This window comes from Poecilia reticulata, chromosome 11 (genome assembly GCF_904066995.2).
Source record: "Poecilia reticulata chromosome 11, P_reticulata-male-v2, whole genome shotgun sequence".
NCBI classification, from domain to species: Eukaryota; Metazoa; Chordata; class Actinopteri; order Cyprinodontiformes; family Poeciliidae; genus Poecilia; species Poecilia reticulata.
The window spans coordinates 1,297,505-1,369,593 of NC_088840.1; the positions used below are offsets into that span (position 1 = coordinate 1,297,505).

General features: G+C 39.5%; 1 protein-coding gene across 1 annotated transcript; it reads left to right on the forward strand.

Moving 5' to 3' along the window:
• Window positions 1-4,512: 4,512 nt before the first annotated feature.
• On the forward strand, window positions 4,513-52,872 carry nxph1 (neurexophilin 1). Its single transcript, XM_008421221.3, has 2 exons — window positions 4,513-5,138; window positions 50,947-52,872. The coding sequence occupies exons 1-2, from the start codon at window positions 5,085-5,087 to the stop codon at window positions 51,700-51,702; spliced, it is 810 nt and encodes a 269-aa protein (XP_008419443.1). The 5' UTR covers window positions 4,513-5,084; the 3' UTR covers window positions 51,703-52,872.
• Window positions 52,873-72,089: the final 19,217 nt, after the last annotated feature.

The window sequence follows — 72,089 nt, forward strand, 5'->3', positions numbered from 1 at the left end:
CCACAATGGCAGCTTTAATTTTAGCATTTCCTCTCCACAAACTTCGTTGCCAGATGTGTAAAATTTACAAAAAGAAACTATTTAAATGTAAAAGTTGCACATATGTAGATTACTCAAGAGAAGCTATTTACAATAGTTTTTTACAGAACTCTACACAGCATCAATTTATTAATGGATACATATAAATATTAATTACAGAATAGATACACAAAGATTTAATTTCTAACAGCTGCTAGAAGTAGTGAGTATTCATCCAAGAAGCGTGACTTGCAGGAGCAGAGAGGCTCTGTACTGGTTTGTCCTTTTAAATCAAGTGGCCCATGATACTTTGACTAGGCAGCAGATGTCCCACGGCTGATTGACTGAACCTGCCATCCACAGAGGAACAAGACCATCTCAGATATGGTAGGTTGTTAGGCCGGCTACTGTTGAGAAAGATGGACAACAAAACAAAAGGAGAAATTATGAATCACATCAGAATATGTAAATTTGGCAGATAGCGCTTAAATCAATATTTAAAATGCTTTTCTAAACAACAGTGTTGGAAGATGTAAGTGATTTTAGTGAAACTTTTAACACCACTGAAAGGCAGCGGTGTACGTGTATGTTTCCTAACTGTGGCTAAAGCTGCTGCTAGCTGGTTTACTCTCCGATCGGAGGCTGTTTATTTTATACACAGTTAGAGAATGGTGGATTGACAATGAGTAATGTTGCTTATATAACACTTAAATGCTGTTATTATTAACCTTACCTTTTATTATATCATTAAGATAATTAGTATCCCTGAATTTTTCAGTCAGGCTTCCCGAGGCAAAATCACGCCGGAAGTAAAGATACACCGTTTCGAGTTATGGCGGCCATTGTCTGACGTCACTGTGAAAAGGGTCTATTGCGCACGTACACTACTAAAATATCCCACACGCAAACATTTTTTTTGTCTTAGTCACAAAACTAAGATTGCACATATAAACTGATAAAATATAGATTCGTAATTTTGTATGTGAGAGACTCGGTATGTGTGAGGAACATTTTTTGTATGTGTGAGAGGCGTCACGGAAGAGGCGGGGCTTAATTTGGAGATCAGATCGCGCATGCGTTTTACCAATGTGAAGTTAGCTTCAAGTGTAAGCGGCGTTTATTTTAAGGTTAATCCGATTAATGAACGCTAATTTCGGCCAGCCGTTCTCTACCGTTCCCTCCTCAAGCGCTTGGAGGTTCACCTAGGGCTTATTCCGGTTCTAAGGCCGCTTACTCTGGTTCTAACGCCGGCTATAACGCTGGTTCTAAGGCCGCTCACTCTGGTTCTAACGCCGGCTATAACGCTGGTTCTAAGGCCGCTCACTCTGGTTCTAACGCCGTTTACTCCGGCTCTAAACGCCGGTTCTAAGGCCGCTTACTCCGGCTACAACGCGGGCTATAAGGTCGCTTACTTCGGCTCTAAAGTGAACCGACGAGCCCTTGAGGAGAGAGCGCTAGAGAACGGCTGGCCGAAATTAGCGTTCATAATTCAGATTAACCTTGAGCTAAACGCCACTTGCACCGTGGAGCTCCAATATCTAACTTGAAGCTAACTTCACTGTGGTATAACGCATGCGCGATCTGATCTCCAAATTATGCCCCGCCTCTTCCGTGACACCTCTCACACATACAAAAATGTCCCTCACACATACAACACTGAGTCTCTCACATGCAAAATAACAGGTCTATATTTTTATTAGTTTATATGTGCAATCTTAGTGTTGTGACTAAGACAAAAAAATTGTTTGCGTGAGTGATATTTTCGTAGTGTATGTGCGCAATTGTAGTATTTTGTGTGTGCGTGTGCAAGATGTTAGTACAGTGTATGTGTGCGAGAAAGATAACATTTGTGTGTGTGCGACATGTTAGTAAAGTGTATATGTGTGTGTGCGACATTTTAGTACAGTGCATGTGTGTGTGCCACATATTAGTACAGCATATGTGTGTGTGCAACATGTTAGTACAGTGTATGTGTGTGCGACGTGTTAGTACAGTGTATGTGTGTGTGCCACATGTTAGTACAGTGTATGTGTGTGTGCCACATGTTAGTACAGTGTATGTGTGTGCGACGTGTTAGTACAGTGTATGTGTGTGTGCCACATGTTAGTACAGTGTATGTGTGTGTGTGCGACGTGTTAGTACAGTGTATGTGTGTGTGCCACATGTTAGTACAGTGTATGTGTGTGTGTGCAACATGTTAGTACAGTGTATGTGTGTGTGTGCGACGTGTTAGTACAGTGTATGTGTGTGTGCCACATGTTAGTACAGTGTATGTGTGTGTGTGCGACGTGTTAGTACAGTGTATGTGTGTGTGTGCGACGTGTTAGTACAGTGCATGTGTGTGTGCCACATGTTAGTACAGTGTATGTGTGTGTGTACATGTATGTGTGTGCGACATGTTAGTACAGTGCATGTGTGTGTGCCACATGTTAGTACAGTGTATGTGTGTGTGTGCGACATGTTAGTACAGTGTATGTGTGTGTGTGCGACATGTTAGTACAGTGTATGTGTGTGTGTGCGACATGTTAGTACAGTGCATGTGTGTGTGCCACATGTTAGTACAGTGTATGTGTGTGTGTGCGACGTGTTAGTACAGTGCATGTGTGTGTGCCACATGTTAGTACAGTGTATGTGTGTGTGTGCGACATGTTAGTACAGTGCATGTGTGTGTGCCACATGTTAGTAAAGTGTATGTGTGCGAGAAAGATAAAATTTGTATTCGTGTGTGACATTTTAGTAGTGTGTATACGCAATTTGAGTATTTTTTGAGTTTGCATGAGTTTTTTGTAGTGTGAGAGACAAAACGTGTCCTAAACGGCTTCTAATAGTATTCTACTATCATAATGTTAAAATAATGCTAGTACTTGACTGAATACTATGGCTGTTTGTGGTATAAAGGGCCACAGAGATAGCTAACGCAGGCCAGATTTGGCCCTCAGGCCAGGAGTTTGACATATACAGGTTAACAGAAAATGTGTAACCAGCTCCCTGTGTTAGCAGGAAACTGGTGACTTAGAACCCAACTGAGTCATACGATTTTCTTTTTTGTTTTTTTTGTTTTAAATAACAAAAATTAATGATACAACCTTGAGCCCCATCTGTTTAAAAACATAACACTTTAAGTCCACACAATGATGTTAAGATGATGTCCAGACAATAAGCTTCTGTGTCACAGCATCTCAGGATGCAGAGTGGCTGTATTATTGAAAGGGAACTGAATACAAAGAGCATCATGACTTCTTCTTCTGAAGTTGGACAGCAGTGAAGATGGCCACAAATGGATGATACATAGTGCAAATGCAATAGTGGAAACATGACCACTAAGCTGGAATAAACAATGGGAGAATGGAGCCTTGTTGAATTAATCCTGTGTCAATAAAGCCTACAGTTATTTGTACTCCTTGGTTTACAAGAACCTTGTCTATGACCAACATGTTTCTCCTGATTGGCAGGAACTCAAATCTGAGTTACAGAATAGAATAATAGCAAGGAGATCTTCCCACACTAAACATTATTTTACTATAATTATTTTTGAGCAATGCCTGTTTCCTATTAAAAGCACACTTCTTGGTTGAAAGACAGCAAATTAAAACTTGCCAGAGGCCTAAATAATTTAGAGTCTTTGTGTAAATTACTTTAAAAAAGTACATTAAAAACCAGCATGTGAACATTTCTGACCAAAGAATTTTATTTTATTGTTTTACATCACTGCATTTTCTGTACAATAAATAGATAGTTACTGAATGTAACTTTCAGATGATCCAGAGGTGATCTAATGAGACCAAACTCAAACCAAAGTCAAAGAACTGGATTCTTAGTGCTGCATAAAGGAGAACTGAAGGTCTAAACAAGACCTTGATGAGACAGAGGGACTGCAGAGCAGATCCTAACAGCTTTCTGTATGAGAAATGTATTTTACACAAAGCAATGATGTCTACATAGTGTGTTAATTAAGCATATGTCTGAGACCATAAGACAACGATTTTACCCAAAGGGCTTTTTAGTTTTTGGGTTTAGCTTTGAACTTCAGATCTGGGTGAGATAAATGTGTGTGTGTGTGTGTGTGTGTGTGTGTGTGTGTGTGTGTGTGTGTGTGTGTGTGTGTGTGTGTGTGTGTGTGTGTGTGTGGGTGCGTGTGCGTGTGTGTGTATGCGTGTGTGTGCGTGTGTGTGCGTGTGTGTGCGTGTGTGTGTGTGTGTGTGTGTGTGTGTGTGTGTGTGTGTGTGTGTGTGTTTTAAACGTTCATACATGCCCGGTAGTATTAAAACTATATCATAACATAATTACCCCCTGCCCCCAAAAAAGAAGAAAGAAAAATACAAACATAGTTTGTCTTAGTTTTCACCATTAACAATGAACCCAAATACATAAGAGAAGTACTAAAGTAAGTACTAACTGGTAGGATTTCGTTCAGATGTGAGATTATCTTGCTTAGAGGATGAAGCTCAGGACTATAGAACAGCTCACCATCCGTTTCAAGTGAACAAAATCTTTATTTTTACTTCTTCAGTTTCGCCTGATCAAGGACACGCAGAGTGGAAACTTGGTATTTCGCGTCCTTGTCCCAAATAAACAAACGTCCAGCTGTTTTATTTTGCTAAGTTTTCTCGCCCTCAGCTCGTCCCTCCCTCCTCCTGCCTTGTGTCGGAGACGCGCGTTATAAAGCGGAAAGCTCAGCCTTTCGCTTCAGATCGGCAAAGCTCCGACCGCTGCGCGCACCAGACGACCAGGACCAGAACCTGCTCCCAGCTATGACCCTGCTGCTGCTGCTGCCTTCTCCTGGATTAACTCTCAGCTAACTTTCGCACCTCGGTCGTACCCCACTCAACCAGAGCGCCGCTCCGCTGTGTCCAGCAGCCTCCTCGGCGGGTCTCCGGGTACCTGCTGCCCCACTCCACCCTCCAACTCTCAGCTGTTCTCCTGCAGTCATGGGGTACGTTGCTTCCTTTTTGCCTGGTCAGCTGAGGGGCTTGACCGCGCTGTGAGGGGAACACCAGGTGGATTCATGGTCGTGAGAGCTGAAGCCATCACTCGAGGGAATTAGTGGAAGTTTGAGCTCCGGGAGGATGCAGGTGACGTCTTGGTGCGCCGTGTTCCTCCTGACGCCTGCTCTCTGCCTGGTGAGTTGTACTCTGCATTTCTTGCACAGCTGCTGTAAAGTTGTACCAGGCAGCTGCGACAGAAACCATAAAGCCATTCCGGTCCTTGCAGATAAATGTTTGTTTAGCAGGAGAGACCTTCTCGCCTCATTGGTGTCGAAATGGCATTATTGGCAAAGAAGTTCTTAAAGTGCTTTTTAAATCTTTGACATAAAAGTAATAATGAAAACAAATGGAAACAAAATCACAGATCGATATCCTGATATTGAGGCAGTGGTTTTATTCACGGTAGGATTTGGGTCGTTTAAACAAAATCTGTTGTCCTCTTATTCGGGAAAATAACAACTGGTGTCCAGAACGGAGCTTTGTGAGGACAGATGTCGGGTAACCGTCTCAAGATGGCGCTCTTGTTTACAGAAACTGTGAAATAACTAACCTCCATGGCACGCGCTCAGCGGCCGCTCTGACTTCATTTAAAAGGTTTTTGACTTCATCTCATTCACTTTAAATGATAAAAGTATAATTTCAGGAAAAACATAAACAATACAACCTACTGCAGACCACAGGTTGCTTCATGCTGATGTCGTTTTTGTCCTTTGTTAGACGATTTTTTAAAAATAGTTGCAATTTAATTTTAGAATCAGTCACTTTTGTAATTGTCTTAATCTGATACATAAAAAGTAAACATGACTTCAGAGTCGAATTCCAAGCAGATAAGAGGGAAATGAAATGTTTAGAACATTTCCAGTTTGTTGCTCTAAATATGCTCCATAAAGACTCTAATTTATTCCCTCTAAATAACTTTAACTTTGTCATTTCTGGATGAATCATTTTAACAGGGTAATTGACAATAACATCTTTTATTTGATTTTGTTTGCTTTACAAATATTTCATCATTAACATAATTTGGTTGGTTAAAACATTTATTTGTTTATTTTATTTTAAACAAATAAATTGGGCATTTTTTGAATATTAGAATTTTTTTTTTTAAATTTTCCTTTAGAATTAAGAACAGAAAAAGAATGGAGGAGCATATTTCTGGGTGAAGAGCTCTCCATGGTGCTGAATGTATCCTAAACTTCTCGGTCTGGTGTACAAACTCATTTATGAAATTCGCTCATTTTCAGAGCCCAGTCGGTGGATGACCACGGCAGTCACACTAACCATGTTTATTAGTGTTAATAAAATGGACTGAATTTCAAATGGATAATTGAAAGCTAATTTTACATCCCACTGATCCGATTTTTTTGTTTATTTTTATTTGTTTACCTACGGCTCAAACCCTGTTTGGGTGTTTCCTTGATTATTCACTAGCCCTTATATCTTTATGGACAGCACATGAAGATCTTTCTTTCTTTCTTTCTTTCTTTCTTTCTTTCTTTCTTTCTTTCTTTCTTTCTTTCTTTCTTTCTTTCTTTCTTTCTTTCTTTCTTTCTTTCTTTCTTTCTTTCTTTCTCTTTGTTTGTTTGTTTGTTTGTTTGTTTCTTTCCTTTTTTGTCTTTTCCTGTTTTCTTCTTTCCAGAATGTCATGGTATTGTTAACTGTGCGTGATGTCTGAGCGCCCTGATGATGACATTTCTGTCTCCTCTTTGCTCTCCGCGCTGGAAAAGCGCACAGAGGCTCAGAACCAGCCCGTCTGCAGGCAGCAGTTGGGGATTACAGCTGAACTTTGACGGTTTTATTTCGTGTTAAAGACTATTGTCTCCTTAAGCTTCTTGTCTGAGAGCCGCGCCTTGACCCCGATAACAGCACAGCCCAGGTACTGGCGCCTCACCGACACAAGGGCTCGCTATTAAATTAAAACACCCCGCTAACAGTGATGAGGGCTTTTTTTTTTTTTTTTTTTTTTTTTTTTTACAACAATTTAACATGATATCTACGGATTTAATGGGGTGTTTATGTCTATTGGGTTAAGCCCTTTAAATCGTCATGATTTGCGTTAATTATTTAATCCTTTTGAATTTCATACAATTTTAACAGAATTCGAACAGATTTTAAATAGTAAAACTGCTTTATTTAATTAAAACTACTTTGCATTTATGCATTTATTGATTTTATTTTCTGATCCCTTAAACAAGTTGCCAGGGGGAAAAAAATATTTAGTTTAAATACCAGGATAACCAATGTTATTAATTTGTACATTTTAAAATGAAAATGAGACTTCTCTGGAGAAATAAGAACAAAAACATGTTGATCTTATTTATTTTAAATTTACAATAATTTTTACATGTATAATTTTATGATCTATTTTTAAATTTAACACATTTAGCAATATATCTTTTTTTTTTTGCCTTATTGCTGCCTGGTGTAATATCTCTTTTTATGTGGAGCGATCTGTGGAGTTGCTATCATTTGTTTGGCTGCTCTGATCACTTAGATTGGGGTGAAGTCACTGATTCCACTATTTAACACAAGGAAAGCTTATTTTTTTCTGACATTTTTCCAGTCAGTGCTGCAGCTTTCCCAACCCCTCCTGATTTCTCTCTCCTGTGGGACAATCTCAAGATGTCCCACTGGCAGCAGCCATTGTCGTTGCATTAAAGTGTTATTATAAAACAATGCAAATGGGCTCTGCAGAGTCAAGTGTTCTACGCTGCAGGGAGGAAAAAAATGTCCCACGGAGATCAGTGCAGCACAGCTCACACAGTGTGACCACCCCACAAAAAGCACCAGACCCCCACCCAGCCCACATCACACTGATCTCCCTCACAACAACCATCAGAGTGGATCATAAACCTTTAAGACATTAAAAACAACTAATTGTATTGAACAATTTCAAGCTCAAATTAAGATCAGAAAATGTTTGATTTAATTTTATTTAAGTGTTTTTTTTCTAATTATCTCACACTTGGACATTTGCAGCATGTTGGCAATAAGTGAGAGCTGTTGAGAGTTTTTCCTTCAAAAATGAACATTTTTCTCAATTCCTCATTGACCCTTGGCTCATCTTTTAAAGTGTTTCTTTGCTACAGAAAGGAACACTGAACAAACGTGTTGAGAAAACTACCTACTTCCATCACACTCTCCACCCAGTTACCCAGCTCTGCTCCGTTCATTAGCCTATATATGGGGGTTGTCTACCCCTCCAGTGACAAGAGTTTCTAAAGCTTACTGAGACGACTCCACAGCTCTCAAACAGCAGAATTTATGGTACAATCATGAGAGTTGGCATTAACATTATTGAAGGTAGGAAATTTAACCCAGGTCTCGGACAAATCGCTGTTATATTCTGTCATGAAATGATGGGATTTGTGATGACTTAAGGAAATTAAAACACAACCATCTTCAAAAATTAAGATTAAGAAATGTAATAGCTGATTTTTTAAAAATTCATGTTGCTTTCACTATAAACATAGTAATGATAAAAACTGTCCATTCAAACTGTGAGGTGTAGCATGCAATCAGAACAAATAACACATCTAAAACTTACTTTAGTTGTTCTGTTCCAATAAATGCAAAGAATCCAACTGATAAATGAGGGACATTAAAGTATTTTCCTTGCATGGAACTTTTCCTGTAAATGTCAGACTTAGAATAAGACGAGATGAAAAAATACCAAACTGCTGGTACTGCATTGTCATTACACCATTTGTCCATCAGAGAGCACTGAAAAGTAACTTTTTACACACCTCAATATTCCACTCACTAAATATCGCAGACATTTAATACAACAGATGAAAAACTGATTATTTGTGTTGTGAATATTTTGTTAAAGCTCAGATCTAAAACCATTAGCTATTATCTTGAGTGTGATGAACCAATCAGGTCATGGCTCATGCAAAAAAATAAATAAAACAAAACAAAATAAAAAAGAAAGAAATAAAAATGTGAAACTGCTGTTATTTGTTTCCCCTCTTAAATTAGCACAGAAATAAAATTAATCAGCAGCTGATCTGGGTCCTTTTTGCCACAGAAACAGATTCTCATTGCTCACTTTTTCCAGCTTTTCACAGAGAACTCAACTTCTACTAACAATCAGTTCCTTCATGTAAGGAAGGAACTGATTGAGGATGGTTGTTTGTGGTCTAAGAAAATGTAAAAATGTAAAAACCTTGACTTACTTTTGAATTGGATTAAAGGAGCTGATAATTAAATGTAACGTTAGACAGCTGGTGTGTGTCTGGGTCAGCAGAACGACATATAAAGGTGACTGAAAATTTCTTCCACCGGGAACTGTAACATGTTTTCTGAGTGTTGAGCCTCATGATGTGAGCTCAGCCTCCCAAAGCACCCCGGCTCCACAAACAGCCGCAGCACCTGACCTTGATATTTGCCCAGAAAGTCCCCACGGACAGCACCAGGTTGGTTTTCTTCTTGCCATGCACACAGCGGCTGAAAGCCAGAAACGGCAAACGAGGGAACTTTGCTTTGGATTTATTACATTAATGATATTAGGCTTGACATGACTAAATATTCAGAATCACCACCAAGTGTGACTTACTTTTCTGTGTGGATGTTTGTATTTGAAGAGGCAGGACTGTGATTAATGACTACAGCCTTTATTCTTCACTTCATGCACTGGTCTAGATTTTCAATTCCGTCCTCAGTTCAGAGGTCAACAGTGGAGCTGATTGTTGAAGGGCATTGCTCTGAGTATCCAGCCCTGCTTTGACCCAGGTTTAATCTTGGGGGAAGTCTAAATCCTCTCACTTCTCTCTCCACATAGAGCAATCCTTTTATGGTGAAGCATGTGACACCTTGATAACAGTGCTTTGATGCAGGCCTGGGAGGGAAGTGTCTCTGAAGGAAGGAAGTGCCTAGATAACCTGGTGCAGCCTGCTTTACATTTGCAGGTATTTCATTGACTTGTGAGTGTGGGCCTGTCACAGCCGCCGCAGCAGAGCGGGCTGAACGGACCGAGCCGGCGCTCCAGCTTGCTCCCTTCATTCACATGAGATGACTGTCATCTGGAGGGTTTGCAGCCACCTGGATCCTCCTTGTCAATAACACATATTATACAAAATTCCACCTATTTTTTTATTATTATTGCATAGAGCCTAATTGTTAATTAAGAAAAAAAAACTATCAATTTAACTATATATTTATTCTCTCTGGATCTGCTTTCTCTTTACTCAAAATAATTTTTTTGCTCCCAACATTAACATGGCAAGATAAATTATTTTAATTTTACTTTTATTCACAATTCAGTAATTACAAATGAAACACATACAGTTAAAATTTGCATATATGCATGTATGTATTGTCCAAGGCAGAAACACGCAGGCAGTGGATTGGACATTGTATGGTGATGGATTGACGTGGGTTGTTACATGATGATGGGCTTGACTGACCAGTGAAATAGAGCAGGCTGAGATGCAGCAACAGGGTGGAGAACTGGTGGAAATGACAGAGCAGGTAGTGTATTTGTGCGGCAGGGACAGTTTTCCTCGGCTGCCTCAGCAGTGATGGAGCTGCCATCGGAGCTGCAAAGGGGGATTACCAGCCAAGTCCTTTATCTCCTACTTAAGATCTCCCTATCCCGTTAGGTTACAGCGACTGGCCATGCAGTTTCTGTTACCTTACCCCAGATACATGATTCTGCTTCAGGAAAAAAAAATCAAGAGTCCAAATTATTCTGTACAGCAAGAACATTACATTGGATTTATACCAGACAAATATTTGCAGTATGATGTGGGAAAGTTTAGTCAGCAGAGCCAAAATATACAAAAGACTCAGTTCATAATTTTTTAAGCACTATCATGACCATTTACTTGCAAGTTTCATTTTGAAATTGTACAGATTTTGATTGAAATTCAAAATAAATTATTATTCATTTCCTCTACTGATGTACTAAGATCGAATAAATAACACAAAGAATCCTAAAAAATGAGCAGATTACACCAGACTGGTCCAGTAGTATTTTCTCTGTCAAGTTAATTTTAGAAGTTTTTACAAGGACACGCATAGAGTTTAAAGAAGACAACTGCAGATTTGAGGAAATAATTTAAATGATCAACATTGTCATGCTACTAAGAATGTTAGGGAGTAGATCACTTTTCATAAACTTTTAAATTTTGACTTAAATTTTGCTGAATAGCTGTTTCATGGCAGAATCTGTGGTATTTAAAAAAAAATTACATTACAGTTCAGTCTAGAATTGAGAGATGTTGAATAATTTTAATATTGGTTGCAAATATCACATCTCCTGCATCCAGTCACATTTTACAAAACTGTCCAACTCCACTGGTGTCTCCAGAAAAAAACTTTTGCACCACAAAAAGCTTTTTATATTTTCACCAAACAAATATAATATTTTGAAATCTGGCCTTACGTGATATTATAGTGATATATTGATTCAGTGTGTAATCATGGACGCTTAAGAAGAAAGTGAAAACAGCTGATTAGTTTCAGTGTATTTTAGGAACAGCAGTTATGCCACATGTGAAGTCTAATGAATGCTGCTGTAAATGCTGGAAGCCTTTACTACACACCCAGCCTCATTTCCAGCAGTTTTAAGATCCCATAATGCCATGCTTCTGTATTTTAAACAATGTACATTCTTGTATTTATTCTACTCCAAAGGCAGCATAGTGTAGCATTATGTATTTAATCTTTGTAATGATAATGTTCCATTGTTAACACAATGGTAATAGCTGACAACAAATATGTGATATTACTGACCAAAAGCACTTTGTTCACAAGAAGGAGCTTTCACTTTTATCCTGAGTCACAGTTTTATTTATATAAGCTCCAAACAGACATCAGCTCCATTTCACTGTCAGAATTATTTAAAGGAGCAATCCTGTATCTTCACATTAATCACATTCAGTTTTAATTTTGTACAAATACTAAAAGTAATTGGCCTTCCAATATTATTGTATGAAAACACACAGTTAATCTCATTAGTGAAAAGTTTTCCCTACTTGCAACACAAAATACCTTTCATGTTTTGTTTGTGAACAATCAGATTTTTTAAGACTTTACTCCAATCTGCAGCTCTCCTCTTCAACATTTAATTTACTTCCAGTTTTAAGGCGGTAAATAAAGAGGATGTGTGGGAAAGGTGAACTCCATGCTGTGACTTTTTGTCCTGAACACATTCGTCTGTCAGACTGGGCTGTTTGTGCTCCCCCAGGTTTTCTCTGCTTTATCACGCCTCAGTTAATTATTTAGAGAAATGCATGGGCATCTAAGGTGACAGAGGATCTTAAGCTCTACCATCAGTCTGCTGTAAGCTGAAGGAGTTGACAATACATAACTTGATCTAAATGTGCAGCAGCAAATCTCGGCACTGGAGACATCAGGGTATGGCTGCTGGTATTTTTCATCTCTATGCTTCTTTATCACATTTGTGCGCTTCAATGCCTTCAGCTTCTCCAGCTGTTTTCATCAGTATCGTCCTTAAATACCTTTTTCCTGGCCAAATAAAAAGTTCAGGCTGTCAAACAAAAACAAAAATAAGGTATATTACTTGCACATAGATGGAAGCTAAAAAAAATCTGCTCTCTCAATTCAATTCAGTTATATTGCACCAATTCACAATTAGTGTGGTCTCAAGGGACTTTTCAAATAACATCCATTTCATATAAAAAATAGTTCATTCAATCCAATCTCAGAGATTCTTAGTTTTCAAATCAAATTCAGTTTATTGTTCAAAATGGCAAAAAAAAAATATATATATATATATTGTTTCATAGGAAAATCAGCAGATTGCTTCAAGTCACTAACTCACATCAATCACCCCTCCTGGCTGAGCAACACAGGACGGCCGATTGGTTTTATTCGCTAAATTGGCAGCAGTCCTTCATAATGTCCTTACTGACAGTAGAAAGGAAAACTCTTTTACATTCTTGTTTTCCTCAACAATCGACTAAAAAATATGCTGTTCTAACTTTGCAAAAGATTTTTTTCATATAATAGACTATTTTTGTCTGATGAATAAAAATTTCGCTAAATGTGTAGAGTGCAGTTTTCCAAATTGCATGGTTTTAAGTTCACAGCTCCAGGATCCCTATGACGTCAGCTTCCTGCTCGATAGAACACTAAACATGGTCACTAATAGATACCGATCTGTCTGTCTGTCTGTCTGTCTCTAGATACACATATCTAGATCAATATAGACTATCTATATCAAGACTAAGTACATTTATCTTTTATATTGGTCAGTTATTTAATTTCACTTAATTACCACTGTTTAAATGAGTTTAAAAAATAACAAACCATGGTTCTTTCTATATTTAATGAAATGTTTCATCATATTCAATGAATGGTATAAAGATTGCCACGTTCTACCAACAAACAAGGCAATTAATGTCGTTTTTATTTGTTGAAGGATTAAAAATTACAGCAGCAGAACTGTGCCAGAGTTCACTTCAACTGAGCCCAGATCCAGATTTTTAGGTTTTTTAGGTTTTTAGCTTAGAGTTCGAGTACACATTCACACTTCCCCAAGCAAATTTGTCTACAAACTCCAGTTTGTTTGTAGTCAAACTCTACACACTTGTGAAAAACTAGAGTTTGTAGACAAACTAAATGTTTTAAAAACTGATTCTGAATTAGCATAATTTGATTAGAAAAGTAATCATCAGGATCGGGGTAAAAGAAGACTGTCCACTCCTGTTGAGCAGCAGGAAATCAGTGCAAATGTCAAACTTCTTCAGCTAACAGCTGTGCATGAAATATTGTTTGATCAGTAATTCTCTATTGGGTCCAGCTTCTTGTACCACAGACACAGATTTTCATTGTGGAATATACAATACAGTATTACATTGTTACATTGTTGGGCTCTAAAAAGAAATTTTTTATAAAATGAACTTGATTTTATTCAAAATGCAGTTTTTAATTATTCCTGGCACCAGGCCCCACCTCCAGGCATAGAGCCAGGACAGGAGTGGGCATACTTTTTGCCTCCCATCTTGGCGCCTGTACTTTGGGGTTTACTCCGGTGAACAAGAGGGTAGCCTCCCTCCACCTACGGGAAGCAAAAACTCGGATGTAGGAGGAGTTTGGAGAGGCCATGGAGAAGACTTCCGCACGGCTTTGAGGCAATTCTGGTCCACCATCCAGCGTCTCAGGAGGGGGAAGCAGTGCAGCACCAACATTGTTTATAGTGGGGATGGTGTGCTGCTGACCTCAACTCGGGACGCCGTTGGGCGGAATACTTCGAAGACCTCCTCAATCCCACAAACATGCCTTCTGTTGAGGAAGCTGAGCCTGGGGACTCTGGATCAGGCTCTCCAATCTCTGGGGACGAGGTCGCCGAGGTGGTCAAAAAGCTCATTGGTGGCAGGGCCCCGGGGGTGGATGAGATCCGCCAGGAATTCCTTACGGCTCTGGATGTTGTAAGGTTGTGTTGGCTCACACGACTCTGCAATATCACATGGACATCGGGGGCAGTTCCCCTGAATTGGCAGACTGGGGTGGTGGTCCCCCTGTTCAAAAAGGGGGACCAGAGGGTGTGTTCCAGTTACAGGGGGGTCACACTCTTAAGCCTCCATGGTAAGGTCTATTCGGGGGTCCTGGAGAGGAAGGTCCGTCGGATAGTCGAACCTCGGATTCAGGAAGAGCAGTGTGGTTTTCGTCCTGGTTGTGGAACACTGGACCAGTTCTACACCCTCAGCAGGGTCCTGGAGGGTGCATGGGAGTTCGCCCAACCAGTCTACATGTGTTTTGTGGACTTGGAGAAGGCGTTCAACCATGTTCCTTGGGGGGCGTTCTGCGGGGTACTCCGGGAGTATGGGGTACCTGGCCCTTTGATACGGGCTGTCAGGTCCCTGTCCCGGTGTCAGAGTCTGGTTCGCATTGCCGGCAGTAAGTTGGGCTCGTTTCCGGTGAGAGTTGGACTCTCTTGCCCTTTGTCACCGATTCTGTTCATTACCTTCATGAACAGAATTTCTAGGCGTAGCCGAGGTGTTGAGGGGATCCGTTTTGGTGGCCTTGGGATCACATCTCTGCTTTTTGCGGATGATGTGGTCCTGCTGACTTCATCAGATTTTGATCTACAGCTCTTGCTGGAGCGGTTCGCAGCCGAGTGTGAAGCGGCCGGGATGAGACTTAGTGCCTTCAAATCCGGGGCCATGGTCTTGAGCCGGAAAAGGGTAGAGTGCCTTCTCCGGGTCAGGGGGGTCGTCCTGCCTCAAGTGGAGGAGTTTAAGTATCTGGGGATCTTGTTCACGAATGAGGGAAAAAGGGAGCGGGAGGTCGACAGGCGGATTGGGGCAGCGTCTGCTGTGAAACGAGCGCTGTATCGGTCCGTCATGGTGAAGAGAGAGCTGAGTCAAAAAGCGAAGCTCTCAATTTACTGGTCGATCTATGTTCCCACCCTCATCTAGAACGAAGTCACGGATACAAGCGGCCGAAATGGGTTTCCTCCGCAGGGTGGCTGGGCTCTCAGAGATAGGGTGAGAAGTTCGGTTATCCGGGAGGGACTCAGAGTAGAGCCGCGGCTCCTTCACATCGAGTGGGATGTGCGCTCGGGCACATCCCACCGGGAGGAGGCCCCGGGGAAGATCCAGGACACGCTGGAGGGACTATGTCTCTCGGTTGGCCTGGGAACGCCTTGGGATTCCCCCGGAGGAGCTGGAAGAAGTGGCTGGGGAGAGGGAAGTCTGGGCCTCCCTTCTGAAGCTGCTGCCCCCGCGACCCGACTCCGGATAAGTGGAAGAAAATGGATGGGTGGATGGATAATTATTCAAAAATAGAAATATTACAGTTACAAAGATTTGCATTGTTTCTCTGTCATGTGATGTAATATTTTCCTTATTATATCCTGACTGAATAAAGTGATAAAGCATTGTTACCCATAGCAACACTGGAAATTGTGGCTGTATTGATTTTTGAAATGATAATTTCATGTTTTCCATAACCTAGGCCAGAGGAAACAGGGTTTTTGTCTGTGGTGTCTGTCAATCATATGTCAGCAGCATGGAAGTCGTCCTTTAGAGGTTAAAGAATGGGACTCTTCTCTCTCCTCCCTTATCTTGTTTCTCATATCCTCAGTTTTTCTGTCGCCCTGCCTTGCTCTCTGCGCTCTCACTTCCCATTCTGTACAATCTTTCCTCAGAATCTTATGAAAAACTTTCCTTATCAAGCTGACCCTCAACTTTAAGATCTCCTCCTTTAGCAAACACTGCTCCATAGCTTTTGCTACATTCCTCATTAATCCCTTCATGTCTCCCATATTTTCACACACAGTGGCATGTAAAAGCATTTGCCCTTTTACAGATGTTGTCTGTCTTCATTATTCCTAACACTTAAATAGTGCAGATCAAACTAGTCTTATTATCAGAGATAACCAATGTGCAGTTCTACAATCATTATTTTATTGGTGAAAGGATAAAAAACATTCAGAGAAGACCTTAAATGGTCTTCTCTGCAAATCAATAATTAAATTAATAATTAGTCCAACTGAAATACAGCAGCATGAACTTGAATACATTTTTCATGCTTAAAAACATTTAAATGTTGCTAAATTAAAACGGTTCCACAAATAAGAGCTCCCACACCCAGATGTACAGTATAAGACTCACCAGCAGCTGTGAAGTCCTCGGCCTCTCGGTTAGGGTGAACATTCAGCAGAGGTCCTCAAGGCTCTGGATGTTGTGCGGTTGTGTTGGCTTACAAAACTGTGCAATATTGCGTGGGGCTACTCCAAAATATGGTGAACCAGACCGTTTGATTATTGGGTCCCTGGATGATCAGTGTCAGAGTTTGGCTCGCGTTGCTGGCAGTAAGTCAGTCTCGTTTCCAGGGAGGGTTTTCTTTTGTCATTGATTCTCATAAGTGAAAATCTATAATTTTTTATGGACAGATTTTCTAGGTGCAGCCAGAGTGTTGAAACAATCCGTTTTGGTGGCCTTAGGACTGGGTCTCTGTTGTTTGCAGATGATGCTATTGGCTATTGACTTCATCAAACTGTGATCTACATCTTTCATTGGAGAGGGTGAAGGGATGAGGATCAGTGCCTCCAAATCCGAGGCCGCGGTCTCAAGCCAGAGAAGGGTAGAGGAGGAGACACTCGTCCAAGAAGAGACTACTCAACAAAAATACATACACTTTCTCAGCTTTCTTGCCATTCTGTATGGGGAAACTATAACTTTACTACATCTAACTGCATACTTTTACTGCAGTTATTTTGTGTGTAAAAACATATTAATGAATGCTAATGAGATGAGTAAATCTAATAAATATGATAGGATCAGATAACTTCGGCTCGAGGTGCTGCTTCTACGGTTCCATGCCCTGTTAAATAGAAACCAGATTTAATTTTTGCATGACTGTATGATTGCTGATCTGCAGCTGATTGTGATGTGTTAATCACTTCTCGTTATCTTCTGTACACTCGACGATGCTCAACAAACAAGTAAACCGAGTCCTAGCCCAATTGTAAAAGTTGTTTCACAACTAAAAATAGATTGAAAATGGACCAAAGATTTCACCAGGCATGTCCAGCTTAAGTGTGACAAAACAGAAAGTAACTGAAGGACAAAACAGCATAGTCTGAGCGCGTGATAGAGTATGAGTGGGGTTGAATTGCATGGTTTCATCTTTTTAAGCTGTGTAACCTCAATTATTTTGATTGTTGTTATAGGTTTGAAAATCTATCTGTGATTTTGTGTAACTTTCTTCCTCTGATCCCTCTCAGTCCAGAGGATCTTGCAGATCAGTTACTGCTGATGAGAGTCCTAGTGAAATATCTCTTCAATAATTCGTCCTGTCTCTTTAATGAATTCACTAGGCATTCTGGACATTGGACTCGTAGGTTACAGTAAGGCCTGTTCAGTCTGTCGGGTCCTAAAAGCCATTAAACCGTCACTGGTGCCACAGAGTGCAGCTTTGTCACAGTGATTTGTAGAAGGTATCTGTGTGTTGGAGAATTGACTGAGAAAAATCGGATTATATTGCGGAGCTTCCTGGAAGGAAATACTGAATATATTGAGTTTCTTGTAAATTCTGTCAGAAATTTAAGGAACAGAAAACCTCTTTGGCAAATTTGAACTTTTTTGTTTTATTGTCATGATCCGTGTTTCTGTGTGTTTATTTTTGAGTTTTTCTGTGTGATTCTGTTTCCTGTGAGTCCTGTCTCTGCTCTTGTCTCCCAGGTGTGTCTCGTTCCCTTGATGACCCCACGTGTATTTAGTCTCACCTGTTGTCTGTGTTCCTTGTCGGATCCTCGTCTAACGTAGTTGTTGTGTGTACCAGCCTGTTTCCCTGTGTTCCTTGTGCTCCCCGTTGTTCTGTACCTCTACATCTATCATTAAACATCATCATCTTCACCATAACCTGGGTCTCAGCGTTTCTCCTCACCACTTCCACCCACCTACTATGACATTTATAACTTACAATCTGGATGTAGTTTTGTACACACCAGGATCAAATGTCAGTCACAAGAAAGAATGTTGGTCACAAAAGAACAACTACTGTAAGTAGAAGGCAAAACAACCTGGAATTGGGAAACTATGGAGCCTTAAATGCAGAAAAGTCAGACTAAGCACAATATACTGCTGTTATAAACTTTATCATACATCTTTGAACAAGAGGTTGCTGTGGGACTGTGGCAGTCGTGGAAGAAGGTTGATTTTGTGTCTGATGAAAGAGTTACTGAGACCAGAACCTCTAACAGTTAGCAGGACAACAGGCCAGAACTCCCAGTCTTGGTTTCATGTCAGCATGTTAAAGTTATCGGCTTTCAACAAACTCCACATCTTTACAGTTTTGATGATGGAACAGGAAAAGGCCATCACTGACATGCATCCTATTAACTGGTTTACTGTACATGTATACTGCATTTAATGGTTGCTATGGAGACTAGTCATGGATTAGTAATTAAAACTTCTACCATATTAATAAGTATAAATAAAATACTTAAGTTGCAATTATTTCATGAGAACAATTAGAGGTAGCAATTATTGTACGGCTGATCTGAAAGAAAAAATTACTACTACTACTACTACTACTACTACTACTAATAATAATAATAATAATAATAATGCAGGCAGGGGCGGTTCTAGCGGGGTGGCAGTTGCCACCCCAAACTCGCCACCCCTGTTGCCACCCCAGCTAGCGACAATGAATTCAATAAATAGTTATGGCAAATCGGACATTAAGCGCATGAAACTCTTTTTTCCCCGACAACATTCAATGTAACACAGTGTAACCTGACAACCACTGCTGAGTAGCGGGAAGTGGAGAGAAGGACAGAGCGCGAGGCAGCAGCATTGATAGATGTATGTTACTGGACTGGACATTATGTGATTTATCGTAAGTCACTCATGTGCCATTGCTGTCCATTGAGTCAGGAATATTGGTGGTCAGGAAAATACTTCAATCACGCAAATAATCAGAACAACGGACGCAATGTTTAGTAGTTAATTCAACCATAGATAATGGTAACAAGGGCTTCAGATTTAACAGGTGAGGAAAACGTTTTAATTTAAAGAAAACATTGAACAAATGAACAGTGGGTCAGTTATGCTAGCCTAACTGTTAGCCTGCTACTGACTTTGATAACCTTAGCATGTGCTACGCAGTTCGGTGTGTTTTGGTTCCGTTGGCACTAAACCAGGTCAACCCGCCCACCACGTCATCAGTAGAGCAGCTGTTTATTAAATCAGCTAATCAACCGCCGCTGTGCTCAGGCGAAAACTTATTAATAATCCAAATATAGACATTAAGCCTGACAACATAATGTAACAGACTGGATGTTCTGTTTTAGTGTTTTTGCTACTTTTTTGTGTGGGAAATGTTTGTTTTTTGGTGTTGATTCCAATGATCGGTTGATTCCCCTGATCGATATATATATATATATATATATATATATATATATATATATATACACACTGCCACCCCTGGAAAAGTCCCGGCCACCCTCTTGCCACCCCATAAATATTTTTCTAGATCCGCCCCTGAATGCAGGATTATTTTCACACTGAATTAAAACTTTTAAGTGTGGACATATGTTTCTGCATTGAAAGATGAATTTACTTTATTTTATTATTTTACATATTTTTCCAATAATTGTGAAGAGTGCTGTATAAGCTGCTGTGTCTACATAATGAATGTCTGGTCTTTTTTATTATAAGGTCCATAGGGAGCCTGCACACATTTTAAAAAATATTTTGTCTGTTCTGTGCTAGGATAATACATATTAATTGTTTATTCACAAAGCAATTAGTTGGTTCAAAAGATGGATAAAAAATAATCTATTTGCTGCATTTCTGCAAATACACCAATCAGGTTCTGACAACAAATTCCTCAAAACTAAAAGTGTTTTATGCCAACTGTTCTAAAGGAACAATAAAACAAATGTTTTTTATTGCGGAACTTTAAATTGTAAAAAAAAAAAAAAAGGAAAACACTGCTTTAAATGACTGACTTGAAGACAAAAATTGTACCACATGTTTATTTTTATTTGGATTCAGGACAAGATAATGTCCTGAATTTCAATGAAAACAAACCCTTGTGTTTTGGTGGCTGAAGTTACATTATATAATTTTCTCTTAATAAATGGAAAGTGTCCCGGCAGCATACAGGGCTGCTTACCAAGTCTTCTCTCTGTTGGAACTCATCTTCAGCCTTACTCCGGCTGGGCCAAACTGCCCTCTATACCAGTCCAGATCTAATTCAGTCTACTTCATTTCATTAGGTTTATTAACTCCTGCACAGCATCATCTATGTATCATCCGTTGTGAGATTTAGCAGTGTGGTTTTATGTACTGTTAAGCTTGTTGACATTACTGAAATGACACAAAACCACAACATTTTAATATTTCAGATTACAGAATATATTGCTTATACTTCAAACTCTTATTAGCTTGTTGTTAATTAACTTGTTCTCTTGTCTGCATTCAGTCAAACTCTTTCCACAAAAGGAAAAACACAACCCTTTCTGTGACTTGAACCTGAGATGCCGTTACCAGGTCGGGTTTATCAGAGCGTTGGTTGCATGTGGTGAAGAGATTCATTCTCAACTTGTCGCTGTCATTTTGTGAATGATTAACGCACACAAAAAGGAACATTTTTCAACAATAATACCAGAAGTAATTGATATATAATTCATGGATAATATTTATTTATTTATTTTTACCAGAAAGAAAGAAAATAACTTACTCTTTTGTCATACAGTCATTACAGTATGAAATGATGGCAGGCTGCATCTCTGCTTAAACCCTGTGTCTAAGGCAGATGCTATTTGCAGGAAGGTGCATGGCTACATGTCACTTACTGAAGCTCCTGGGTCATCATCTGCTTTGTCTTTCATACTCAAGTGGAATCTTCCTCTATATTGCTCCAACAGCTTTGAGTGGTACCATCATAGATACCTTCCTTAAACAGAATGGTGGTGACACTTTTCACTGGTAGTTTGACCAGGTCTCTTCTAGTGAGTGTTTGCACATCATTTCCCTCATGCTTCAGGAGAGAAGCACAGAATGCAGGTTGCAGTAATCCACTGAAGCACATCCACTCTGCTGTTCCAGTGTGTTATCACATCTGTTTTAGCTTGTGTTCTGGAAATTGGAGTGGCTTCTGCTTCTCTTTGAAGACAAAGTTTGACACCATGCTCTGGTGAAAGAAAGGACACAACGTATCTCACTTTAGCCGGGACATTATAGGCCTTTATGTGTGGTCAAAATTATAAGCAAACTTGCCTCTGCATCAGACGGACATGTTGCTGGTGTCATCAGTTACAAGTGCAGGTGTTTTGTCAACCATATGCCACTCCGTCTATACCTCCATTAAAATTGCACCAAAATTCACTCCTGTATATGTGTGTGTCTGTGTTATTCAAAAGCTGTATATGAAGAATATGATTCTTGATTTGCAAGTTGTCAGTATGACATGTTAGTTCTGTTGTGCATGATGGCGGTCCATTGGTAACGATGGCCACTCAAGTGATTCACATTTAATTTCCATTTAAGCCTCACTGTAGTGTCAGTATATCACTGAATTGTTGCTTCATCTGTATTGAATATTATAAACCAGTGTTTTCAACAACAATGTAAGGTGTTTATGACATGAAAATGCACTGTCACTCGTTCCTCTGAACTGTTGCTCACAGCTTTTGTGTAAATAAAGAAGTCAAAGGCATCTAAAACCCTAAAGCTGGCAGAGATAATATGACCTTCAATGTTGCGCTTCTTCTGGTGAATAACTAGGTTTGTTGTCTTGTATAAATTAACTCACACTGGTACCTTTTGCATTTGGCATGAGTTTTATCTGTTGAGCTGTTTTTACATTGGAATTCAAAGTATTTTCACACTGTCCATGTGGTCAGCCTAGCCTGCCGAACTCCCCATCCTCCTCATTTCTGTTAACGTTAACATTCACAACACCAGCGCTTCTCTCAGAGTCCGGCCATAATCCATGGAGATCCTGGCAGCCCCAACATCCCCTCCAGATGGAATGAGTTCGATGTTACTCAGCATATCAAAATGACATGAATGACCCACCTCCAGCAAAACCGCTCAGCAATTATAACTTGTCTACTTGTTAATATTACATAAACCTGTTGCATCCTTGCACACTGCCATGGAAAACCGTTAAATGAATAATTAATGGCTAAATAAAGAAATAAAATTAATAAATAATTAAGTAAATAAACTAGAATTAAGCTGTTAAATTTCCAGCAAATCTCCTCACTGAAAAAAATAACTCTGGATTAACATAAAAAAAATCATGGAAAGGATTTCCACCTGATTACTTTGCTTTGTTTCAGCACTATGTAATTCTGTTACTCCAATTTAAAGCAAATGTGTTGATTCAACTTAATTTATTAAGGTTATTCCAATTTAAAGAAAATGTGTTGGCTCTAGGCCTGTTGCGATAAACAATAAATCAATTAATCGCACGATAAATTAAACCTATCGACCTCATTTTAATTATCAGCTTTATCGTCTCTTCCTGCCTTTTTTTCTTTCTGTTGATACTGAATGAAAAAATGCCCAGCTCCGATGCTCTCCACTGACCCTCCCTTCCTCATTTCCTTAGTGTAATGTCCAGCGCACACTACAAGAGTTATCGGCCAATTCTCGGCCTATTTTCAAAGCCTGAGAGACACATTAGCCGACAGAAATCCTGGGTATAACGATTCGATCGGGTTCAGCTGTGTGGTGTTCAGCCACATGGGCACAAAATAATGGCTACAAGTCCAGTTAACTAATTTTAAAACCAGACATTAATCAATGCTTTACTAGAATCTACCTGTGATGCATGTGGCTAGAGTCAGAGTCTGACTGAATGAAAATCATTATAACCTATTTATGTCACGTTAAGGAAGAACAGCTGAAAACTTACCAGGTTTATCAACTGTGGTAGCTATTTGGCTCCAACTCCTTTCCTTGTCATTTCTGTATTCTTTGCACGAAATGTTGAATAAATATTAATGTTGTTTCCACATATCATCTCCAATGTCCGCTGGATTTTGGGTCGTGTCATGTCAGCTGTTTGGGATTCCCCTCGTTATTTCCCCGGAAGAGAATCCGCGCTTTCTGATTGGCTACCTGTCACATTCAACAGGCTGCGTTAAGCTCCCAGTCGCGGAAAAAACCCTGATTTAGATCGGAGCGGCCACGACGATCTACACTACAGGATGATCAGTTACGAAATCACCAGCGAGAATCTTGGATCGGCCAACGGTCTAAAATTGTAGTACGGGGAAAATAGGGGCAAAAAATCGTGTAGTGTGAACTATTGCATCAGGTGGTCGGATGTGTCCATTTTCTCTATTTAAATCAGTGTTTCTCAACCTTTTTTGGGCCAGCGCCCCCCCAGCCTTTATCCAGGTCCCTCACCGCCCCCCACCAAAGAATTTGCAGGCTGCTTTGCACTGACCATTATTTTATCATTAATATTACTATCACTATTGTAGATGTTTTGATTTTTATGCTTGTTTCTGTATTTATCATCAAAAATAATTTCCCAGAGAACAAAAACCAATGTGAATAGAAATTATTTTCACAGGTGTCTACGAAAAATGCAATGAACATTCAACTTAAAAGGCCTAACAGCAGCCAATCAGAGCGGAAAAAATATTCTTATTTTGTGCCATTTTCTTGTTGTTAAATATTACACAAAATGACCAGATAAAAGATGTTCAACATGCCAGTTTAAACTTTGAACTATTTGCAAAACGACTGAGCTCTGCAACATTAAAACATGGATAGAACTGTAACTACATTAATCATAACTCTTCTTCTCTTCAGTGTTTGTCAGTTTCTGGTGGTGCAGCTCTGTGCTGCCTTCAGGAGAATGGGACATCAGAGTATCATCCATAAAATTTCACCCACATTTCAGTGGAAAAACTAAAGTTCCAGGTCCTTTTAATGTCATACAAATATGAGACAGAAACATGGATTATATCTTTATATAGACCTGTCTATTGATTATAGATTAATAGTTTTACTGGACAGAAATTACAAAGAACAAATCTGGTTCTTAATCAAATCCTAATGAGTCAAATTGAAAGTGTCATGGAGTCATCAGCCTCATGACATTAACACTGATATGCAAAATAATATCGAAGAAAGAAATATATCAAATCTAATTAAAAACATAAATAAGTGATGTTATTTACTGTTATGGTCTGTAAGATATATTTATTCTCAGTACTAGATGTGGTCTCAACAAACCCATGACATTTCAACAATATTTTACTTTTTATGTGGAAATAGTGTCTGTTTATTCTTGCCATACTGTTCTCTGTATTAATTATTGCTCGAAAGGTTTTGCCATACCAGTTTATTCCTCTGTATTTACTTTAGTTTTTTAGTTTATTCTTGCATTTTGTTCTTCATTCATTTCCATTTAGTTTCCTTTGATTAGTATTATCCTATCTTGGTTTATTGCTATGTCCACTTTAGTTTCTTTCCTGTTGCTACATTTATTTGATCATTTATCCATTATAAGACGAATAATCTTCACTCATCACCTGCTGCGCCTCCTAATCATCATGTGTTTCACATCATGTGTTGATTTTTTTCACTGTTCAGCGTCGGATTCTCTGTTTTTATGCCATAATTCACATTTAGTTCGTCGCTCCGTTTTATGTCCCGCTTCTCCTGTTTCAGAGTTTTGCGCAATGTGCGCGTCTTTTTTTTAACTCCCTAAGGTGCAGGGCGGTCAGGAAGCGTATCGATGGGGAAAAGGCAGACTGTCATCAACCTTTTAAAACAACAGAAACAATTTCTGCATTCTGATTATTGAAATTTAAAAGTGTTGTGGTACCGTTGTTCCATCAAACCCGTTTCATGTCGGACCACTTGCAGCACCATTTTAACGCTATAAAATGTACGCTCTCTATCGAGGAACCACCCATGGAGGGATTTCTTTATTTAAATGGGTTCATTTTTCAGAGGGATACAAAGTGAAGGTAACGTGATTTTAGTAATTACATGTTTATAAGAGAGATTTTCTGTTGTCCTTCCATGGAAGCGGGCAGCTTTCAAATGGAAATAAAACACTTTTTAATATAAATTGCTGCTTTGACATGATCACAGAACTGCCAAAACATATGTAGCCCACATAAATACCAGACAAAGTGAATCACAGCAGCGCCATCAGCCGGTGTAACTCTGACCTGATGCGGAGAGGAGCTGCGAAGCTACAAACACTGAATGGAAGAAGAGCTGCCATCGATACAGTTGCAGCCAAGCATGATTTAATGTTACACAATACAGTTTTACCAAGTTGCTCAAAGTCTAAACTGGTATTGTTGTGGATTTAAGGTGTAAAGTTTACCTTCGACCAAAGGCATCCCAGCGCCCCCCTTTTGTATAAATGTCCGCCAGCGCCCCCTGCCGTCCTCTGAACGCCTCCTGGGGGGCGGTACCGCCCACGTTGAGAACCGCTACTCTATAGTATGAAAATTATAAGCAGATCATTCTGATCATTACCTGAGAATTGTGTACTATGAATCATTCACAAAGTCTAACCCTGGTGTCTTATGAGTGACTGTGGGAATTTCATTTTTTTCCTCTGTCCCACTATATTTAGCTTGTAAAAGACCCAAGCATGTTAAGCTCACAATAACAGGCGCAGCAGCTGAGCTGAAGGTCTGGTTCCCTCCCAAAAAATGCAGCTGTTCAAATAACTGTGAAATTCTGTGGAAGATTAAGTTAAACTCTGCAGCATCCCATCAGACTGAATGAGCCAGGCTCAAATACAGGAGACTTATTCTCATATTGTGAAGCACTCAGGAGAGCAGATATGAAGAGACTTTTTATTGAAAAGTTTTGTTGTGACTTTCACACTAAATCTCTGCATGAAAATGAAAAATTGTCCAGTGCTTAATCTGGGCTGGTACTAGGAGTGTCTCAGTGTAAAATAATTAATTAGGTTTTCCAATACAGTAAAACAACTGCTTCATCTTTCAAAAATGGGACAATTATGAAATGGCCTCTGATTACATTTCCCATCATTTTACCGGCCTGGCTGTCTACATGGATAATATCATACATACATGTGCACAGGCTGAGGGTGATGACATGCTTGTTCCCTACCACCCATAGGCTGAATGTTTTGTAATGACAGCATCAGTGAGGAGTAAGCATCGTCCTGCAAATTTGGTCAGCAGAGCAGAGAGGCAGGGTAGGGGCAGACTTTCTGGGTAAATCTTGGAACCCGCTGATAATTGCTTGAAATTCTAGTTGTTATTATTAATATTCTTGTAGAATAGAATATGGTTTTAGAATAAATTGCCACTGACATGCGATCTCTTGTGGAATGTTTAGTGTTTGAATATTTGATTAAACAAATTGTTACAGAATTAACAAGGTGAAAAAACTAAAATGTCCCTGTTGTTTGAGATGTTTGACCACTAATGTTTCCTCTGCTTTTTGTCACCCATCAAACCATTCAGTGACCTCGTCTTCTGAATGTTTCACAGCAAGATAAAAGTCAATGACTTGGAACAGCAGCAAGGCAGAGATATTGATTTGTTGTGACCTTTTTCCAGACACTACAGTGCAGCAGTTTTTTTCTGGATGATGTTTCTAATGTTCAGCCCGTCGCTTCGCCTGCTGTCCTTCTTTCATCTAATACATTGTGAAGGCATGTTAACGTTAGATTGGTGTGACTCTCACATCCCTACAATCATGTTCCATATTTCTACAAACCGGAAGCAAATTAATTTTTAATCATGATAGCAGGTGCATTTTTGCCCCTGATTAACTAAAAAGGTCCTAACACAGAATGGTGGGTTGAAGTGGACCCCCCTCAGGAGGAGCAGTCAGGAGTTTACAGTACAGCTAATCCAGAAAACAATTCAACCTCTGATCTGAAAAATTATCATCAGAATTAGATACTGATGACATGTTGAGGATGACATACGATAACTGTACCTGTACTGGAAGCACTGAATGTATTATGATGCAGAGAAAACAGAAAAAACCTTTATAACAAAATGAAGCACATAAGTGGATTAACATTTAACTCTTTAATGCACACTTGGAAAGAGGCTACACATGTATTTTGTGGAGCCATGTAATCAGACCTTAAGTAGAGCTATGGTCTACCCACACACTGTTCTGTGAACCTGTGAAAATGATTAGCAAACTTCTACCCAAAGCAGAACATGTGTGTTTCAGTAACTGTTTTCCTAATTTAAATGTTATGCACACAGTAGTGACAGCTGTGAGTTTTTCACAGCAAATTCACAAACCACATTTTATTTATTTATTTTTATTTTTATTTTATGCACAGCCTCATGACCTGCCACTCACAAACAGAAATAACTCTCATCTGTTCTATGACCATGTTTTTTATTGGCTAAAGTCCGTTAGCATTTTAACATCTAGCCTCAGACACATCACTGGCTGTGAATTATTTGTAGCTGGAAAGGAGGAATCTCAGTCTAAAGCACTGCTGTCAACCTGCTTACCTCTCCTCAGACTAAAGTTTCAGACAGGGTATTGAGCGCTAATCTCAGGCAAAATGCTCTTCATTTACAGAACAGATTAAGAAGAAACCACATTAAGGTTTTGTGGTGGTTTTATATCCTTTCGATTCAGTGGCAGCAAAAACTGGGATGCAGAAGAGAAATTGTTTGGCATCCAGGGAATGAAAATGAAGAGCATAGAGATATGCTTTGAATAGTAAGCATGGTGGCATTAGTTAAATCACTATGGAATTTCAAGATTTAAAAGCCATCTATTTGATTTATTTTCCATACAAAGGAAAAGGAACAAATATGAAAATCCTTTCATTTATTTACTTCTAACTTCACTATATTTGCCGTCTATCAAATTTACTAATATCAGAATGTGAATTATTATTTAACTTAGTGGAAATTATTAAATAGTTTTTCATATTTCTAAGCATTATTGTATCTTACCCGTTTAACAATCAAAACAGTGATTTCAATATTAAACTGCTAACAAATAAAACAAATCATATGTTTTATATTTAATTGACTGAAAGATGGTCATGAGCTATTTTTAATGCAAATTTGAGAATAATGGATCTTTGTGAGGATGAAACTCTTTCTTACATGTAAAGCTCCTCCTTCAAATCACAGAGGTGAATGGCTTTGTCTTCCATCCGGTGGAGTTGGGTTCGAATCCCTGCCTGGACAAGATATTCATTCCTCTTCTTTAATCCCTGTAAATGACTATTCAACATCACATATGCATTAATAAGGACAGGACAAAACTACCAAATAAAATACTTTGACACTGCTTTGAAAGGACCTCAAAGGATGCCAACCTTGTAGGGGCAAATTTTGCCAAGGAAGTATTAGAAACACAGAAGCAGCAACGCCCAAAAATCAAGAGGAAACAAGCTGTGAGGAACATCTCTAGGTTCTTGCAACTTTAACTTGGATTCAGTTTCTCAATGAAGTTTTAGAAAATAAAAATTGTTAAATGCTATAAAAAACACATACTTTTCATCAAATCAAAAATTGATAAACCATTGGAATATTAGCATTTCTAGTGTTAGGTCATGTTGGAACTCTCAGAGCCTCTGGACTGTTCTATCTGGCTGATCTGTTTTTCATTTGAAATTTAAAATAACCAACAATGATTCTGGTGTTTTGTTTCTGTTGATTATTCAAGCTGCATCTGTCTTTTGCTCGATTATTGAGCATTGTCTATGTCTGCAGATAGACATTTTAAGAAATAGAAATGTGTCTTAGCAAAGTTATTGTTAATATTTTTGTAATTATGCCAAGTCTTTTCATTTTGAGTATGTTTTTGCTTCTCTTTTGTTTGACATATTTTCAAACTCATCATTTTGGGGGGAAGGTGTCTGATTTCCCTTTTTATCTCCAATTTTTATTTATCACTTTTGTTGTGGATCCACTGACTGTCCCCATGTGTAGTTTATTAAAAAATGAACTACCTTTTTAATTTAAGACTTGTTTAAGTATCACCCTCACAAATATTTATGAATTCATTCATATTTTAACAAGAGACTGGGGTGAAAATTGAAGTCATAACTGGAAGAATCTAAAAAGGCTACTAAACAGAATGCTCCTCTTGATTTTTAAAAATAAGTTTTATTATATTGTCTAAAACATAAAAGACGTCAAATAAGAAGCGTTAAAATTGTGTGAGCAAACAAAACATTTGCAGAGTACATTTAGTCTGCTTCAGGATTTGTAAATTAAACGTTGGCTGGTAAGTCAATCATTTGCATATCCTCATCCTGGTATTTTGCTCTTTCTGATGATCAGCATGTGCTTGGCATATTCATGAAGGCAAGACACGCTAAACTTATTCTCATCATTTTGCTGCAATCATAGCTATCAGGTTTCCACCTGTTTTGTAGAAGGAAATATTATAAAGATCAGGCCCACAGTGTCTTGTAGTGCCAAACTAAAACGCTGTGTAATTTGAAAACTGAGTTGGAAAACATCTAATAAAGACTAACTGAGACCTGGAAGTGAGCATCGGTTTTAAAAAGCAAGACAAATCTAAAATAAGCCACGGATGCTGAAATTAAAACACACATAGAAAAATATAATGAGCTAAATCACATTTTTTGGCTTAGTGTCTTTGAACCATTTAGACATATTTTCAACAGTCAAAGACAACAGTGAGCTTTTTTGTTAGTTTAGGTTTTAATGAACTCAAGTTAATTATTATGTCAGAAAGGTGCTGATGCCTTTGCTATTGAAATAATTCTTATTCTTAGATTATCCTAAATGGATGCTCTGGGATCAGTTTAGCATGTGAGATAGTGAGGGAAACACACACACATGCACCCACACGCACACACACACATATCCAGCTGAATTAATTAAGATATTGGGTTCACAATGATAGAAAAACCGAGTTTCAGAATTGGGCCTTGCTGCAGTGACTGTGGCTTGTTTCACAGACATGCTAATGGTGGTGTGTTGTTTTCTAATAGATTATCTCAACTGCCTGAGAGATCATTTTCAGCATTACAACAATCAAAACAGTAATTACATGAAATAAAACACTCTTGGCAGATGCCAGCAGAGTTAATTCTGAGTGTATTTTTAGCACCACAGTAATGTTGGAGTGCACATTAAGCTAATTTTCATAATTTTTAAAGACTTGAACACCTTGGGGATCTGCTCCAACTGATTACTGATAATGTGCAACACGCTGCAACACGCAACAGAAGCTCCAAATGGGTGCAACTTCATTTTTGTCATACAAAGTGTTTAAAAGTAATAATTTATAATAATTCAGTGTAAGTAGGAATAGATGAAGGTGGCTTGGTTAAAGTCATTTGATGAGATGGTGGGAACAGAGATGGCAGGCTGTGCTTGGGGAGTTATTGCTCCACTTACTTTACAAAATGAAAATCTCATTAAGTGTGACACTGAAGATTAGTTGAGAGGGACCAAAGTGGAAAGAGAATGAACCCACCAAGGGGCTTTGAGGAGGCTTTAGCTTTGTTTGCCATCATTAATTCAGCATTGAAACAGCTCAGAGGGAAGCTCCCAGTCACTGATCAGAAGAGCTGTGGATATGACAGGCGAACAGGTGCCCTGTTTCCTCTCCAAACACTTCTCCCTTTTAGCTCCAATCTTCAAGTCTTAATTGAGGTGGGTTGTGCGCTTGGGCCATCTGTGTGCTGACAAAATAAAGCCAGCTTTGATTTATTACACCTCGGGATGAATTATGTTCTGAATTTCATTTACAAAACTTCCAATTCTGATTGTAAACTAAGATAAGTGTGGTAATAATAGTAACATCTAAGAATACAATATGACATAAATTGGTGCTTTTTTAACAAAGGGAGAAAGAGAATCAACGCCCTGGGTGTACATTTTATAATCACATTTTGTCGTCGCTAAAGGTTTCCACATATTAAAGCACAGTGTGAAGCTCATAGAAAATCTGAGACGTATATGTTATTGTGCATATGAATACATGCAAAAGGTTTATTAAGAAACTGAGCATTCTTTATTTCCTAAGAAGCTTGGTAGAAAGCTGCTCAGTACAGAGACATTTGACTTTTGTTTTGCATTATGTTTACTATGCTTGGTTTGTTTTATTGTTTCACTAAACTTCTCCCTTTGGCTTATAAAACTATCTCCTGTCTTTTTTGTTTTCCCCACAGATTAGAACACAGGACAAAAATAGATCCCTTCTATTTGTTCATAGCAGGTTGTAGTTCTGCTTTTCTAGATTTGTGTTAAAACCATGGGACATTATATATCATAGTTTAATAGTAATGGTCTGGTCTACACCAGGTTCTAAACCTAAATGTGCTGAAACATAAAACAAAATTAGTGTCAAATTTTATTTAAAAAAAAAAACTGTAGTCAAGTGCACTAGTTCACTCTGCTGCAAATCAAATGCTGTGGATGAACTGATGAAAAGGTGGAATTGTCTCTTCTGAAGGAGCCTTAGAAATTCATCTGTTACTACAAAGCCAAGAGGGAAAGACTTCAGCAATGGCCTCAATCATTCCCTAACCAAATAGGAAGATTACTGGACTTGTCTAACATTTCATCCTCTTTAATATTGAGAGTCTGCAATTATTTGCATTGTTGTACACTTAAGTTGAAACTTAAATTATTCCAAAAACTGACCAGAAATATGTTGACCCTTAAAAACAGCAAAAATGAAAGAGGCGTACCTTTTTTGATAATAGTTATGTTTCTGTATCATCACTTTTTATTTTTATTTTTGGAATTCAAGCTTTTTGAGGAATTTGTATGCTGGATTTTTGTTGTCTTCATAATTCTCTTGACTTAATTAAAGTTACACAAAAGTCAAAATTAAAAAAACTCAAAAATTATATGAATCACATTATAATTAAGTCAGTGCACTTACTTGGGGCTCCACAGTTGTAATCAGTCACTCACAAGACCAGTGTTAATCAGATATTCATGAGTATGCAGAGGCGTATGTCTAATTACACTCAAACTTTTGTAAAAGGACGTCAATCAGACTTGGCTACCTTGATTTTCCTGTTAGACGTTTGAACATGAAATAAAATCTTAAACACAGATTTTGATCCATACTTCTTTCTATGTAATTTCAAATGTTGTTATTCAATAAACATGGAAAAAAACACAACAATTATCAGTCTTACTTAATGCTTTTAGATCATTTTCATGAAGGTGAGAAATCAACTCAGGATGTAATAATTAAATTAATAACAACCTACCATTCCTTGGGCTGCCACCTTATCGTGGTGGAGGGGTTTGAGTGTCCCAATGATCCTAGGACCTATGCTGTCTGTGGCTTTATGCCCCTGGTAGGGTCACCCAAGGCAGACAGGTCCTAGGTGAGGAACCAGACAAAGTGCAGCCCAAAGACCCCTTATGATGGAGACAAACTTTGGATCTGGCATTCCCTCGCCCTGGCGCGGGTCACCAGGGCCCCACTCTGGAGCCAAACCTGGAGGTGGACCACGATGGCGAGTGCCTGGTGGCCGGGCTTTTACCCATGGAGCCCGGCCGGGCTCAGCCCGAAGAGGAGACGTGGGTCCCCCTTCCAATGGGGTCACCACCTGTCGGAGGGGCCAAAGGGGTCGGGTGCATTGTGTTAAGGGCGGCAGCCGAGGGAGGGGACCCTGGCGGTCTGATCCTCGGCTGTAGAAGCTGGCTCTTGGGATGTAGATAGTCACCTCTCTGGTTGGGAAGGAACTGGAGCTAGTGTGTGAGGCTGAGAGGTTCCGGTTAGAAATAGTCGGCCTCACCTCAACACATGGCTCTGGTTCTGGAACCAGTCTCCTTGAGAAGGGCTGGACGTTTTCCACTCTGGAGTTGCCCACGGTGAGAGGCGCCGGGCAGGAGTGGGCATACTTGTTGCCCCCCATCTTGACGCCTGTACTTTGGGGTTTACTCCGGTGAACGAGAGGGTAACCTCCCTCTCATAACCCCTCCCTTCGGGTGGGGGGACGGGTTCTGACTGTTGTCTGTGCTTACGGGCCAAACAGCAGTTCAGATTACCCACCCTTCTTGGAGTCCTTAGAGGGGGTACTGGAGAGTGCCCCTCCTGGGGACTCCCTTGTTTTACTGGGGGACTTCAACGCTCACGTGGGCAATGACAGTGAGACCTGGAGAGGCGTGGTTGGGAGGAACGGCCCCCCGATCTGAACTCAAGTGGTGTTCTGTTGTTGGACTTCTGTGCTCGTCACGGATTGTCCATCATGAACACCATGTTTGAACATGCTTGAGCATAAGGGTGTCCATATGTGCACTTGGCACCAGGATGCCCTAGGCCGCAGTTCGATGATCGATTTTGTCATCGTTTCATCGGATCTGCGGCCGTATGTCTTGGACACTTGGGTGAAGAGAGGTGCGGAGCTGTCCACTGACCACTACCTGGTGGTGAATTGCCTCCGGTGGTGGGGGAGGAAGCCGGTCAGACCTGGTAGGCCCAAAAGTGTAGTGAGGGTCTGCTGGGAACGTCTGGTGGAGTCCCCTGTGAGACGGAGCTTTAACTCCCATCTCTGGCAGAACTTCGAACATGTTCCGGGGGAAGTGAGGAACATTGAGTCTGAGTGGACCATGTTCCGTACCTCCATTGCCGAAGCAGCTTATCGGAGCTGCGGCTGCAAGGTTGTTGGTGTCAGTCGCGGTGGCAACCCTTGAACCCGTTGGTGGGCACCTTCAGTGAGGGATGCTGTCAAGCTGAAGAAGGAGTCTTATCGGGCCTTTTTGGCCTAGGGGACTCCAGAAGCAGCTGATGGGTAGCGGCATGCGGCTCGGGTGGTCGCTGAGGCAAAAACTCGGGTGTGGGAGGACTTTGGAGAGGCCATGGAGAAAGACTTCCGTATGGCTTTGAGGCGATTCTGGTCCACCATCCGGCGTCTCAGGAGGGGGAAGCAGTGCAGCACCAACACTGTTTATAGTGGGGATGGTGTGCAGCTGACCTCAGCTCGGGACGTTGTGGGCCGGTGGGCAGAATACTTCGAAGACCTCCTCAATCCCACCAACATGCCTTCTGTTGAGGAAGCTGAGCCTGGGGACTCTGGGTTGGGCTCTCCAATCTCTGGGGGCGAGGTCGCCGAGGTGGTCAAAAAGCTCCTCGGTGGCAGGGCCCCAGGGGTGGATGAGATCCGCCCGGAGTTCCTTAAGGCTCTGGATGTTGTAGGGTTGTGTTGGCTCACGCGTCTCTGCAATATCGCATGGACATCGGAGGCAGTTCCCCTGGATTGGCAGACAGGGGTGGTGGTCCCCTGTTCAAAAAGGGGGACCGGAGGGTGTGCTCCAATTATAGAGGGGGGTCACACTCTTAAGCCTCCCTGGTAAGGTCTATTCAGGGGTCCTGGAGAGCAGGGTCCGTCGGATAGTCGAACCTCGGATTCAGGAAGAGCAGTGTGGTTTTTGTTCTGGTCGTGGAACACTGGACCAGTTCTACACCCTCAGCAGGGCCTGGAGGGTGCATGGGAGTTCACCCAACCATTCTACATGTGTTTTGTGGACTTGGAGAAGGCGTTCGACCGTGTCCCTAGGCCCTGTGGGGGGTTCTCCGAGATTATGGGGTAATGGGCCCTTTGATACGGACTGTCAGGTCCCTGTATGACCAGTGTCAGAGTCTGGTACGCATTGCCGGCAGTAAGTCGGGCTCGTTTCCAGTGAGAGTTGGACTCCGCCAAGGCTGCCTTTTGTCACCGATTCTGTTCATTACTTTCATGGACAGAATTTTTAGGCGCAGCCAAGGTGTTGAGGGGATCCGTTTTGGTGGCCTTAGGATCGCATCTCTGCTTTTTGCGGATGATGTGGTCCTGTTGGCTTCATCAGATCGTGATCTGCAGCTCTCGCTGGAGCAGTTCACCGCTGAGTGTGAATCTGGCGGGATGAGGCTCAGTGCCTCCAAATCCGAGGCCATGGTCTTGAGCCGGAAAAGGGTAGAGTGCCTCTTCTGGGTCAGGGGGGTTGCCCTGCCTCAAGTGGAGGAGTTTAAGTATCTGGGGATCTTGTTCACGAATGAGGGAAGAAGGGAGCGGGAGATCGACAGGCGGATTGGGACAGCTGTGAAACGGGCGCTGTACCGGTCCGTCATGGTGAAGAGAGAGCCGAGAAGACCCAGGACACGCTGGAGGGATTACGTCTCTCGGCTATCCTGGGAACGCCTTGGGGTTCCCTCGGAGGAGCTGGAAGAAGTGGCTGGGGAGAGGGTAGTCTGGGCCTCCCTTCTGAAGCTGCTGCCCCCTCGACCCGACCCCGGATAAGCGGCAGAAAATGGATGGATGGCATTTGTGTCAGCACATCTTCTTCCACTCCCACCACCTCCCCTCCCCAGTTACATTACCCCAGTTATTTCTGACTGCCATGGGGGCCAATGTCCAATATTAACTCCATAAATATATACAAATCACTCTCAAAAACCCTCCATTTTAGTTTTTGAAGTTCTTTCATTTTACTATTTTAAATTGAATGTGTGCATACATACTTTGTCAGTACTGTTGCTACATGCATGCTCATTTGGAGGGATTGCTGCAACGTAAACGGCAATGCAAGCGCTACGTCCTGGTCTAGGAGGAATGAATGCTGCAAGTCAATGACTCCATGCAATCTACTGAGTTTGTTTAGGAAGAAATTTTTTAATCATTGAATAATTAATTGAATGTCACCGATTCTGTTCATTACTTTTATGGACAGAATTTCTAGGCGCAGCCGAGGTGTTGAGGGAATCCGTTTTGGTGGCCTTAGGATCGCATCTCTGCTTTTTGCGGATGATGTGGTCCTGTTGGCTTCATCGGAACGTGATCTGCAGCTCTCACTGGAGCGGTTCGCAGCCGAGTGTGAAGCGGCCGGGATGAGGCTCAGTGCCTCCAAATCCGAGGCCATGGTCTTGAGCCGGAAAAGGGTAGAGTGCCTTCTCCGGGTCAGGGGGGTCGTCCTGCCTCAAGTGGAGGAGTTTAAGTATCTGGGGATCTTGTTCACGAATGAGGGAAGAAGGGAGCGGGAGATCGACAGGCGGATTGGGGCAGCGTCTGCCGTGAAGCGGGCGCTGTACCGGTCCGTCGTGGTGAAGAGAGAGCTGAGCCAAAAAGCGAAGCTCTCGATTTACCGGTCGATCTACGTTCCCACCCTCATCTATGGTCATGAGCTTTGGGTCATGACCGAAAGAACGGGATCACGGGTACAAGCGGCCGAAATGGGTTTCCTCCGCAGGGTGGCTGGGCTCTCCCTTAGAGATAGGGTGAGAAGCTCGGTCATCCGGGAGGGACTCAGAGTAGAGCCGCTGCTCCTCCACGTCGAGAGGAGCCAGTTGAGGTGGCTCGGGCATCTGGTAAGGATGCCTCCTGGACGCCTCCCTGGTGAGGTGTTCCGGGCACGTCCCACCAGGAGGAGGCCTCGGGGAAGACCCAGGACACGCTGGAGGGATTACGTCTCTCGGCTGGCCTGGGAACGCCTTGGGATTCCCCCGGAGGAGCTGGAAGAAGTGGCTGGGGAGAGGGAAGTCTGGGCCTCCCTTCTGAAGCTGCTGCCCCCGCGACCCGACCCCGGATAAGCGGAAGAAAATGGATGGATGGATGGATGGATGGATGAATAATTAATTGAGCACACTGCACCATTTGTCAACTATAATCAATTGGAATGTATGGATGACTGAATTGAAATGATTTTTTATAAAGTGCCCTGAGACAACAGTTGGTGTGAAGTGGCACTCTAAATAAACTAAGTAAATTAATTAATTTAATTGAATTGTTTCTCTGTGTTGCCTTCTTAAAAGAATAGAAACTTTCTCAGGTATTACCCTGCCTCTTTCCCAACGACTGCTGGAAAAAAGCTCCCCACCTGCATGGTGGCTACAAACTATGGCTGGATGGAAACCAAAGGGACTTTTGCATATGAAGAAAGCTTTAATAGAAACATATTTTTTATTATCTTGTCTTAAAGACTGGAGACTTAGTCTCCAGTTCTTAAGTCTCTTTAAGTCAACCTTCCAGACCTCTCTCACACACACACGCCTACACACACACACACACACACCCCTGCATGCATGCACGCACACACACAACACATGTAGTCTCTCTCCGAGACTACCTGTAAACAAAATTAAGCCTGATTGAGCAAACATCAGGTTCACAAACTGTTCTACAGATCAGTGAGTGGCTGGAGTATCTGTTCTACACCCAAGAATGAGACGAGAAGAAAAAGAACCTAAAATCAAACTTAAGTGACTTAACAATTTAATATCTAAATTTGCTCTTCATGTTTTTGATTGACTCATTCTGGTCTTACCTGTAGAAACAACTACTCAGCCATATGCTTTCTGACCTGAACCTTCAAAGACACATAAAGACAGTTACAAAGTTGGCCTTCTGTCACCTGAAGAACATTTCCAGAATAAGAAGACTAATGTTCCAGCAAGATCTAGAGAAAGTCATCCATGATGTGTTTATCTTTAGTCGCACTGATTACTGCAACAGTGTCTTGACAGGTCTGACTAAAAAAAATCAATCCTCCAGCTGGAGCTGATCCACAATGCTGCTGCTGGTGTTCTGACTAAAACCAGGAAGTCAGAGCACATCACCCAGTTCTAAAGTCCTTCCACTGAGAGAAACTTCAAAATACTGTTAGTTTATAAATAACTGAGCAGTTTAGCGACACAATACATTATAGATCTGCTGATGTTTTATCAACCTTCCAGACCTCTCAGATCTTCTGGTTCTAGTTCTGCTCTGCATCAGAACCAAACATGGAGAAGCAGCAGTCAGCTTCTAGGCACCACATATCTGGAACAAACTTCCTAAAAACTGCAATACAGCTGAAACACTCAGTTCCTTTAAACCTAGACTAAAACCCAGCTGTTTAGAGTTGCTTTTGAAACATTATAAATGATGCATTAATCAACAATCTGATGTCAGTAAAATTTAATATTTCAGTTGTTGACTGTGTTCTATGACTATTTTTGTGTTTTTATAATGTGAAGAACTTTGAACTGCCTTGCTACATAAAGGTGTTCTACAAATAAAATTTTATGTGATTTGATTATTATTTCTTCTGTATTTACACCAGTGGTTCTCATTGGATTTCTGTCATTCCCCTCTAGGGATTGTTATGTTTTTTCACTCACCCCCAGTGTCTTTACCTCCACCAAATTGAAATTCTACCTCAAATATGATAATAGTACCACTGTCTACATCATTCTATGACCTGATTATCAAAACACTTGTTTTATTGTTTTAAGTCTCAAAATAATTTCCAAGTTCAGTTTATCAACTCAATAACATTCAAGTACTACTCAGTCTGAAAGAGAAAAAGGGCAAATTATTCACTACTGTAATTTTAAGCTTATCACAGCAGAGCTTTTATACTGTAAACACTGGTTACTTTCATAATAAGTTAATGAAGAGCAAAGAGTCTGATGACCTGCGACGAAGGAGGCAGGAGGCGGAAGCGGGTCGTCCTCCACCCCTCAGAGGCCGAAGACTGAGGACCAGTATGGAGCTCAGGAACCAGCAGGTGTGAAGGGAGAGAGCAGAAGGCAGACTGAGAGAGAGAGGGGGTGAAGGAGAGGGCACTATGGAGATAAATCTAATACTAAAGAATAACTAGATGCAAGAAACATAATTAAACTAGAATAACAAAGAACAACTACATACAAGAAGTAAACTAGAATCACTAAGAAGAACTGATCTAAAATAAAGCAGAAACAAGACTGACTGAAGAAAAAAATAAAGTAAGGAACAAAATTCTAAACAAACATCAAAACAACTCAGGATTCCATCAATATATCAAAATATCTAAAATGTCAGATGTTTGACACACTATACTAACTGAATTGTTTTTTGTTTTTTTTTTGAGAAATTTTGATCAGTTCTTATAACTTCTGTTTTGAATCTGGGTGCTTTTAATGAAGGGATGATGTAATGGGTAGAAAGTTCAGAGTCTTATTTCTATCTACACTGAACAGGAAATCCTTTTCTAATGATGTGTCTAAGAAACTCCTCACAGAGCACAGCCATTTGGCAGCCTGCTGCAGCAGTGTGTCGCTAAGCACCAATAGTTAACTTATACTGCCTAGTGTGGGTGTTAATAGCTGTTAGCGACTGAACTTAATGGTTTATTCTCTCAGAGGAGCACTTTATGAGATGTGTACACTGGGAATGAAGAAAACCTCTGGATGGTTTGGTAATGTAGAATGTGCTGTTCAGTGTAGCAGAGCAGAAAACCCATCAAAGCTTCTAATATGTGTTAACACAAATGTTTTACACAAGTAAAATTACTCTTCTAATTTACAACTTGCATTCATCCGTTTCTTTCTACATGTTTACATTTATTTCCTGATCCAGTACATGTTCTACTGTACAAACCAAAAGTTTGGACACACCTACTCATTCAATGAGTTTCCTATATTTTCATGACTATTGACACTATAGATTCACACTGAAGGCATCAAAACTATGAATTAACACATGTGGAAATATGTACTAAACAGTGACATGCGGTGAGGTTCAATGCTGGTGAGGCACTGACTTACGATTATAGACATCATGCATGTTATTGGACGTACGGAAATTTTGCACAGGCATACAACGCTGGGGGACAAAAAGACTCATCTTTTACATGTCATCCATAGCCGCGTTAACTCAGTGAAACTTTGAAATGTCTGTATTAATTTCGTGATATGATCCACAGCAAAGGGAGCCAAAGCCAAGTCTATCCTCGGTATGTCTTTTCTACTCTGTTTAAATAGTGTAGAAATGTAGTCTTTCATATTGACGTCGGAAGAGAGGAGAAAACAAATATATCGCTGTACTTTACTTATTTACTGTATGGCTAGCTCCATGGCTAGCTCACTGTGTCTTACTCTGCAGTTGTGCAGTCACAATGTCTGGGAACATGAGCGCCCCCTGCCATGAGGCAAGAGAACTGCCTGCCTCACCTCAAGTCTGTTCTCTGCCGTTTCTGATCGCTCCTCCGCACACAAAACACGATGCACACACAGTTAAAGACAAAAAAAGCACTGTACATTATAGACATAAGTGCCGCTAGATTATGGAAAATCAGTCCATATATTTAATGTTTTTTAGTCATTTTATTGCCGGCATACAGACAGGACGAACATGCTGTCATATAATGGCAGCCAGTACAGTTAGCGAGAGGTTGATCAATCCCAGGTGAGGCTCAGCTCGCTGCTGCCTCACTGGCTTCGTTTCTGAGCATTTGAATGGGAAAATGCAAAAACCCATAGATTTTGAAGAAAAAATCATCAGAATTGGTTAAGCTAGGTAAAAAATAGGTACTTTATAGCAGTGGTCCCCAACCCCCAGTCTGTGGACCGGTACCGGTCCGTGGACCAATTGGTACCGGGCCGCGCAAGAAATAATTACATATTTCCGTTTTATGTATTATTTGAGTCTGGAGGATTTTTTATTTTGAAAATCCTTTAACCGGATTCTCTCAGTTACTTAAGCGCCAACATTGAGCCCACAAGCAGCAAAATGAGTAAGAAACAGATCAGATGTCTTTGGAAAGTTTCTTTGCAAAGGGAAAAAGGTCCAGAGAAGAGACAAGAGAATGGATTTATCCCGGACCGGTAGGTGAGTCCCACATTACAAGCCGCTCTGCGTAACATGCGGCGGCCGGCTTCTTATGAGGCAATGAAGCTTCAAACTGGTTCGCCATATAGAGACCAAGCAGGCTGTGGATATAAGCAACACTTTGGGTGTCATTGTCTCTCATTACTCCCAGATGGAACCGTCTGGTTGCAGAGAAACAAGCTCATTGCTCCCGTTAGTCGTTATCGTGAGTTAAAATTTTCACGAAAGTAAAATGTTTGTTTTTGCGGCGCATCTGTATCTTATTTTGAAGGGATATGTAAACGTTACCATAGCGACCAGAGTCAGAGAGCGTTTGGGCAGTGGTTGAGAGGAGATGAGTAGAGCTTGTGAGTCTTAAGTCTGGTTTAGATGGCAAGATTTAAGAATTGTCGGCCAATTCCCCAAATCTCTGTGATCACAGAGCTGATAAAAGTAGTTATAGTTAACATTTTTAACTGGATATAAACATAATAATATGTAATAACGACCTTTACATATAATAAATATTTCCACATATCATCTCCGATATCCACCGGTCTCTCAGTTGGGCGATATGTAGATATCCTGTTTGGGATTCCCCTCTGTTCTTACGTCACCGTGCTTTCTGATTGGCTAAATGTCACATTCAACAGGTTGTATTCTTGTTCCCAGTCATGGAAAACCCCACAGGCTGCGATAAAAAGGCCAAGACGACCCAAATTGGACATATTCAGGATTTTAGCGGGAACATAAACATACAGTAGCCTTATCTGACGGTTCAGCCCCCTTCCCGCTCCCCCGGGCCGCAGCAAAATTTTCCAAGTCTTGACCGGTCTGCAGTAAGAAAAAGGTTGGGGACCACTGCCTAATAGTACAAACCACAGGGTGAAAATAGCAATATAAATGATTTTATTATTGTATATTATTTTTCCATGATGACAGGTGAGGCTCTGCCTCACCTGCCTCCCCTGACCGCACGTCACTGGTACTAAACAAAAAAATGTAAAACAACTGAAAATACACCTTATATTTTAGTTTCTTCAAAGTAACAACCTTTTGCTGTGATTACTGCTTTACACGCACTCTGCATTCTCTTGATGAGTTTCAAGAGGTAGTCACCTGAAATGGTTTTCACTTCACAGGTTGTGCCCTGTCAGGTTAATAAGTGGGATTTCTTGCCTTATAAATGGGTTTGGGACCATCAGTTGTGTTGTGCAGAAGTCAGGTGGACACACAGCTGATAGTCCTACTGAATAGAGTGTTAGAATTTGTATTATGACAAGACAAAGCTAAGTAAAGAAGAACGAGTGGCCATCATTACTTTAAGAAATGAAGGTCAGTCAGTCCGAAAAATTGGGAAAACTTTGAAAGTGTCCCCAAGTGCAGTCGCAAAAGCCATTAAGCCCTACAAAGAAACTGGCTCACATGAGGACCGCCCCAGGAAAGGAAGACCAAGTGTCACCTCTGCTGTGGAGGATAAGTTCATTCGAGTCACCAGCCTCAGAAATCGCAGGTTAACAGCAGCTCAGATTAAAGACCAGGTCAATGCCACACAGAGTTCTAGCAGCAGACACATCTCTGCATCAACTGTTTAGAGGAGACTATGAATCAGGCTTTCATGGTAGAATAGCTGCTAGGAAACCACTGCTAAGTACAGGCAACAAGCAGAAGAGACTTGTTTGGGCTAAAGAACACAAGGAATGGACATTAGACCAGTGGAAATCTGTGCTTTGGTCTGATGAGTCCAAATTTGAGATCTTTGGTTCCAACCATCGTGTCTTTGTGCGACGCAGAAAAGGTGAACAGATGGACTCTACATGCCTGGTTCCCACCGTGAAGCATGGAGGAGGAGGTGTGATGGTGACACTGTTGGGGATTTATTCAAAATTGAAGGCATGCTGTACCAGCATGGCTACCACAGCATCTTGCAGCGTCATGCTATTCCATCCGGTTTGCGTTTAGTTGGACCATCATTTATTTTTCAACCGGACAATGACCCCAAACACACCTCTGGGCTGTGTAAAGGCTATTTGACCAAGAAGGAGAGTGATGGGGTGCTGCGTCAGATGACCTGGCCTCCACAGTCACCGGACCTGAACCCAATCGAGATGGTTTGGGGTGAGCTGGACCGCAGAGTGAAGGCAAAAGGGCCAACAAGTGCTAAGCATCTCTGGGAACTCCTTCAAGACTGTTGGAAGACCATTTCAGGTGACGACCTCTTGAAGCTCATCAAGAGAATGCCAAGAGTGTGCGAAGCAGTAATCACAGCAAAAGGTGGCTACTTAGAACCTAGAATATTAGACATATTTTCAGTAGTTTCACACATTTTTGTTAAGTATATAATTCCACATGTGTTAATTCGTAGTTTTGATGCCTTCAGTGTGAATCTACAATTTTCATAGTCATGAAAATGAAGAAAACTCTTTGAATGAAAAGGTGTGTCTAAACTTTTGGTCTATACTGTATGTGTCTATATCTTAGAAAGACCTTTGTAACACTTTAATTATAATTATAAATCATATTCATCAAGATTAATAAGATAATAATTTGTCAGCATCTAAATGTTTGCTAAAAAAAATTCACCCTTCAACACTTTTTCTTCACAGCACTGAGGGAAAGATTGCATCAAGTGACTTGATGCAATCTCCTGGGATTCCTAATAAAACAATTTAACCAACTGAATAATAAAGAGAGCACAAAAATAGTTCAGGTTTTACCTGAACATTGCCCTTGTTGCACTTTGAAAGTTGTTAAAGAACAGTTAGACAGAGAGGGCAACAAAGAAAAGCAGGCATGTAAGCTGGAGTCTCAGCTGGAGGTCTGAGGTGAGTCTGGTATATCTACCAGATATACCATCTGGTATTACATTACCATCTTTATCTGTGAAGCGAACCAGAGAGTCAGGTGATGGCCTGCAGGGATTCCATCCTCGAAGATTTGGAGATCATCAAAAAAGAATAAAATTCTGAAAATACTAGTGGAAACATGAAAGAGCTGCTCTGCAGTTATAAAAAGTTTTATTGCTGTAACTTCTAGGGGGAATATTTATTTTCAAATGAATAAATTACTTTTAAAATTACAATATAGATAAGGAGGACATGATTTTTTACAGTTGTTTTTCTATGGATACTCACCTCATTCCTAACCAGACACAAACATGTTAGTTGAATGAAAGTCATAAATCTGTGAGTGGTGTGAACATTTCCAGGCTTTACTGTGATTGGAGGGCAGTTTCATTAAACCAAGCCCCGGATCAATCTACAACCTGCAGCGGCACCAAGAGAGAAACTGTTAATGCAATACACAGGATAGCTTCTTCTGGTTGAAATATGGAGAGAATGGAGCCCAGATAAAATATTCACGCCAGTCAGCTTTATCCAGATGTTTTCCCCCTTCATTTTAAGAGAGGTTGAATCAAAGATAAACATTTTGTCTTGGGACCTCACATGGTAGCATATGTCAGGGTTATGCTAGTTGCTCTCACTGTGCAGGAGAGTTCAGCGAAGGATAAAGACTACTTGAAATTACATTCTAGTACTGAAATATCTGGGATGCCTCAGCACATATCTGGGAAGTCACCCTTGGAAAGGTTGAATGTTTTTCACCTGGAACTGTGCAGCTACGTTCCTCACTAAGAATCAAAACAAAATTGTTAGAAGTATAAAAAGTACTTTTGCTTGATGGGTTGGTATTGATATGAATAATAATTATGCTACCAAATCTGAAAACAGCCTTTTCTTTTTATGGTAATTGTGTCTGCCTACTAGACAGCTTACAGGAGTTTCCTCTTGTCATGACATCAGGTTGTCATTACCACACCAGAAAACCGTTTTATGAAACTTTGCATCAAACTTTGTTGTTAACATTTTCAGGGAGAGATAGTTCCAAGACAATAGAAACCATGTAAGGAGAAGAACCTAAAAATGCATTGAGTTCTAAACTAGCAGAATAAAGTCATCAATTTTAAAGGGAATTCTGACAGGAATCCCATCATCTGCATAAGAAACTTATTAATCACAGCACTGCAGTTTTTAAAGATCTCAGTAACATCATTGGCAGGATAAAAATCATTTTAGCTTCATCTAGTGTTAGATACCAGGAGCAAGAACAGACAAAGGAAGATTGTAGATTTTTTTATTTTATATAAAGAGTTTTTTCATGAGGACCCACAACAAGCACACTTGTTTGCTGTACAACCACCCATCACCATGGTGCTTCTGGGAAAAAATGACATTCCTCCACAAAATTATTGTTTCTTCTGATCTTAGCAAAATTATCTTATACAGCTTCTGCAAAGCTAAAGTAAATTTGAAAAGGGGGAAACTAACATCCATAGGAATCATTCCTTAGTTATTTTTTAGCTGCTACATAAATCGGTGCCATCTAACCAATGATGAAATACACTCTGAAAAACTGTATTAGAAATTTCTTGTATGTGATTGTTGACATGCAATACATTTTAATCATCTAATCAAAACTTTGAGACCATTTACAAACCTAATGCAGGGACTATGAGTCCAAGTCTCTTTCAAAAACCACTCATGATAACTACAACTGTACTGCGTTGTCATTTCTCAACATATTTTCTTGACGTATATCTCCAGCCTTCTTTCCCTCTTGAGTTGCATGTTTACAGCCTGTTTATGGCTGTTTATTGAGCTGACAGGTAACTGATCCATTTTGCTATACTGACGAAATAGCAAAATGTTTGTGGCCAACAATCTGTATTGTAATTTACTCACTAGGAATGTTGCATTTCACCCATCTTATTTTCACTGGCCGTGGCCTGTTGCTATGGTAATTAGGCAGCAAACAGGTTTGTTTTCCATACAACTTGGGCAATTAATAACTAGGAAATCCTTACATGCTGATTATGTGATGTAAAAAAAATAACATCTGTCAGTACAAGAATGAGATCGCTGCACCAAACAGACCGTCACATTCCAGATTATTGTACTAAATACCAAAAAAAAATGGGCACTTTGTTTACTCTAAGATTGACCCACATTACAAAAAATACCGAAATGCAATAGTTTAACCACAATTATGTGTCATATGCATGTCAAGCATGTATCCCAAAGACTTTACAGGGAGTTCAAAACTGTCTTTTAATTAACTTTGGCAGAGAGAGGATGATTGCCCTGCAGTGGCGCAAAAAGTGGGTTATGCAGGGTATGCAACGCATAGGGACGCAGCACCAGAGGGGGCGCCAAAACCCTGTCTGGAGGGGGCGGCGCGCCGATGTTTTCCCATACACTTCAGCCTTACGCTCCTTCACCTCGCGCACATTAAGGGTAAAACTAGCGAGTTTTACCCTTCACGTGTCGTCACCTCAGAGGGGATCTATGTTTTCACATCCACCTGAATAATGTGTAGTTGCGTCACTGTTGCCCTGTCAAGGGGGTAAATGCTCTACTTTTAATAGATTTGTGGATATGAAAGATAACATTCTGGGTTGATGTTTTCTAGACCTAACAGTTTAACTAGAGGACAGGAATGGGAATTTTAAGAAGTCAGAGGATGTTTGGTAATGTTGCGGATCACAGCCTGGTATTGTTGATGTTTAAGTTGTTGTTTTTTCATCAATTTTTTTCCTGAACAATAATTGTTATAAAATTTATATTTACAAATACAAACACTACTGGGAGTCTAAGATAACATTTTAATAGATTTTAATTTTAAATATTAACTATGGGATATTAAATGTCTACACAAGGCACAAAAAACTATTACAGTCACCCTGATCAAAAACATACCTTTGATTTTGCTTAGATTTTTTTATCAATGTTTGAGAAATCCTTCAACCTCAAATGGAAACCATTTGGATTTGTAAAACACCTTGAATGCAATTGCCACAGAGGGCACCTTGCATGTGTATCTCCATCTCAGAGCTGCAGTCTCCAAGTTAACCTTCCACATTACAGAAAACCCCTCCACACACACGCATGCACACACACACACACACACACACACACACACACACGCACACACACCTATTCACACACATTGCCCCACTCAGCTCCTTCAAACTAGCAGCAATTAGCAAAAACTGTGCATCTACTGATACATAGATCTTTTAGATCAGATATCAGGTATAGTTCTGGATAGTGTTAAGGTCTTTATAGTGGGGGACTTCACCCCACTATCTTTACATCTAATGTGAAAAAATCTCCGATATATTTATTTACATCTTGCATATTAACATTGAATGTCAGTATGTGAGATATATGGAACAAACTGTAAAATCTAAACTAGACTAAAACCACACAGGGTTAAAGTTGCTTTTGGGTTATTATAACTGAAACACTGAATAACATTGTGATGTGTCATGATGGCACTTGGCACAATGCTGTGTTTACAGGTTTTCTCAATTGTTGACTGTGAAGTGTGATCTGTGACTTTGGATTTTTATGATTAAATCACTTGAAATTCCCTTGCTTCTGACATTTGCTATACACATAAACTTGATTGATTAATTGATTAATTCATTGATTAAATAAAGCCTTTGAAAGACATTATTCATGAATAAAATGTATTTTAGTAAAAACAAAATAATTGGCATCTTGTCTTTAGTATGCGAGGTGGCATTGGAGGTGGCATTGGAAATATTTGTATAATCTGATGTCTGGACCATGTTGATTCAGAGTAGGACAACATTTTTAAAACTGTTGATTAAAATGATTAAAAAATAAAGCATATGCACTTTGAAAATTGCATAAGGACCAAAGACAAAGTAGTGTCTGTTTTCATCATTACTCACTTGATGAGCAATGATGATTTTTATTGAAAATACTCAAAATGATCATTCTTGTTTTCTTTCACAGATATATACTATTAAATCAAACTGTAATAATAACTGTAGTGATTTCTTGTTAAATCATATAGGAGGGTTACGGAAGGCAGAATTTTGGTTGTATTCTCCATCGAGCCACGATGAATTGGATGAAGATGACCATTGTTGGTCTAAATTCCCCTTAAGACTGTGTTGAGTTATTCCTATTTTTAGTTTATTATTTATGTTCAATTATCATGACAGGATAAAAAACTGTAATTCAGTTGCACTGCTTGCTTGTATACTGTAAGTATGTAGGAGTATAAGAAGGTATTTCGTCTGTCTGAAAAGAAAATAGCTGAGGTTATTTCTGCCTCACACTGTCAGAACATTGCTGAGCCTGGAAGATTAACTGTTTCAGTGTTATGTGTTCTTTAGTTTAATAAAATAGGCTTCACCAAAGTTATAAATGAAAGAGTTAACATAAACCATGACATTGTTTTAAGTTATTCTTCATCAAAAATGTGAACTTTTCTCTTCTAGATACAAATAATCCTAATAAAGAGGGGTTTCAACTATTTCTAATCAACATATCATTTGAAACTATTCAAAAACTGGATTTAAGATTAATAATAATAATAATAATAATAATAATAATAATAATAATACTTTATGTTAATAATAAAATGCTTGAACATCAACCTCAGCACTTGTCTTACAGTGTAATGAGAATTTCTCCACTTCAATTTTCCCATGCAGATTAACATCTGGAACATCCTTTAACATGGAATAACAAACCAGTAAATCACAAAGATAACACAAATTTACAGGATAGATTTCAAAATATTTAGTCATTGCAAGAGACGTTGAATTTTTTTGTTTTTTGAAAATCGTTCAGTCAATGTTCAGATGACTAAGCAGTAATAGCCAACGTCCTAAAATTTCCATATAGACACCTTAAGAAATTTAGATAAAGCCTCAGAGGTTTTCCCCAGCAAAAGTTCTGAAGGACGAACTGTCCTTCTCCCTGCTCTGCCACATTCCCTTCCTTCATTCCAATTTGGCATTATATTTGATCTTATTTCAAATGTTAACTTTATGTTCTCTCCTACCAACATATAGAGGTGTGAATGCATCATTGCATTTTACCAGTGAAACACTTAGGCCTTTATATCAGGCTTCTATTAAGATGTTACTCTCCTAAAGAAGGTATTACTACCATTAACTTCTTAGTTTTCTCTAATATTTGTAGAACTCCTATGTCAGTGCTTGTGGTGTTTTTTTGTGTGTATATCAGCTCTGTCTTCTCAAACTCCAGTTGGTCGAGGTAGATGGCCTCTTGCGCTCAGCCAGGTTCTGCTGGAGGTGTCTTCCTGTCAATGGAGAGTTTTTCTCTTGCTATGTGCATTGTGCTGCAAGTCAGTGACTTGATGCAATCTCCTGGGATTCCTAATAAAACAATTTAACCAACTGAATAATAAAGAGAGCAGAACTGTGTTGCTTGATAACTAGGGTCAACTGAAATGCATGTATGATTAGGATAAAATTATTAGTTTTTGTTAAAAGAATAATAATAAAACAAGTCCATGCCAAAGCATATATATATATATATATATATATATATATATATATATATATATATATATATATATATATATATATATATATATATATATATATATATATATATTTGGAATCAGTGGTATATAAATAAACTGAATTGAATTGAATGACATAAAAAATGGATTCAACAATCTCACTTCCTATCAATGAAGGGGACATTCACTGGGACATGAAAAAGTAATATTACAATGCTTTATATCATCAATTACTTTTCTTGTTTATTCAGATTATAAAGTATCACTACTGTTACCCAAGTAAAAGTACTCTTTTCACTGTGTCTACCCTCAGTGAACAAAGAACAATGATGTTTTAACCAAAGATCCATGAGAGGTAGACATACCTACCATTAATGTCAAAGTGAGACTTACTGTTTCTGCTGAAGCTTCAATGTTCTGATGTTGAGCCCTTTGTAACACTTTGTAGCTCAAAATACACAAACACTACATATTGTTTGCTATATTGCTACTACTTTAAAAAAATTTCTCATAAAAATTTTAAGTTTAACTTTTTATTCTTTTATTTTTGGTTTTTATTTACCAGAATTTCCACATAGCATTTCTTTCCCCAGAAAATAACTGAAACGTCACAAATATAATTCCTAAATATAATTTGTCTCTCAATGAATGAATTGGACTTTTCATTTCAGATATGGGAGAAACACAACATGAAAAATGTACATTCTATATTACTTGAGAAAAAAAAAAGTGCCCAATATCACCAATGACGAAATTTCAGTATCACTTTATTTGAATGGGGGGTGAATAAGACTGACATGACACTGTCATAAACACCTGTCATGAATATGAATAAGCCTTCATGAATATCTATGACTGTAATAACAGGTGAATTTATTGGCTTATAAGGCTTATATCCTTATAAGACAGCATTAACAAGTCATGAACATTTCCAGTTACCTCAAGTAAAGTGGACCACACTTACTTGAGTTAACTGGAAATGTTCATGACTGTCATTAAAGCGATAGAGTAATTACACTCAATAACATCTTTATTACTGGTTTACTGTGATGCACTTTAACAGCGGAGGATAATGTCACAATTATAATGGTCTCATGACAGCAAAAGGCATGTGTAGCAACAAGTGACTTAATGCTGTCTTACAAGGATAACATTTTAAAATTCACCTGTTATTGCGTTCATGACAAGTTATAATATCTTGCTTAATGTCAAGTTGTCATGACAACGACGTTGTCTTGGGTAATGTCACGCTGTCATAACAAAGACATTTTTGTCTAGATTAATGTCAAGTTGTTATAACAAAGACATTTTCAATAATGCCAACTTTGTATTAAAAGTGTCATGATTTACCGAATGATGCTTTATGACAGCAGTCATAAATATTCATGAAGACTTATTGATGTTCATGATAGGTGTTGTCATGTTTATGACAGTGTTAAGTCAGTCTTATTTACCCCCCTTCAAATAAAGTGTTACCGAAATTTCATATATTTCATATATTTCATATATGTAACCTTTGACTTTACCTTTTAGTCAGCCCATGTAGTTTATACATGTGTCTAGGGCACTCATCTAACACTGGCTAACAAATATATTTTACTCTCTTTCCCAGATTACAAGTGTCCAAGCCTCAAGGTCAGACATTGTAAAGACAGGACACCCCAAGTCCATGCCAAAGCATATATGGACAGAAAATGGGAAGGAAATGTCCATCAGCAGGCTCTTGTCACAGACTCTACATGGCAACAAGAACAGTACTGCGTTGGACCTTCACTATAATACCCCTGAGCCCTACTCAGATCAAGACCTATGGGATTGGCTGAGAAACTCCACAGACCTGCAGGACTCGAGGCCTCGAGCTAAACGGCGGCCCATGGTTAAGACAGGAAAGTTCAAGAAGATGTTTGGCTGGGGGGATTTCCATTCCAACATAAAGACAGTGAAACTCAACCTTCTTATTACTGGGAAAATTGTGGATCATGGCAATGGTACCTTCAGTGTGTACTTCCGCCACAACTCAACTGGCCAGGGTAACGTATCGGTCAGCTTGGTCCCTCCAACAAAGATAGTGGAGTTTGATGTGGCAGCACAGCAGTCGGTCATTGATGCAAAGGACTCTAAGTCTTTCAACTGCCGAATAGAATACGAGAAGGTGGAAAAGGGTGCAAAGAATACGCTCTGCAATTTCGATCCATCTAAGACCTGCTACCAGGAGCAAACCCAGAGCCATGTTTCCTGGCTCTGCTCCAAACCTTTCAAAGTTATCTGCATCTTCATTTCCTTCTACAGCACTGACTACAAACTGGTGCAGAAGGTGTGCCCAGATTACAACTACCACAGTGACACTCCTTACTTCCCCTCTGGCTGACATTCTCAAATGCAACACAGGCAATTCAATAGATGATTGGAACAAAAACTGGGGACTCTTCCCATTCCAGAGAAATCTGTATGTTCGCCATAACGCCCCTCAATATGTCTGCACCATTTAGTATAATTTTGTTTTTCTTCATTTATTATTAAAATTGTTTAGAAGGAGCATATCATTTGAAAATGTCAAACCTAGATATGTAGAACTGTAATATGCTTAAAATGTACCTGGAAAAACTGTGTGAAAACTGATTGTTTGCTGTTAGAATTTCCCCTTTGAATTATGTTATGTATCTCCCCAGCCTGGGTTATAGTGGAGAAGCTTATTGGTCCAGTTGGGGCTGTAATTGTCACTGTTAAACTTTATCCTACTTGTTCACTATGTTTATTTATTAACCCCAGATCATCATATTTTCATATTGTTTTTTTTTTTTTCACTTTTCAGTCACAATGGATTAACTCTCTGGCCAGCAGCATCTGAAATTATTGCCTCTGCAGTGCACTTTTAAGCTCCTCTTTGTTCTTACATAACTGGAAAGCAAATTTAATTAAGTCATTCTGAAACAATAAAGGATACTCTACAGTTGATATAACAGAAGCTGCAAAACAGTTGATGGCAAATTAAATGTGAGTTTGGTGATTTTAGAAATGTAAGATGCTCTTTCCTGCCATCAGGGTGAACTGGGACTGAGTGAACCCCTTCACTCGAGTCCAGTTGAATTGTATACTACTAATGTCAATCCTCAGTTGTCCTCAGTATGCTTTTGAGTGAAGCCAGGATGTTGTGTTTGGTGGATGACTGGCTGACTTACTGAATGTTGTCATTGACTGACTGAATGATCATTCATGAAAGGGATGGATGGTGGGTGGAGCTTCCTCAGTCTGAATTAGTATATCAACTGTAATGTACTAAAATCTATATCTTAGAGTCTAATTTGTATGAATGATTTGTACTGTACATAGTTTATCCAAATTCTGCTGCTTCTGTACACGTCCCCACATGAGCTGTGTGTTTACCCCTTCCTGCTCTTGTTCACCCCATTATAATGCTTGTTCTTGATTCCTCTATCAGATACAATGATGTTGATGCCCTAGATGTGAGTTTCATGAAAACAACAATTCTGTACACAAGTTGTAAAACTGACTAAATATAATAAAACTATTCTCAGAATTATTTTCTTTCTTGGGGTGGGGGATGAATAAAAACATGGTACGTTTCTATGAATTGGATGTTCGTGTAGATTAATTTTTTTTGTAAGTTACAGTTGCCATAATAACAACATTTAAACTTAAAAATCTGTTAATGTTCAGGGGTCTTACCTATAAAGGACTGCACCGGATTCACACTTTTGTATGCCTTTTGTATACATACAAAAGGCATACATTTTTGCCTTTTGTATGCCCAAAAGGCAAAAATGTTGTACACCAAAAATAAAATAAAGTAAAAATCTGATTTTAAAAACCATGTGCATGCACACAGGTCTTTATATATCATAGCTGTATCTAAATGTTTGTGCACAAGGTCTTGTCTCAGGTAAGGCCCTTTATACACAGAAATTCAACCATCCATCTAACATGCTTATACCTAACCCGGGGGTGCCCAAACTTTTTGAGAGCAAGATCTACTTTTTCTCTCACCAGCCGCCTGAGATCTACCTCATGACACAAAGACATAAAAATTGCAAATTAAACTCTATTGACTTATTTTATATGCGAATATACATCAGTTATAGCAGAAATAATAAAGTGACAGAAAACCTAATCTAGTTTCTTCCTCAGTGAGATTCTGACACTGGGAGCAGCTTACTGGTTTCTCAGTCAGAAGCTGGTTGCAAACCTGACACCAGCAGGTGTCAGTCAGTCATGGTGGATCTGAAATTTGGTTTGATGACTGAAATATGAGAAACTACAGACTGATAGGAGGAACCAAAGAGCCCAGTAAAGGTAAAGGCAAATCTTCTGAAGTCGGGATATAATTAATTTAATTTCACATAATTATCGCGGTAGAATTTGTTAAAACTTAATGAAATATATTTGTCCTATTTGATGTTTTTTTGTGACGTAAACTCACAAACGAACGAGGTAATTAGTCCAAGTTTGTAGTTTATTGAACGTTCAGAAACTACAGCAGGTGTAATGAGCCACAGCAAAGGTAAAAAAAAAAAAGGTTAAACAACCCGAACAAACAATCAACTGAAAACATCTCCTACCTTTTTACTCTCGGTCTCTTTGTCGTTTAAGCACACCCGTTGCCGTGGCAACCGCCTGCACCCCGCAAGCCGAGCAAAGATTATATATATATAAAAAAACACAACATTCAGTCCGTTACGATATCAAGTTTCCAGGCTTGATATTTATTTCTCGATTATTAATAAGCCTCATGAACACAGCGGTGGTTGAGTAGCTAATTTAAACTCCTGCTCTGTTCGTCAGTCGGTCTTTGAGTCGCTTTTTTGGTTTTTGTTTTGTTTTTTTGTTAATGGAACCAAAACGCACAGAATTGCGCAACACCTTGTTGAAACAATAATTACTGAGATTATGAATTTTAACATGTTTCGTTGACTTTTTATAGTTATTCTTTTTTAATGAAGCTACAAATGTTTAGGATTTTAGTGAATATTTTTGATAAGCCTATCAGAGGAGGAAGTGCAGGACTCAGCGTCCTGACGGCGCGGCGTTCAGTTTGTCACCTGCTGCCGAGATCGACTCAAAACCTTTCGACGTATTGAGCACCCCTGACCTAACCCAATCTCTAGTGAGAGGCAACATCACCCTGGACAGGTCTTCTAGTACAGTGGTCCCCAACCTTTTTCTTACTGCGGACCGGTCAAGACTTGGACAATTTTGCTGCGGCCCGGGGGAGCGGGAAGGGGGCTGAACCGTCAGATAAGGCTACTGCATGTTGGTGTTCCCGCTAAATCCTGAATATGCCCAATTTGGGTTGTCTTGGCCCTTTTATCGCAGCCTGTGGGGTTTTCCATGACTGGGAACGAGAATACAACTTGTTGAATGTGACAGGTAGCCAATCAGAAAGCGCGGTGACGTAAGAACAGAGGGGAATCCCAAACAGCATATCTACATATCGCGCAACTGAGAGACCGGTGGATATCGGAGATGATATGTGGAAATATTTATTATATGTAAAAGTCGTTATTACAGGGCTGCACAGTGGCGCAGTTGGTAGAGCTGTTGCCTTGTAGCAAGAAGGTTCTGGGTTCAATTCCCGGCCTGGGGTCTTTCTGCATGGAGTTTGCATGTTCTCCCTGTGCATGGTGGGTTTTCTCCGGGTACTCCGGTTTCCTCCCACAATCCAAAAACGTGATTGTCAGGTTAATTGGTCTCTCTAAATTGCCCCTAGGTGTGAGTGTGTGTGTGCATGGTTGTGTGTCCTGTGTGTCTCTGTGTTGCCCTGCGAAAGACTGGCAACCTGTCCAGGGTGACCCCGCCTCTCGCCCTGAACGTTAGCTGGAGATAGGCACCAGCAACCCCACCGACCCCACTGAGGGACAAGGGTGAAAGAAAATGGATGGATGGATGGTCATTATTACATATTATTATGTTTATGTCCAGTTAAAAATGTTAACTATGAAAAAACACAGTCACCTCCAAATCATAGTGCAGCAAATAGAGCGGCTGCTCCCGTCGTCTTTTATCCACCGCCTTTTCTTTTTGTTACGTCTTTTATCTCTAAAATGACTCCACAAACTATCACTATTGCTTCTACATCGTCATCCGTGTTTGGTTATTCTAAATTCCCGTATGCTATGTTGGGAGTTTTGTGGAATATCCTCTGGAATCGGGATGTTCATGACTGGAATCGGTTCCTGTTGCTCCTACCATGTGGCTGGAGACACGGACCAATCAAACCTGTTGTTCTTTTATCAGCTCTGTGGTCACAGAGATTTGGGGAATTGGCCGACAATTCTTAAATCTTTCCGTCTAAACCAGACTTAAGACTCACAAGCTCTACTCATCTCTCAACCACTGCCCAAACGCTCTCTGACTGTGGTCGCTATGGTAACGTTTACATATCCCTTCAAAATAAGATCCAGATGCGCCGCAAAAACAAACATTTTACTTGTGTGAAAATTTTAACTCACGATAACGACTAACGGGAGCAATGAGCTTGTTTCTCTGCAACCAGACGGTTCCATCTGGGAGTGATGAGAGACAATGACACCCGAAGTGTTGCTTATATCCACAGCTTGCTTGGTCTCTACGTGGCGAGGAAGTTTGAAGCTTCATTGCCTTCATTCTCGCCCATAATGGGGTAAATGTAGCGAGTTTTACCTTTCACGTATCATTCAGTATAAAATAGATGATAGATGAAGAATAGATGATTCTTTCCATATTCTGTGCTGTTGGTTGAATTTTGGAGATAAATGTAGGTTTGTACACATATCCACTGTAAGATACAAGATGACTTTGATACTTTGTTATTAGGAGGTAGTTGTATATTTAGTAATAAACAAAGAACTAGTTACAAGTATCTTTTGTTTATTTTCATGAGCCGTGTACACTTATTTTGCACTAAATAAGTACATTATAAAATTACAAAACGCTTTTTCTGGGTGTAGTTGATTTATGTTGTAGACTAGTTACGGACAACTCATGATGAGCACTGAAGTCAACAACAGAACGCCACTCAGGTTCAGATCAGTGAGGCTGTTCCTCCAAACCACACCTCTCCAGGCCTCACTGCTCACAAGAGCGTTGAAGTCTCCCAGCCGAACAAAACAGTCCTCAAGAGGGGCATTCTGTAGATACCCCCTCCAAAGATCTGTCCTCTGCTTGTCTCAAAAGCACAAGTGACAGTCAAAACCTGTCCTCCTATACATAGTCAGAGGGGTGAACCCCAATGCATGAGCACCAAGGTGGGGGGTATGTCCACTCCTGCTTAGTGCCTTTCACCAGGGGCAGCTCCAGAGTGAAAGAGCGCTTGTCCCCTCTGAAGGGAACTAGTTCCAGAGCCATAGACGTCCATTCAGGTGAATTCAATTTCTTGCTGAAACATCTCAACCTGACACACTAGCTCAGGCTTCTTCCCTACCATCCATCCATCCATCCATCCATCCATCCATCCATCCATCCATCCATCCATCCATCCATCCATCCATCCATCCATCCATCCATCCATCCATCCATCCATCCATCCATCCATCCATCCATCCATCCATTTTCTTTGCATCCTTGTCCCTAGTGGGGTCGGGAGGGTTGCTGGTGCCTATCTCCAGCTAACGTTCCGGGCGAGAGGCGGGGTCAATCTGGACAGGTCGGCAGTCTGTCGCAGGGCAACACAGAGACACACAGGACAAACAACCATGGACACACACACTCACACATAGGGGCAATTTGGAGAGGCCAATTAACCTGACAGTCATGTTTTTGGACTGTGGGAGGAAACCCGGAGTATCCGGAGAAAACCCACGCATGCACAGGGGGCCATGCAAACTCCATGCAGAAAGACCGGGGCCGGGAATCGAACCCAGAGCCTTCTTGCTGCAAGACAGCAGCTCTACCAGCTGCGCCACTGTGCAGCCCCTTCTTCCCTACCAAAGAAGTGAAATTCCATATCCCAAGAGCCAGCTTCTGTAGCCGAGGGTCAGATTGCCAAGGTCCCCGCCTTTGGCCATCACCCATCACACATTACACCCAACCCCTTTGCCCCCTCCCTTTGATGGTCAGCCCATGGGAAGGGGGACCCATATCTTCTCTTTGGGTTGTGAAAGAGGAGATGTCTTTCACAGCCCAAAGGCCCGGCCACCAACAGTATCTAAGGGGTCTTTGGGCTGCAATTTGTCTGATCCCTCACCTAAGTCCTGTTTGCTTTGGGTAACCCTACTAAAAGCATGAAGCCCCTAACAGGATAGCTAGTAGGATGATTGGGATACTCAAATCCCTCCACCATGGCTAGATGGCAGCTCATGGAAGGGGCAAATGGTACATTGATCAATATATTTGCCTGATGATTTTGATGACATTTGACAAAATTTTGTGTTTATTGCTGTTTCATGTTTTTATGGTGTAAAACACTTTACACAATCTTATTTATGAAATGTGCTATACAAATAAACTTGACTTGAATGTTAATTGTACCTGTTTATCTTGTAAAATGCTTAAGATGAAATCCATTGTGAATTGGCACTTTAAAAATAAACAGAACTGAAAACTGAATTAAGATTAGTTCAATAAAATATGTTAATTTCTTACTTAGAAAAAATAAATCATTAAAGAAGTGCTTTAACCATAATAAGTCATTCTTTGCATATTGTATTTAACATGTTTTTATAAACAATATGCGTAATGAGTGTGTACCACCTTTCACCAAAATGATAGTCATGCATGACTATAATTATTTTAGGAGCATGCACTGATCAAGCGTCATGTGTGATCAAACAGATTCTAATAATTGCCATAAAGCTGGACAGAGAGAAATAACTGTCCCTGGGGGATGTTAAGATTGAACTGTGATACTGGTTGTGTCTGTTCCAAGACCCAGTGGCACCTGCCTTCAAATCATCCAACTCTGCTTTTGGAATCAGTATTCAGCTTTAATGTATTAGTGTCTGGAGTAGAGAAATCTGCTGCTCACAACATATCAGTAATTAAAACGACGACCAGGTTGGTGTGTTTATTGCAGGCCCTAGGGGTGCATTAATAGATGTCCTCATTAAAGACCTACTGCCAAAAGTTGGTCCTTAATGATTACCAAGTCAGTAGAGGTTGTGTTTATATTCAGAAAAGAACCAAATGCTTAACTCAATGATTCTTGCTGATTCTATTCCAGACATTTTGACCTCAGAGCAGCCTCATTAAGAATATTCTTGAGTCCAACATGAGCCTCTTGAAAATGGATAATGTTTACTTGATTAACAGTGATGATGAGGCTACCTTCTTGATAAATGATAGAAAACCAGTACTTTCATGTTAAGCTCAGTGGAGAGTTAAATCACTTCTTATTGGCTTGTGTGGACAAATACAGTTCCTATTAAAAGTGCCATACTCATCCCCACACACAACAGATGCTTTCTATTCGTTTTGCAAATCAATCAATATCAATTTTTTTTTTTGACAATCAAATTTACAAACAGTTTTAATGTCTAGGTAGCATGGATTTCTACAAAACTAATGACAGTTGGATAAAAATATGAAACATAAAACAGGTGTCGGCATAAATATTAACCCCTATTAAGTGATTGACCTAATTCAGAAGTTCAGTCAGTTGACATGATATGATCTATCAATCAGTCCTCTGGTTTTGTCAGCAGTTGACCAATCAGTGGTCGCAATTTGTCCAGAAGTGAACTGCCCCTTTCCTGGAGGAGTGCTGGTCACTCTTGAGCTCCGCTTTTCTACAGCTCCACAAAGTAAACCGTCATGAATGTGCAGGCTAGTTATTATAATATGAGGTAAAACTCAAAAAGGTCAATTTTACATGATACTGCCTCCTTAAGATCCTTCTGATTCAGACATAAAATAACATTGCATAGATTTAGACTGTTGCTGATTAGACAGATGCTTTAATCGTTTGCAAGTTGAACATTATTTGGAGATGTAATTGCAGATCTTATGAAATTATTTCAAGACAGAATAACCCAATGATTTAATCAAATAATTCAACAAATTCATTTGTTTAAGATTTGAGCATAGTTGACTCCAATTGAGAAATCAGTGTGGCATTGGTCCCCTTCCTTCCCATTATTGATTCTTTCAGGACAGGTTTAGCAAGACAATAAACGGTAAGCAATAAATGTGAATCTGATATGCAACGTCCTGTTCATGATAAGGACATGTCCCATGAGAGGGTGTGTCTGTGAATCAGAGCATCAGAACAATGACTTTTGTATACTGCTCACATTAAGCCATCTTTGGCAGTCAGATCCTGACCCAATCCACACTTTTCTCTGAACAGAATTTCGGCTTTAATCAAAAGTGGAATGGAAAAGAGACCTTGTGGGCCTCTGGGATATTTTTCCATTAACCATTTTGACACATGACTGACTGTAGGGGATTATTGGTCTTTGAAGAACTATTAACAGCTGTACATTTGCATTTTAATACAGTCCTCCTCAACTTACTAATGCAATTTTCATTTCAGCTGTTTTTGCCACCATATTTTTTTTTAAATTTGAAACTATGGGCAAGAAGCCCTCTATATTCAAATTACTTTAATTGCCAATAAATATTAGTTGTAATTAATCTTAACCCTAAAACACAATAATTTAGATAATACACTATTGTGCAGCAACACGGGTCTGGTTTGCTAAGAATATCTATAAATAATTTTATACTTAATGCCTTTTAATAACACTAGTAATTTAGATCAAAATGACCAAGTTGGGGCATGGTCATCAGAAAAGTAATAGCCAAAGAATTCATTCTCAGTGATTGCCTGTAAATGGCTGCCTGACAAGACTTGCGCTTTTAAAAACAGTGGTCAAGTTGCGATTTGGTCAAGTCAAGGACTGTCTGTCAGGATCCGGGTTGTTCAATTGTTTTATAGTTTGACTTGATTCTAGTTTCAATATTATTTTGCGTTAGTTGTTTTTCTGATTAAATCTGTCTTATTTCTGTTTTACTTTCGTTCAGTTCTTCTTAGTGTTTTCAGTTATTTTTATTTCTTATTGTTTATTTAAATTGTTTATCCTCTACTATTGCAAAAACTGCAATGAACAAGGTAAGCTCTGCCGCCTGGTTCTCCTGCTGTGTCTGCCCATAGAGGACCAGGGAACAGTTACCCACTTGGCCATCATCTTGTAGTGTGTGCATTCAGTCATGGTGAATGACTGAATGTAGTAAAAAACATATTGGAGTACTGTGGGCTCCATAAGGCACTAAACAAGTACAGGTCATTTACTATTTAATTTAGCATAGCAACCAGGAACATAAGGCATAAGGCTAAAATGCTTGCTTAAAAATTAATGTCTTAAGTGTTTTTTTTAAAGCACTCATGACTCCAAGTAGCGTGGTTGTTCATTCCATAATCCTAGACTGATAACTTAAAAGGATCTGTCTCTTCTGGTCTTCAAGGTTCAGATTCGGTACGGCGGATCTCAAAGAAGACTACAGCTGATCAAATCACAGATGTAGGAAGGGACCCATTTCACTGCTGTGCTCTGAATGTCAAAACCAGGATTTTATTATTTATACAATATGCTACATGGAGCCTGTGAAGTGATTTTATGGCAGCGCTAAAGTGGGCTAGATGTCAGCATCCAAGCAGCAGAGTTTTTCTATCAGCTGTAGACGGGCCAGCTCCTTTTGTTTTGAACAAGTGAACAGCATGCTACAGTAGTCTACTAGTGATGAAATAAAACATGAATCAACATTTCAAACTCATTTTTGGAGATAAATGTGGTTTAATATGGCAATATTGGGCAACTGGAAAAGACAAGTTGTTTGAGAAGTTTTTCTGGAGCTTTTCTGTGTTTAGTTTGCATATTCCATCAGGTTAAAGGAAGACTTTAGAATGTCTTTAAGTGTATGTTTGTGTGCCTTGGTTATTTCTCATCTCTGTGCTGAATCTCATGACATCTTAATGGTGCATCTTTTTGCCTATTGACTGTGGGAAGTAGGCACTATAACCCTCTCAGAAAATAGATAACGAGTGAGGGAAGATCTGGCAATATTTAGCCAATAAATTACAAAGGGAAAATGTTCTTCTCATCTGTGTTTCATCTTATAATTCACATAAAAGTAGAAGCTTTTTTCGCTTATTTTACAAAATGTCTCAGTAAATGACTAATACTTGACTTTGCAAGAGTAAAAACTGAAGTATAAGATGTTTATGGTCTGAAGTTATGCTATAGCTTCATTTGTTCACGTTGTGAGGTGGATATATTTCTAATGCCAAAAAACGTTAAGTATGAATTAATAAGTGAATTATTGATGTGTCAGTAGAGGTAAACATACTTTTGTCTGATGGAATTCTTTGCCCATCCAATACAAAAAGCACACTTAAATGGACATAGCTTCACTATTTTGTTCCTGCCATGACAATGTGTGCGCATGTGTGTGTGCGTGTGCGGGTGTGTATGTGTGTGTATTGAGTGTGAGCCTCTTTCCACCTCAGCAAATCTCCCCTTGTGGGCGTGGCCGGCACTCTGCAGTTTTCACACCTGACTGCACCTCTCAACGTCTCTGCAGGGACTCAGAGGGGCTGATGGACAAACAGAGCCAGATCCAGAGGAGCGAAGCCGGGCTGCCGATGGCTTATCCTGGGGGGAAACAGGCCCAGTGAACAGGCTGTTTTAATAGAAATACATAACCAAAAGTTAATCTAACTTTTCAAATAACCATGTAGACAATGGTAATCGAATAAATCGAAGAAAATTATGTTTTCATTGTCTGAAGTTTATTTATTTAAATGCAAAATGATGTGTGAGGACAAAAAAATGTCTAAGAAAACAGTGTGTTGCCTGTGTTGGAGCTATTTATTCTTTATTTTCTTTATCCATTTGAATTTTGTTAGTTTATTCTTAAATTTATATTTTTTGTATTATTTACAGAACTTATTTGTAGGTTAATAATTGTTGATTTTATTTATCTTTTGTTTTATTATTTTTTTCTTATTTTTCTAAGCAAACAGGAAGTGAGGTGGGTTGGTCCACTTTCTATAAGTGTAGGGGCCTGGTAAAGAACCAGCAGGCATTTGGGTTTGGGGCCTATGGTTTTTACCAGTGCAAGAGAGGTAGAAGGAAAGTTGATCTCTGTAATTGTTTTTCTTGTAAAGATGTGAAGAAATAAATATTGAAGAACAATTTACACGTTTGGATAATGAACCTTCTTTTGCCTGCGTTAAAGAAATTGAACCCAGTGCCTTAGTGGCTTAATGGAACTTAAGGCGATGTTTGGTTTGACAAACAATCACCACTACAGCATGCACTAGCTACAATACAGTCAAAAATATTTTGGAGTGTGAAGGAGAGTTAATCTTGAAATGTCCTGCCTGGTCTTTTCCTTACCTGAGAAGACCCTACATCGTCATCGTCATCATCATCATCATCATCATCATCATCATCATCATCATCATCATCATCATCATCATCATCATCATCATCATCATCATCATCATCATCATCATCATCATCATCATCATTGTCGTCCTGCCGCTGGTTCCTCCTGACTTTGGTCTTTCTGTTGTGACATTAAAGATTTCTTTTAAATATGTGGGAAGATATAGTGAGTACAAATTCTGCACAGACAGGACAGAATATTAGTTTATTCTCAGTATTTAATAACCAACAAGGGCTGTTGTTGTTAGAACAAAAATGTTCTACTCTTGAGAAAATCTTTGAGTAGCCCAAAAATGTTCTCAAGAGTAGAACTACATTAACATATTTTTACTCAAGTAAAAGTAAAAAATAGCCTTCCATTTTATGAAAAAGAATTTGACAAAATGGCTGCTTAAGTACTGAGACGTTAAGTGATCATGAAATGATTAAATATTTTAAAATTATTGCTTGCGCAAATTCTGACATTTTAGAAGAGTAAATTAATTTAAAAAAAGAAATTAAAAAAATACTACTAATAAATAAAAAATAACCCGTTTAGGCAATATTAAACTTTATATAAAGTTGATACATTACTACAAGTAATGTACGTTGGACATCCAACCTTTAAGGACTGAAACTGAATAAAGACTCGCATTGTAACTATTGACTTAACAGAAATACTGCATTAACTCTGATCCAAGCAGCAGAAACAGGAGTTTCAGGAAGGAAACTTTGTGATCCTGGAAAACATATAACAGCTTTTTCTTTGACTCCACCTTCTGATTTAAAATTACAATCTCAAATGTTACATTTCCATGAGCTATAAACAAGAAATCATCATCATCATTAACAGAAATACAAGTTTTAAAACATCAATCTGTGTGGAATTAATTAGTATCATCATCATCATCATCATCATCATCATCATCATCATCATCATCATCATCATCATCATCATCATCATCATCATCATTGTCATTTAATGAGCCGAGTTATTGAAGTATACATATTTTTCATTAATAATCTGTTTATTGAATGAGTCCATCGTTAATGAAGTTTGCCAGAGCGAGGTGAGGTCTTGAACACTGTTGGCTAGTTCTTAATAAGTGTATAAAGAGAAGAGTCTGGTGGCCAGTAGTGAAGCAGCAGAGAGTCTGGTGGACAGCAGCAATGGAAGTCTGGAGGTCGTCCATGTGGCCGGAGGTACCCACGAGGAGGAGCTTGATGCCTGCCGGCCTGCCAGAGAAGCAGAGGTAGGAGACCCAGGAGCTGGAAGTTTAATAGTGGAAACAGGAAGTCCAGAGGCTGGGATAGAGTGTAAGGATGGGACCTGGTGGTGAGGCAGGAGTGGCTTATTGGACATTAGAGCTAATGCTGCATGTTGGTCCCTCTCCTCCTCTACCAACAGCTCCACCTTACCCAGGTTAAAGAGCAGAGGGTCTGGACCGATGCCACTTAAAAAACACCTCCAAGCAGAGCCAGGAGCAGTCACAGTGTCAATATCTTCCTTGATAGTGTGTCTCAAATGTTCCAACTCCTCTTTAAGCTGCAGGTCTGCTGGTCCTGTTGGCTGGTTCCTTCTGTCATGGTGTGTTGTTTTAAAGAGGAGTCAAACACAGAGAAGCATTCAGTTATAAAAATATGTACATGAACAAGTACATGATCATAGATTATCATAATTTACCAAATAATACTTGTGTAATGTCAATGTCAGCAGGAATGAATAAGTCAGATCAAACTTTATCAAAGTTTGTTCCTGTTTTACCTGCCACTCCTGAACTCCATTAGATCTACATCAGTGAATCTGCAATGATAACCATGATTTCCCAGGAGACTGAAAACAGCTACAGAACTCCTTGAAGAGATGTTTGTTATCAATATTAAACTTTTAATAGAATTATAGGAAAAAAATTAATTATTACCAGTTCTGCCTCAGGCTATCTGAAAATGTATAGTAAAAGAAATAATTAAATTTTGAGACCTAATTACATGCCACAGTTTTAACTCTTCATTTGTATGTCCCTTCAAGGCTTTGTCTTTGACCTTGTGTTTGCTTCTACCCCTCTTTTTAGTTACACAATTTCCATAATCTTTTCATAAACACATAGAAACATTGGACAATGAATGCTGATTCTGAATTTCAGCTGCCACATCTATATCATAAGATCAGAATTTGTCATAAAAATTAAAGCATTCATCCATCCTGCCTTGTAGCAATAGTTGAGGCTATTGGTGGTATGTTCCATCCCCTTACTGTTAGTTAGGCATAAACTCAAACATCCCAGGCTATTTCAGTATTGCTGCTTGCAATCCAGAACTTCATAACCACAGTCTGCCAATCTTTTGAGGAATGCTTCATGTAAGATTAAGCACCATGTCCCAAAGCTTAAATTCTCTTGACCTTCTGCCTTCCAATCTCTGCTTGGCTCTTGTTCTTGGTGCACCTACTTCCTGCCACAGTCCAAATATTTCACTGTTAGATTAGAATGATCTTCCTTACTTCTCTTTAGGTATTATTAGTATTTATGAGTTTGGCTATTCTGCTCTATATGTAACCATTTTTTATTTACAAATTTCTGTATTTGTGACTTTAAACAGGTCTGTGGTGCAGTTAGTAGTACTGTGGCCTTGCAGTAAGAAAGTCTTGGGTTCGAAATCCGGCCCACGTTCTGTCTGCATGGAGTTTTGCATGTCCTCCCTGTGCATGCATGTGTTGTCTCCACATGCACTGGAGATAAACACCAGCACCCCTCATCACCCCACTAGGGATAAGCGTGAATGATAATGGGTGGATGGATGATTTGGAATCATCGTTAACTCTTGGATTGTTTGCTTGGTCCTATTCCAATGAGACATCTACAGACTATGTAAAAATAGGGTAATGCCTCCACAAGATGATAGTACAACTTGCAATTGCAGATTCAGCAAAGAAAATGCTAAAATATTATGGTAGTGTTAGCATTACAAAACATTTTTGGCAATCTTGTGGATTCAGGAGAAATCTGTAGATTTAAATTATACTGCAAGAAACTTTGCACCTCACAAAGTTGCAAGCCTGCTGGACTGTGATCCGTCTATCATGATACATCAATGCATATCAGTGAGCAAGTAAAACCACTGAAGGCACATAGCTTTAAAGAAAAGAAGATTAAGATAATTTATCATTCAACTGCAGTTTCTAGCCAAGTGTTCTGATTTGGGGCAAACATTTTACTTTACTAAAAACACTGCATTTTAATAACAAATCTGAAGTAGGACCAAGTCTTTGTTATCATGCCTTCCCTTCCTTTTGTTTCATTTTGATGGAGTTATCAGATATGGGCAACAACAAGGGACAAGAAGAATGGGAAATGTGGATAACAAGAGTAACAGATTTATTGGTTTTCTAGAGTCATACTTCTGGGTCTCAATAACAGGATTAATGTGGCCTCCAGTGCTGCTGCTCTTGCTGGAAAAGGATCAATGCAAAAAGGCTAAAGCGTATCAAAAGGATTATAGATTACCAATTAGATGTCTTCTTACCATGGGTACAAATACACTTTTATAAAGTATTTAGGTCTGAAGGTTAGCTGTGTGAAGACAATGTAGTCAAAATACACACAAAGAACAATTTCTGTTCTTCAAAATTGAAAGCTTTATTTCAGTCTTCTGAGCTCACAGTTTTTCTTGTTTTTAAATCTTGGCTTTGCTTCCATTTTTATTGTCCTTTTTTTGTCTCACTTTGATCCATTCAGAAGTAAGAACAGTTACTCTGATCCATGCCTCTCTGATCATCTCGTTTTCAGTCATTATTAACACCACTCTCATTTCAGAGGAAACCTTTCCATGACCTTCCCTCCACTCCAGAAAAACAAGATTTTTTTTTTGTTGTACAAAATTAAATGTATTTGAAAATAAATCCAATTCCTTTATGCGGACTCTTGTGTAGGATTTTGCATGTGGGTCAGAAAATTCAACCAAAACATGCCAATAAAAATCTGAAATTGATTAAAAACAGTCTTACATATGCAGGGGCGCTGCCAGAAATCTTGGGCCCCATAACAAAAAATTAAATTGGGCCCCCTACACAGCTGTTGTTTAAATTTTTTGAGTCTATCTGACCAATCAAAAGCATCACAATTTTAAAGGCTTGCAACTGCTTTGCTTTCTTTGATCCAATACTGATGCTAACACAATATTTACTGCTCATGAATTTTACATGCAACAGTCCACATACAGTATGCAAGTAGGTTGCTCAAATTGTTTCTATTAGTTTTAGATTACTGAAATGTCTCTCCCCACGAGCAACAGTCATAGGCAACATGCAAAATATACATGAAGCAATCCAGTACAATGTACTTGTACTTTATTCCATGAGACAGATAATCTGTGAAAATAATTAATCTCCTCCACCTGCTCCCTGAGTTTCTATTACTGGCTAAGGTAATGCAATGTTCTGACCAAAACAATCAATCAGAACCAGGAGGGTCTTAGCACTGTCAATCAACCTCATTCACTCATTGCTAAATATGCTAAGAGTGGAAAAACAACTTATCATAGGGATGAGCAGCTACATGAGATTGTGATTGACAGCACTAAAACTCTCCTGCCACTGACTGGTTGTTTCTAGCACTGCGAGAAGGCAGAGGAAATAGATTTTTAACAGATTATCTCTCATGCCATACTGTCACAACATACAGTATATATTTGTATACACTGTATATGTACAGTGTATACAAATATATACTATACTGTACAATATATATGTACAGTATATATACTGTACATATACACTGTATATGTACAGTATATACAAATATATACAGTATATTTAAATATACTGTAATATGTACAGTATATACAAATATGTATATACTGTACTTATTTGTACAGTATACACTGTACAAATATACTGTACATATTTGTACATTATATTTGTATACTGTACAAATATGTACAGTATTTTCTATGTGAAAGTTACATACTGCAGCTTTAATTTCACTTAGGAGAGGATGGGTCATTTAATTTTTACTGCTAAAAACAATTTTAGAAAACACAATATAATTAATTTTGTAATTGACAGGGCCCCATTTTTTAAAATTTCTATGAACAAAATAAATAAATAAATAAATAAATAAATAAATGTTAAAAAATAAAAAATAAAAAAATAAATTGGCGAGGGCCCCCTGTTGGTCAAGTGCTAGGGTTGCCACCCATCCAGTACCGTCCCATACCGCTGTTAAATGTAGCGTCCTGTATTGAACCGATATGGGACGTGATTTGTTCCGTATTCTACAAATGTGTATGTGTAACAATAAAAAGGTGGTCCCTGAGTACTTTATATAGTAGGCTGTCCCAGTCATTGTTTCACTCCCGATGTTGGTGTTGCGATATTGTGCCCAACTGCTTATAGGGACTGGTCCCTTGGTAACCCTAGTCGAAGCCCAACCCCTCTCCTCCTTATGAGACTAGGACGAGGCGCATTAGTGGGCGTCCCTTATTTTGCTTTTTGAAAGGTGGCAACTCTATACGGCGCCCCTGTACATATGTACATGTAATACTGAGATTGTGAGATAAAGGAGGTCTGGTCTCAGCACAGTAAGATTGTTCTTTAAGGAGAATAAAGGTGCTAAGTGGAGTGTGGCTAATCTCTATTGATTTTCAGCCTACCTTGCACTGTTGCATTTCGCAACTGGAGTAAATTTAGTGTGGGACATTCTAGAAACAAATGGAGTCCTTCATTGCTTGTGACAGCTGTGCTGGATTTGATAAGAACTAATTTTTCTATCATACGCAAATAAAAACAGCAGCAGAGAAATGAATAACAACCGTATTATAGGAAAGTTTTGGTCTCACCATAAAAAATAAACAAAACATCACAAACATCCTGGGATCCATCTATAGCTGCTGTGAAATTCAATTAAATATCAGAGAAGGAAGTTATGAGATGAGAACACAGCAGTGTATGTGTCTAGCTGCACTGAATGTAATTAATCTTAATGAAAAAGAACAAATCTGGTCTGCTCTGCATTGACTAATTTGTAGTATGTAGTTGTCATGTTGTAGATTGGTTGAGGGGCCCAAAAGCAGAGAGGTGGAGGCAGCTTCTGAGTCGGGGTGGGCAATCCTGCTGCTCCAGGGCTGGTGTCCTGCTACTCTTAGATGTGTCCCTGGTCCAATATACTTCAATCAAATAGCTGAATCACCTCCTAAGTGCAGTCAAGTTCTCCAGAGTCCTGATCACCTCAGTATTTGACTCAGGTGTTGAAGTAGAGACACATTTAAAGGTTGCAGGCCTGGAATTGCCCACCCCTGTTCTAAGTGAAGAATGTTTTAATGGAAAATGATGAAAAAAATTGACAAAAATCACTGGGAACACAGGGAGCCAGAGTCAAAACAAAAACAGGAATCCAGGGGGACAAATGACAGCAGGGAATCAACTGGAGTTGACAAGAGGAACCAGCAAGGAGTGTGAGCAGGAGAAGGATTTAAATACCGTGAGGGTGAATGTTGGAACAAAATGCCTGGACTCATTAGCTAAAGGGTTGCAGGCATGAGGGGAGAGAGAATGAGAGCGGCACAGGGAACTAATGGATCTAAGAGTAATAAGGAATAACTAGACACAAGAAAACAATAAACATAAACTAGAATCACTGAGGAGAACTGATCTAAGGTAAAAACAGAAACAATTCTGATCTAATCAAATAAAGAGACTGAGTGACAAAGTAATAATGAAGCTAGAATCATTAAATGAAATTCCAAAACAACTCAACAACACAGAATCCTAAGAGCAATATGTATTGATGCCACTATTTATTAATCTTAATGATTAGTTTTTTAAGAAAGGCAAAAACTACACTGGAAAACATGACAAAATAAATTCACCTAGCATTTATTCAAGTAAGCTAACACTGCCATGTTAAATGAATGCATTGTAATTTTGGTGAAGGAAGTATTATCTCCTGATAAAAACACAATTGACTGTAGCAACAGGAAATGATCCTCAATCACTTCAAAGCTGACTTGTTTATTTATTTTTGTCTCTGGAAGTTTGATCAGGTTATCATTATTTTTAACATTTAAATTTCATCCAGTTATTGCGATCTACTCTGTGATTCTTGTTTCATTAAGAACTAAATTATCCAAAGTCTTGATTTGGCTCATTGTTGATTTTATAAGACCAAATGGCTAAAGACAGCATGAACTAATGACAAGCTTAAGTTAACATAGTTTGCCTGTTTTCTAATGTTATTTGTGTTTTGTTTTCTGAAGCAAATGAGGCATTGTGATTCAACCTATTTAAGCCCCAAGACAATTTCACTTCATTATTAAAGATTGTATTTGACTTCATGTCATGTCTGAATGCTGAATACTTACAATAAGCAAGTGTCATGTCATCCAGGCCAAGGTACTGGTGTTGCTATAGCAATTACAGTTGTAAAAGGTTCATTAAGTCCCAAAACTTCTACCAGACTTAGCTGGTTTATATAAAATTTAACAAATTAGCCAAACTGGCATGAAAACAGCTAATTAAAATGAGAAAATAACATAACATAACTAAGGGAAGCTTGAGTGGGCACATTTGGGCACACACATATCACTTTTTAAATCATCTTGTTCTCACAAAAAATCCCAAGTGTTTAATTCCTATGAGTTATTCAGTCATTCCCACAAACTGGAAAAGTCATTCCCACAATTTAAACAAGTCATGCCCATGAGTTATTATTTGTCTCCATACATTCTGATTTACTGCTGCAGTAATCCTCCTCAGCTAGGATTTATTTATACCAGGGATCTTTTAGTTGTGGAAATCTGAAGGAGTTTCCAAATTATACCTGACAGCTTTCAAACAAACTCTCCTTCTCAAATCCATGTTACACAACTGGATGTAACCTCACCTTAGTTGCATAACAGGATTTTGTGTCTGGGAATCAGATGACAGTCTGGAGGGGATTCATAACAATATTTTTTATATCTTAATCATTTGAAGACAGTGGAGACGTACAGATATTTGTGTGTGCTGACCTGGACACCAGATTAAATTAAAATACAACACTAAGGCTGTTTACAAAAAGTAACAGAGCAGATTATGTTTGCTCTGTCAACAAGAGACCCAAAGGAACAGAGAAAAAGATAAGAAAGACTGGAAATGCAGGCATGTGCCTGATAGTACATAGAGAAATGTTATAGGACAAAAAACATGTGAAATGTATTGGCTCAAACCTTAAACTTTTACTTAATATTTTGTCTTCATGTAGACTAGAGTCTTCATTGTGTCATTTTCCCTTGACATAAAGCCTGCTGCATTCAATTAAATTTGAATATATATTTATTCCAAAAACAAAATTAGATTGCATGGGATCAGGCATGCATTTTTGAAAATTAGCCATATAAATTAACCATGTAACAATACATTTGAGTTTGTGAGAATAGTAAACTAGATTTAGGTTTATTTAGTTCATTGCCAACATATACAGTGGACTGGTTGGGTGTGGATGACTTTAGGGGTGTTGGAGGTGTTATGAGGAGGGTTGACCCGATCAGTAAAGTGATCGGGTCAAGTCGGTGACCATACTGAACCCTGGCGTAAGATGGGGTCTGAGGCCACGTCATGGGCATAGTGGCTTCCTGGATGACAGCCCATGCCTCTAGCTGTGTTGAACTAGGAGGACCTTGCGGGCTCTGGTGGTAAACTCTTTTTCTGCAGGCCTCTTTTTCTGTGGTTATCTCGTCCAATAGAAAAACACCATGCCCTTTTCCCTTGACCTGCCCTGGGGGACATGTCACCAGGTTTGGGTTAAGGTGTTCAATGCTCTGTGTCTCTTCCTGTGCCTCTTTGGCCCGGAGGCTGCTGCTCCTGTGCTTTGCTGCCAACCTGTTTTCATTTGGGAAGCTCAGCTAGTCTGTTGGAGTGCCTGTTATCTATCTGCCTGGGACTGCTGCAGCCCTGTGGAGCCGGGGCTACCTGCCTTTTGTTGCTCTTGGGTGCTGAGTGTAGCACGGTTTCTAGCCTTCTCATCGTTGTGCCGTCATCGCACCTCAAGGTGACTAATTCACACACATATCTGCTAAACACTGGTACATTTAATCTAGACTTACACACATACACATAAAAGGAGCAAATGAACATTCACCACAACCAACCTTGATAATCAGAAGGATTAAACTGAATTATAAACTACGTGGAGCTTAGACAAAACAAAACTGTTTGATCTAAAAGTGGCTCAAATGTAGACTCCATTGCAGTATGTTTCTTGGGATGGTGAACATGAATGTGCGGAGGACTGTGAGTGGGTTGTAAGCTGTGGTCAATGACGATGTCATTTGCAGAAATACTCTGCAAAGATGGTTTTGATGAGTTGTAATCAGAGTACAAGTATCTTATAGGTGGCTATAGCAACAGCAGGCAACGACT

Coding starts and splice junctions, on each gene's coding strand:
- nxph1 (XM_008421221.3), top strand. CDS start 5,085: ATGCAGGTGACGTCTTGGTGCGCCGTGTTCCTCCTGACGCCTGCTCTC. Junction 5,139..50,946: donor TGACGCCTGCTCTCTGCCTG/GTGAGTTGTACT, acceptor TCTCTTTCCCAG/ATTACAAGTGTCCAAGCCTC.